Source organism: Melanostigma gelatinosum, assembly GCF_949748355.1.
Source record: "Melanostigma gelatinosum genome assembly, chromosome: 17".
NCBI classification, from domain to species: domain Eukaryota; kingdom Metazoa; phylum Chordata; class Actinopteri; order Perciformes; family Zoarcidae; genus Melanostigma; species Melanostigma gelatinosum.
Window position 1 is genome coordinate 1,055,320 of NC_136650.1, and position 72,089 is coordinate 1,127,408.

Genomic DNA, 72,089 nt, shown 5'->3' on the forward strand with positions numbered 1-72,089 from the left:
ATGTTTTTATTTTAAACATGTGTAAGGTACAGTGAGTAGCATGGCCGTGCTACTGCCATTTCTGCATTTTACTACTGTATTTTATTTCTTACACTGTTTTACGTAAAAAAAAAAATGTTTTAATGCAATGAATGTTCTTAATTGTTTTTAAATCTCCTTTTCTTTTGCCTTATGTTTTGATGCTTTCAATGGTTTTATGTGAAGCACTTTGAATTACCTTGTTGTTGAAATGTGCTATACAAATAAACTTGCCTTGCCTTTTATAAACACCTTGTCAGCTGATACTAATGCCAATATCAACATTGTCTGTCAATAGCATGACAATCATCATACAAGCTATTCAAATTGATGTTTTCATTTTAAACGTGGAACCGAAAAATGACTGATGGCCTATTAGTACCACTGCCATGCATAAAGATACCTGTTATCTTTCATACAATACTGAACTATTACAATAATGGACACATTCATGTTTAGAGGAAAAAAAAAAGAAAATCTTTTTTTTCTTTTTCTAATCAACCAAAGATTTCGCGGACCGCCTGTTGAAGACCAAGATTATGTCCAGTATATACACTGACTGCAGTAGCTTATGCTTAAGATCAAGCCAAATATTTTACTATAGGAAAAGACTGCAATAAAATGGGCTAAAAATATTTGTAACGATGGTAATTTAGGAAAATAGTTATGTCCAGTTGGAAAGAGTAATATAACATTACAGTCATGGGATGTTACTTACCAGTGGCGGCTGGCCAATAGAGGGCCATGGGGCGTGGCCCCTGTGAGGGATTTAAGTTTTAAAGCTCCTAATTATGGATATAATGTGATACAGTATATTTCTTGTAGGAGTCTGGTCATTTCATGCATTAAGTGTCTGTGAGAGGGGGTTTGAGGAATGTGCTGGAGTGGGGGTTGTGTGAAAGTGGCTGCTAGAGGTGTGAAGTTTAGGACAATGGGGCATAGGCCCAGGTGGGGCTTGTTGGACTTCAGCCAATCAATGAGCTGATCGATGAGCTGAGGAATGTAACTCTGGGGGGACAAAGGGTTTGAAGCGCTGGGGGATTTCAGATCTTCTGCTGGCCACCGAGGAGGCAGACCAGCCTTCTGGGTGGCTCGGATTGGATCTCACATTTGATTTTATATATATGTTTGTTTTGTTAATAATTGTGTGATTCGGTTTGTAACTGTTTGTATCTGTTTTTATGCTTCTTGGATAATAAATCCATTTGACTTGTACTTTAACCTGCTGTTGTGTTTTGGAGGCGATTGAGACAGCATGGCTGCAAGGGGGGGGGGGGCGATTTCTCCCTGTGTCCAGAAGTTGTGGCCTTAATACCCCTCCTTGAGCCACAAAAAAAAGAAATTTCTACAAATTGTCAATATTTGTGTTTTTGAAATATGGAATATACACAGTAATATTTGTAAGATATGATATCTGTGCAGGTCTATGAAGCAGTTTAGCCAATTGCTGATTAAGAAGACGACACCATCTGGCCTCAACGACTACCGACCAGTTGCCCTCACATCTCATGTGATGAAGGTGCTGGAGAGGCTGGTCTTGGCCCACCTCCGACCGCAGGTGAAATCCTCACTGGACCCTCTGCAGTTTGCATACCAGCCTCATGTGGGGGTGGACGATGCCATCATCTACCTGCTGCAACGAGCTCAGTCGCACCTGGATGAACCGGTGGCTCTGTGAGAATCACTTTCTTTGATTTCTCTAGTGCATTCAACACCATCCAACCAGTGCTGCTGAGTGAGAAGCTGCGGGTGGTGGGGGTGAACGCGTCCACCGTCTCCTGGATCACTGACTACCTCACAGGCAGACCACAGTTTGTCCCACTGGGCCGTGTGCTGTCTGATACGGTGGTCAGTGATACTGGAGCCCCACAGGGAACTGTTCTGTCTCCCTTCCTGTTCACCTTGTACACCACTGACTTCCAGTACAACTCAGGGTCATGCCATCTGCAGACGTTCTGATGACTGTGCAGTGGTCGGGTGTATAAGGGACGGACGGGAGGAGGAGTACAGGGCAGTAGTGGAGGACTTTGTGGAGTGGGCCGGTAGAAATCACCTGCGTCTGAACGTGACCAAGGCCAGAGAGATGGTGGTCGACTTCAGGAGGAAGACGACGACTCCACAACCGCTGAGAGTTCAGGGAGAGGATGTGGACATGGTGGATGAGTACAAGTACCTGGGTGTCTCCATCGACAGCAGACTGAACTGGAAGAACAACATCAACGCTGTGTACAAGAAGGGGAGGAGTCGACTCTTCTTCTTGAGGAAACTTCGATCCTTCAACGTGTGCAGCAGTCTGTTGTGGCCAGTGCACTGTACTTCTGTAGTCTGCTGGGGGAGCAGCATTGGAGCCGGAGACACCAACAGACTTAACAAACTGGTTAAGAAGGCCGGCTCCATCATTGGCTGCAAACAAGACAATCTGGAAGAGGTGGTGGAGAGGAGGACACTGAAGAAACTATCATCCATACTGGATAACCCGGACCACCCTCTCAACCACCTCCTGCAGTGACAGCGGAGCACTTTCTCCAACAGACTGATCCAGCTCCGCTGTCACAAGGAAAGACACAGGAGAACATTCCTGCCCTCTGCTATAAGACTCTATAATAAATCACCTCTGGCCAGATCACCCTCCTTCAAATGACTACAACGCTACACGGTTGTTGCTTGTTGTTGGTGATCATTGCACTACTGTCCAGTTTGTTTCGTTTACCTAGTTGTTAATTCTATTCCTTCAAATTCAATATCTGCTCTGTTATTTTATTGTACTGTATATATTGTGCATTTTCATATTTTATATTTTATTTTACTTCATTGTAAATTGCTGCTGCTACAAACTAATTTCCTCCTGGGGATGAATACAGTTTATATCTATATCTATCTAAAGATATAAATGAGTGACATATAATTTAGCCAATCAGCGTCTTCAAATAGATTCAGCTTGGGACCTACAGTTATACTTTACAGGAACAGTGTTGTTCCTTCATTTCATTGACGTCTGTACATCGCCAAGATATGTGGTGATTCACTTTTACACTGGGCTCTGTGGGTTTTAGCTCATTTCTTTTTCTTTTTAACCTGTTTACACTTCTGAGTCAGTTGTCATAGCATATTGTAAACCTTTTTGTCTATCAAATTAGATGATATGTATTTAGGGAGTGCTGTTAGTGACAGTGTGGGTTCCATGGTAGCTCTGAGAGCTTGATGGAGCAGCATCTGGGGAAGGGGCTAAGTGCAGGGTCAACCGTGTTTGTGCATGTTGCTGTACAGTAGAGCCAGAATTTAGATGATGAGCATTTCCTTGTCGTCTTTCCAATCATCTTCAGCACTTTTGTGTGGTGAATGTTTCCAGCATTTGTTTGCTGCTCTTGGTTTTGTTTAGTGCGTTGATCGAACATTGACTGATTTCAAAACTGCTGTAAGGATTGGAACTGTCGGTGTAAGACCTCAATGAGGAACATTTCAAAATGAAGTGTGTAAAGCTTCAAAGGAAAAATGTGGTTTATTACAACGTGGGTTTTTATTTTCTTAGCTCTTTCTAATTGTAAACGAAACGAAGTTGTGATAAACCACAGTTTAATTGGAACTGTGTGCGTCATTTGTGTCCGTAGATGAGTTTTAGAGTTGCTTAACGGTGTAACTGGCCTTGTGCAAAGTCTGATATCTTTACAACATGTGGCTAGAAAAAGCAGCAACAAGAGTTCGAAAAGACAAAAGTGGTGAAATACAGGTGATTGTGATACATTGTGGGGTCTTGATGATTGCACTTTTAACTGTATCTGTCTAGATTATTTACTTATTCTCTAATTAATTGTGTCTGATACAGGGTCAGTGTTATTACTCAGTCGTGAAATCCAGCCCTCTATTCCTACAGTATCAATCTATAGAGCACAATTAGGTCCAATGCCAATGCTCTGTGTCTATGAAGGAGTGTCCTTCACATAGCAAGACAGAATGTCAAGGTGAGGAGTTTTTTTGCCTCCTTTAGTTGCTTCCAGTTGGTTCAAAATGCAGCTGGCAGGTTATTAACTAGAACTAGCCGCCGATCCCACATTATCCCTGTTCTCGCGTCCCTCCATTGGTTCTAGTAAAATTCAGAATGAACTATATGGTCCTAATTACATATATGGCTCTGCATGTCCTTGCCCCCAAGTTATATTTCTGATTTCCTTGTTACTCTTTCTACCTCTCGACCACTCCATCTGGCTCCATCAGCCGCCATTTGAATTCCGTTGTTCCTAAAGAAGTGTTGTAACGTTAAGGATGGCCTCTTAGCGAGGTGAAGGGCATTACCATGGTTTTGCGCTTGACGCAGTCTTGGAGAGGGAGTAGTAAGTGGAGGGGTATTCAGTTAGTAACCAAGCCACTAGATGCCACCAAATCCTGCATACTGGATCTCTAAGCTGCTTCTAAAAACATCCTTACAGGCCTTTTTATGGATCCCATCACATAGATGTCACATGTTTGTTTGTTCTAGTTTGGGCTGTCTCTCATTGTTCTGTTTATTGTCATAAATTTTTACCGAATCCATTTATATGTTGTGTGTGTGTGTGAGTGTGTGTGTGTGTGAGAATCATTTTGAAGCTTTTCTTACTTTCCATTCGCGGTGCAACGGATCATAAAACTTAATGGAAAACGGTTTGGATCGTATCGCGGATCAGAGTCACAGATCGGATCAAAAATCAGATCAGCACAAAAGAAAAAAGGGAGCAACTATAACTTTTAGAGATCCCTGATCATGTTTTTTTTGCCACTGATACTAATTGTTGATCATTGATGATCCATATTGGCAGATACAGATCGCTTTGTTGTTTGATTACAGAAGCTGTCTACACGGCTCCATCCATCCCAAAAATCATTTCAACCGCTCAGAAGTCAGTGTGAACCATCAACAGTTCTAAATGTTATCCCTTTGCTTTGTTATAGTGATCTATAGCGGGGTTTTCTTCATTAAAACAGTTTAAATGATAATAAATAAAATATTGTATTTTTTTGGATTAAAACAAATCTTGTCGTTAGTAGTTTTGATGATGTATTGTAATCTGTTTAGAGCCAGTGTAAACAGCTCATAATTCATCTCTAATATCTATTTATGTTGCTGTGAAAACATCTCCTTCAAACTACTGGGTTTATTCAAGTTTCTCACCAACCCTACATCTGATGAGATCACATGTGAACACATTGTGATAACGTTATAATTTACCTCCACCCAACACTCATTTTTTACTAAGAAGAGCCTGAACGCATCATAACGGAACCTTGATTCATTAGCCGTTAGCGGTGCTGCTAACATTACCAGCTCCCCTGTCAATGTAAACACAGATTGGTTGTTTACAATGTAACATAATCAGAGACTAGAAAAGCATGAACGCCGATGTCCTGATCACATATTTTACCGAACAATCGTCAGTAAAACTTTATTTCACACTGTGATGGTTAACCTTAGACTGTGTAAATAATTCCACAGTTCACATGCATGTCGAACCATGAGGGGCAGGCGTCCGTTATACCAATCTATCCCTCATACCCCTACCACCATTCAAGTGGCCAAACCCTAACTGCACCTTAAACTTGATTTCATTTCCAAAACCAGGTTTTCTTTACCTATCATTAGCATACCTCATTTGCTTTGCACATATATTGTAAAGCATTTTCAAGTGTGGGAAGAATTGTTGCATTTTTGTAGAATCATCCAATAAAAATGTTATATAGATAGCAGAAATACGGGGGTTCTCAGGGTGACAGAACCCCCAACTTAACACAGAGGACACCGCTGAAGACATAAAATGAAATTTTGTATGTTACCAACTGAGTGAATGGGCATTATCAGTGGTTATCAATAGCATTCTGATGCTTCAGAAGGGCCAAACTGCACCCACCACGTTGAAGAGTGGAAACAAAACTTAACATTGTGAATTGAAACAAAGAAAGGTTTAGGCAACAACACCACTTGGTTCGGTTTTGGAAAAGATCATGGTTTGGGTCAAAAGAACCAAGTTTGTTACCTATAGCTTACGGCATTAGTTAAGTATGTAAGTTACATAACAAAAGTATGGTCAAAATATGGTGTTACACTGAACCCAAACAGCGACCTCCTGGGTGAAAACTAGTGGTGTCACGGATCATGGATCGATCCGTGATCCGTTCGGATCAGCCCTCACGGTTCGGATCACTTGTGAACCGCGGATCAATCGAGTATTTATTTATTTATTTTTGACAGCGTAATCATCATAGTGTGTAATAAAGTTTTACTGCTGCTGTTCATTTTCAAGTAACAAGTCCCCGAATATCAATGCAGAGGGTCAGTGAACAGATATAAAGCAGTAGCGTGTTCACGTGACCGGAGCAGCTTAGAAGCATTTAACGGTGAAGTCATGGCGAGCGGAGGAACGTCAGAAGAACGTAATTTAAGTCGCAAGTTTGGGAACATTTTGTCTTCCCTGTAACGTACAATGACGGATGAGGGTGGTGGACGAAACCGTTACGGTATGTCGGCGTTATTTAAAGAGAGACACACGACAACGGCAAAACATCGGCATGTCCACACATATGAAGAGACACCATCCCGTCTGTCAGCGACGGGGGACACTCCGGTGTAGAAAACAAAGGATTTCTAAATCTGGTTAAAATGCTTGAGCCAAGCTACGAAATCCACTCATGCACCCACTTCAGTGTGAAGCTGTTCCAGGCCTCTATGAGAAGGAAAAGACTGTAGAGACCGCTTTCACCACGGCGGAGTGATTCTTAGTCCGGCGCTGTAGACACGCCCCCTCTGTGAGAGTCACACACACACACCTGGGGCAGGTGCTGTAGACACGCCCCCTCTGTGAGCATCACACAGACACACACCTGGGGCAGGTGCTGACAGAAGTATCAGAGTGAAGCTAGACAGGCCCAATAATATTCCAGTCACCACAGAAAGGTCGACCCTCTCCCCAGACAATGGAGATATTCTCATCTTTTTGAAAATAATGTCACAGTAATGGTAAACATCATTGTGTATTTGAATGACATAACCTGACAGGAAGTAAACATAGACCCAAGTTGTTGCCGTGCAGTTCAGTGTAAACAGTGGAAGCTAGCTCACGAGCTGTTTCTTTCTTTCAATATTGATGAACGGACGAGGATATCAGAATTGAGTATTCTTGAATGTTTTATTTTTATTTATTTATTTAATTTAGTTTCAAATTGGACATCTTCAATATTTTTGTTTTCATGTAAGACTATAGCCCAAAGTTCTTTGCTTTAAGTGTTCTTGAAGTTCTTTAATTAATAAATGGAAAGCAAAGTTATATTTGTCTCCTCCCCTTTTCTTTGTTGATCCGAAAAATGATCCGAACCGTGACTCCTGAACCGTGATCCGAACCGAACCGTGAGGTTTGTGATCCGTGACACCCCGAGTGAAAACCCTGTTTTATTTGAACCATTCATCCCCCCGACCTTCTGCCAACTAGTGGCTGCTCAAATCAAACTGGACTTTTAGTCCTGTACATGTAATAAAGTATTTTAACCATCCACAGCACAACACAGAAAGAACCCACACATACCAGCATCCAATTGATAAAATGTACTGTTGTTTAATTCATATGGACGTCTCCAACCCCAACCCCCCCCCCAACCAACAAATAAAGAACATTTCAATGAATACTTTTAATATATCTTGTCAGTTTACAGCTTCTGTACAGGATTGCTGATTTCAAGAAATTCACAACTAGGGCAGCAACATCATTTTCTTTGTTAGAACAAGCATAAATGGAGTGAACAATAGGACTTAGCAGGTTGTTGTGAACACACAGCTCATGAGGGGGGGGGTATGTACAGAAGCAGCGCAATTGGGATATTCTATGTACAATACAAACCATTCATACAAATTAGGCTCTAAGATATAGAATTCAATACATTACATTTGATATATTAAGTGACAATGAGCAAGCCCCATCCCCAAAAACGACCCGCTGATCAATCAGTCAGAGTAACCAGACATGCAATCAGCTGAGAATGAGCCAATCACCCGACAAACTCAACATCTAGCTGTACTAGCAGGAACAGTGGCAACAGCTGAAGATTGACAGTGTTACAGTCTGAGCGCATTAACGCATTTTCTCTTCCAACTTGAGGGGGAAGCCTGCTCAGATCTAGCTCACCCCTATATAGGTAAGACCACCTTACATCGCTAAAAGCATCATCATATGCACATTAAAATCTGCACTGTCCTCCTCAGCTGCCTTGCAGGTTTATTAAAAAGGAGTTTTTTAAATTATTTTTTATTCTTTTTAGATGAAGAATTCATTTTGTTTTCCAGTTATGCAGGATAAACTGCAGAGCACAGCATAGCACAGCAGGGGTGAACAGTCCATATGTTGTTGACCAGGGTTATATGCTAAAAGAGGAAAGCAAAGTTGTAAACATCAAGTTTGAAAAGAAGTGTGAACTAAAAATATAGCAAACATCAAAGGGCAGAGTTTAAAAGTGATCCCAAGAGGACCAGAAAGCCCTGCTATTCACACAACAGTGACAAAACATAATTCAGGAACAAAATTCTAACTGCTAATCATCATTGTAATCACAGAGTTCTTCAGGTCATTTTAAGCACTTCACAGTCTTATATATATAACATACACATTTCTCTGGGAAGCCGCAGTCTGTGCTCCACTCGTCCACTTTTCTGTGTATGAGACCATAATATGAGAACATCAGCCGGAAGGGAAGTAGGGAGTATCACTGTGGTAGTTATAGTCTGGGCAAACTTTCTGCACCAGTTTGTAGTCGGTGCTGTAGAAGGAAATGAAGATGCAGATGACTTTGAAAGGTTTGGAGCAGAGCCAGGAGACGTGGCTCTGGGTCTGCTCCTGGTAGCAGGTCTTGGATGGGTCGAAGTTGCAGAGTGTGTTCTTGGCACCCTTCTCCACCTTCTCGTACTCTATGCGGCAGTTGAAGGACTTTGAGTCCTTTGCGTCGATGACGGACTGCTGAGCAGCCACGTCGAACTCCACTATCTTGGTTGGAGGTACCAAGCTGACGGACACGTTGCCCTGGCCTGTGGAGTTGTGGCGGAAGTATACACTGAAGGTGCCGTTGCCGTGATCCACGATCTTACCGGTGATCAGCAGGTTGAGTTTGACCGTCTTGATGTTAGAGTGGAAGTCCCCCCAGCCAAACATCTTCTTGAACTTCCCCGTCTTAACCATTGGCCGCCGTTTAGCACGCGGCCGTGAGTCCTGCAAGTCTGTGGTGTTCCTCAGCCAGTCCCACAGGTCCTGCTCAGAGTAGGGCTCTGGAGTATCATAGCGAAGGTCCAATGCTGTGCTGTTCTCTTTGCCATGTAGAGTCTGTGACAGCAGCCTACTGATGGACATGTCCTTACTGCTTCCTGTCCATATATGCTTTAGTGTGGATTTGGGGCTTCCTGACTTGACAATGTCCGACTTTGAGGCGTGGCCACTTTTAACCTGGGAAAGAGAGAAAAAACATCTGGTTGGCCACATATCTCTTTGACTCTAGTTTTCTGGAATTGTAATTTAGTATTTAATATTGGTGAAATAAAGATATTTTTCAGTTCTAATTGATCAACTTCAATACATTGCTAGTGTAACCTGTAGTTGCAGGGCAGCAGAACATGAAAATGAAAACACAATTTAAGAAATATGGAGAGTAAAACTGTTCAAAATAATTTAATGATGAATACAAATGTAGCTCTAATTTTCTCACCATGAAATGATCAAGGAAATAATTAGGGAAAATGCTTTGCATTGCTTTGCTTGACTCTTAAATGCCTTTTGCTGGCACATTACTGTTATTAAGTTACTTTCTCCAACTGTACATGAGTGGAAAAGCATAAAAAAGCAAGAGTGTCCATTATGTCGTGTGCATTCATGTGCTTCCTTGTTTGGGTTTTAGTTGAGTACAACACATAACCAAGACTTCAACGTAGTGCCACCGGTGAACAAACACTCCACAGAGTAACCTTTTGATTCTCATCATCCTCTCATCATCCTCCGACCATCAATCTGAGTAAAAGTCTAATCAGATACTATCAGTGAAACACCTTTTAAAGGACACTTCTTGAATTAGTTAAACAAACCAATAACCAATTTCCTTACACCTCATATACCAACCGTTCCCATTCCCAACACGTCACCTACGGAAGCTTGGACAGGACCACTTGGCGACACTTAGGTTTAGGCAACAAACATTGTGCGTATGTGACGTAACTTAAGGACTTTAAGTTAAGTACTTGCGTAACTTAAACGAATTGCACACGGGACACAAACAGCAGGTGGAACTCCTGGGTTTGTTTGATCCATCCACCTCGGTCCTACGCCCTACACGGACTTTGTCACTCTTTATATTACTTTGCGCACGTTGTTCTGAGCATGTTTGCATCGAAGTTACTTAAAAGCCCTGTGCATCTCATACAGCCGCTTAAGGGTGCCGTGTGCGTTGGTATCAGATGCCAATAGGCTTTATTTGACGCCCTGGGAATGAGACCGGACTAAATATACACACCTAATATCAAGTACCAAGTCCACACTGGTCATAGGTGAAGGCACTATAACAAAGGCTTACATGATGCTTTTCTGTTAAGTAATTCACAATCCCAGGGCCACTAGCTTCACCTTCCACAATGTCTTGTGTATAATGTTGAATAATTCTGTGGAATTTCAAGCAGGTGGGTGGGAAGGAGTTCTTAGTTCAAGGCCCTAGAAAGGTTTGAGCCGGCCCCGCCAATACAGGAACGTACTTCTGTATCAGGTGAAAGGACGTGTCATGAGATATTACTTCCCTATATCATCTATATCAATTCAGGAAATATTGACTTTTACATTCAAGCATGTCGTGTTCCACTAAATTGACCAATCAAATGTATTCCATGGGGGGATAGAGAGATCAATCTTTGCTGCGAGCTTCAATTTTTGAATGGTGACAGAAGACAGCTCCACATTGGGAATTATAGTGAAGCAAGCCGCATAAGAAAGAGAATACAGCAGACAAGGTAAAACATATTGTTCCCATATCCTCCCTCTGACGAACAGAGGGCGTATCCGCTGGATCACACAGATACACAGAGTGGTTGTTCAGGGGTTAAAGAGTGGACTATTAACTAAAGAGTGCTCCCTGAATTGAAGATTGATGAACCCGAGGGTTTTTACTATTTAGCGCCGATGAGCAGAATTAGGCTCATTCAGGCCCCGGTGGACGTCTGTGACATTGATTGCCTGATTTCTACTGTAAAAGTGACAGCAGATCCGTCTTGCTGAGGTTTTTACATTTTGTGGCTTGCCCCCAGGATCGATACTTGGAAAATAAGGTTTTGCTACCAATCAGTTTGAATTGAATTGCCTCTCATCGCGTCTTTCAACACCATAAAGGCATACAGAAAGCTTTGAGAGGACTCTGAGTTTTAGATTAAAGCTGATGAAAAATATGTTTAATCATTTGATTTGAACAGTGATTATGTTGAACTACTTCTGCTCTTGGCCCAAATTGTAACTGTAATTTCTGCACATTAAAGAAGAATGTCTTTTTTGAAGAATTGTGTGTATTTTGTGTATGTCTCTTTTCTTTCTTGTTGGTCTGTTGGTAGGTCAGTCGACCGGCCCAACAAGCTGAAATATCTCTTAGATTATGCAATGTTTTCTGAGAGAAATGAATGGTTCCCTGTAGGTTATCATTCGACTTTTCTTCTACCGATACCATGAGGTTAACATTTGTGGTTCAGAATGAAATTGTCTGTTAATTGCATGATAATCATCATACAAGCTATTCAACTGATGTTTTCATTTTAAACATCAATGTGGAAACAGAAACGAGTGATGGCCTATTAGTGCCACTGCCATGCATAAAGATACCTGTTATCTTTCATACAATACTGAACTATTTAAATAATGGACACATTCATGTTTAGAGAAAATATGTTTTCGCGGACCCCCTGTTGAGGACTTCTGCTCTAATGCAACCATGAGGTTGACAGTTAAGATTTCTTTGGAGAAAATGTGCAAACTCTTGGTTGGATTGCAGTGAACTTTTGTACAAATCTCAAGGTAATGCATGGAAATGCATTCTGCCCTGCCGTTCGTTCACGTCAACGTAAAATATGCTTAGTTGGCATAAAAAAACGAATTGCGTTCTGGTAACGCAATAACTGTCGTCAATTAGATTAATATTAATAATTAGATGAATGATTTTAACAAATCAAAACATAGTAAATATTATTCCTGCTAATCGTCAACATGCTAGAAGTATCATTATGGGCATGTTAGCATTTAGCCCAAAGTACCATTGAGCAGTTCACAGAAATGAATGCTGCATTACGTCCATGCTTTCAACCTCTTGTCTGGTTTTGGCTACCAATACTGGTTTTATGGGATTGATACAAAGAAAGGGACCTGAGTCATGGTATGGACACACTCTGCCTTTACATATTACACCCAGACCTAATGTGCACTAAGTAGACTGTTAAATATAAACAAGTAACCCCCTTGGACAATGTGTTCTACATTAGACTTGAGGAAAATCAAAAGGGAAGAAACAAACAGAAGCTGACTGAAGTTAACAGCCCACTCTGTGGAGCTGAAGAGGGTCTCAGGGGATCTATCTTTAGCCTCAAGGGTTAAACTCAGAGAGCACTTTGCTGCGTGAGGCAGATACACTCAGCAATCATTTCCTATTCAAACAGGTGAGGTGGTTTCTTATACTGAAGGTGGTGGGGGATGAGGATTACGTTGCAATGGATTTATAGTAATGTTCCTGCTTATGAAGAGGATCTGGTAAAGTCCCTTTTCTCACAGTGGATTCAATGGAATTGGTTAAAAAACGAACATAAAAACAGAAGACAACGCTTCAGATGCAGTTGCTTTGAGGGGACTAGTCATTTTCTTTTCCATCTCCCAACTTAATCCTCACTGATATACAGTCCTTGCACATGTAGTCAGCTGTAGAAAACAACACAAACACTCTGATACAAGCAGCATCAGACCTTATTACATCTGATCTTAACCGACAGTGGTAGATGATTTCAATCTTCTAGTTATTAAGTAAGTAGAAGCTTGAAGGTGCATAACACCAGATTGGAGCCTTTTGATTGCCTCTCAATGGCTCTCAACATGGCGATGCCTGAGCTGGTGGCTCGTAGCTAACTGTGTCAACTGCACTAAGAGTACGAAATACGGCAAATGTGCTGACAGACATAACAGGGTTTACCTGAGGGGGAATCGAAGGGTGGGCGCTACACTTCAGCAACAAAGCGGTCGGTGTTGAGTTGTGATCACTATCCGGGCAGAGCGGCTGCCGTGAGTTAACTAAGTTGGACACACTAACGTAGATTGATGGTCACGCACAGCCGGCCCGGCTTTAAGTAAAAGCTAGGAGAAGCACATTTAAGAACACACTCAGAGGGAGTGCCACTTTATTCTCTGCTCAGCTAAGCATTACTCCACTTCATCTTTACATAGCAAATAGTTGTTTCCCACTATATTAATGATCTAAATGTCTTAATTTGCTCTTTTAACATAACATTTGTTCGGTACAACAGGGGCAGTTTAACTTGCTGTGGTGTGAAGATAAACTCTGGTAGGGCTGGGTGCTATGAGGATACTGTGTATTGTGTATTTCATCAAATTATATAAAAATGTCCATTGTTCATATTCCTTCTATATTGTTTCGTTGCATCTTTGCAGCAACACCGAATACAAATGAATAAGGACTTAAACCAGCACAAGACTACTCTCTAACCTCAGTTGTTATAACCAATGATATAATAGTCTGTGAGGGTGTGGAGGCTATATACACCTGACAGGCTGTTGATTCAGCCCAACATGTGTATGCATACATTTGAATGGGTCTCAATTTCTGCCACCTGTAAAATGCACCAATCAGCTGTCTTTGATTTATATATTACAATTACTGTCCCCTTAGTTGAGATAAGATACAGGTGAGGCCTGTTTCATTCAGTTGAAACTGCTCAGTTCCATTTTGGACTAAGTTCTCAATAAAATATAATAAAATGGTATTTAATTCACACAGGATTATACAAAAAGCTTTACCATGTGGTTGATTCAAATGACTTAATTTATTGATTTACCAGAAAACAGACAACAACAGACGGTACATGCAGATAAACGGCCTCCCTCTGTGCCGCCTGTTGGCACACACCCGCCGGCAAAACGCTGTTTATGCGTCATCTGTTGACGTTCATCTGCATGTACTGCCAACGCTGCAGTGACACAGAGCAGGGGTTAGGGTTGGGTTTAGTTAAGAGCGGGGCCCTCCTAAGAGGGCCACGGGCACAAGGGGGCCCTCGTTAGGGGTTAGGGTTAGGGGGTTAGTGGGGATGTGTGGATAGTTAAATGTGTGGAGAAAAACTGATACAGATTTATTTTCAGGAATATCACCAGACACCCAGTTTGTAACACTGCAGATATATAAATATTGTAATACTTTCATCAGTGGGCCATACGCTTGATCAGCTTTGTGTTACCTCATTCAGTGATAGGTAGTGACTTAACAGACATTTATTGAAATGCTAATCTTCGAAATTGCCACTTTAAGCTTGTCAAAGTCAATTGAGCAGATGAAGCATTCTGTCTATTTATATTCTCGAATAGCTATTCTGGTTTTGTGTGTAACAGTATTCTTGAATTCAATGAAAGATGTTCTGGGAATTCCCACCACTCTGTCCCTGAAGACACTGATACTGATATATTAATGTTGAAAAATGTTACACGTGTCTTCATCCAAACTATTTGCAGTAATAGCATACAACATCCACAGAGCATGAAGCAGTGGCTGTTTATCTGTATTCATTGTTTGGCGTCTCCAGTGGGTGGACTCTATGTGCAGCGCATACACACATGTTTATCTGTGCAGTTCTCAGGCCCAGGCATCCTCCAGCATGTTTCGGGCCAATGGCCAGTGGGTCTGCTGGACCCTGGAGCTGCCAGCTGTCGTGCGTTCACCTAAGGGAACGGTGCATCTGGTAAACATGGCCTTGCAGATACCTGCCTGCCAGCCAGACAGCCAGTTGGTTGCCCCCCAGGCAAGCACGACTACTGGCCGAGGCAGGCAGCAGCGTCTTTGTCTGTTCTATTCAGTCCAGACATGGTTTCTAGGGACGGCTTTTGCAAATCCTGATATATCGGATAACGGTCTTCACTTTGGCAGTATTGTGTCTGTCCATATTAAATAAACCCTCAACACATCAAGACTTAAGCTGGACCCATACTGTGGAGTTAAAGTCATATAAAATGAAGATAATATATATGTTATGTGGCAGCATGATTCACTATTCATAGATTATGAATATGTATTTAAAAACCGGGCTTGTTAATTGCCTTGCTATTGCTGTTTTTATTTCTAATGTAGACAATGATTATATGTGGGGCCATCTTGTCCCTAAACGTTGGAGCGACTGCAGTGCTTACATTTGACCAGTCAGTACTGGCACAGTTCCAGTACAGGAACTCACTCATGCACTTACTGATACATGCGTAGCATACAGGTACACATCCATCCACCAGACAAGCCCAGAGAAATGTGCTGCTGTTCTGCTGTTTACTGCTGTGACATGTGACCGAGTCCTGCCAGACAGCTGCTGGGGAAACTGGCCTCTTTCACCGCTGGAATCCTGAACCGGTAGATGGTCTGCTGTCCTGAAGCTAAGGCAGCAGGTTGCGTCCCCATCTATATTGTTTGGCAGTACTCGTTGCACCACTTAATCACAGTCTAAACTGAAGCAATAAGGGCCTTAACATGACGTCTGCATTATTACACAAACTCAAGGCCTCTTCTTGTAGAAGAGTCCAAGCAAGTCAGGCACAAGACAGTAGTTACATTGTCTAACTGTGACTTTGCACTTTTCATATTTGATGCATGTATAATAAATCATTGTTAAATTATAAAACAATTCTCTCCTGATTGAAATGTATTTGGCTTAACAGTGTGTCAATGTGTACTATGTATTTCAAAGACTTGAGTCCTGTGCGGTTGAATGTATTTCATGTGTATGTTGGAGAGGTCAGCCAGACAGCAGGTGTTCAGTACTGCGTTATGTAAATGCTTTCACGCACTGGCTACAGGCTTCATATCAGTCACTCATAGAGATTCACATGTTTAAATGAGCAAGACCAACAACATATTGAGAATTATTATCTCCAAAAAAGTACAGCGGCCCTTAAATCTGGGTTCACAGCAAGACGGCTGGCAGTCAGTAGCGATGACATTTTACTCTGGTAACGTGTGTGCTGTGCAGGCAGGACAGGGCTAACAAGAGCCTTTGACAAGTTGTGAATTATACTGCGTCTCAAAAGAGTGCAGCAAGAGTGAGGTCTTTCTGTCGGTCAGCCTCAGAAGTTAGCATCGCACTGGTTCCCCTCACAATAATTTATTTTGAGGATTTTGGATGAATTTTGGTGGCAAACAGACGTTTATGATCGTTACATTTCTATGACTTTTGAAGTGTGAATGCAATCGCCAGAAGTAAAAAGTCAAAGTTCGGCTGAATACGAACAACACCATGGTTGCATGACTTCCCGTCACCGCCTCTAAACTAAGTGTTCCAGTGATGACGGTGTCGAGAAGAGTTGAGCTCACGAGAGCTGCCTCGAAAACATGCATACACGATCAGGGGAAGGTCAGGATATAAAAAGCATAAAGCATATACTCAGAAATCAATAGTTAAAGTGTAATCTAAAGATAAAGTGTATGATCGTTACATAACAAATGTTTAATACATAGAGTGATTTAACAAATGTAAACCTGATAATAATAATAAGTGTATCTGAGTATAGTGCAGTCTGAGTGTAGAAAGTACGGAGAAAGAGGAAGTAAGCAGGGTGTTTGCTTCAAGGGATGGGGAAATAATGATGGTTGAGAAGAAAAGACACAAAGCACAATAATGATGAAGGATGAGATCAATAATAATTTTATAAGCAAATGTGTACTAACTAAACTGATTTAACAAATGTAAAAACTGATTAACAAATGTTCTGTGTGACCGGATCTGCGATGTAAGAAAAGTGTTTTGTCAGGATGAGTTGGCAAAAAGAGTAAGGATAGGAACAGATGTTATTGGGTGGGGTTAGGAAAAGACTGTCGCAAGAGATGAGTCATAGAGGCATAATATAGGATAAAGCCTGGACTTGTCCGGACATGTTCAGGACCCAACGCCCTCTCCAGTGGGTGGGGAGATGAGATCATGTATTGAACAGGAGGGGGCCGACCGAGCCCAAATGATGGATAAAAGGAGACGTTTGCAGGCAACACACTGGGATTTCGACACGGGCGCCGTCCAAGTGCGCCGATGAGGAGATACGGACGATTGCAACTGATGTATTGAGGACTTCGTCTCTGTTCACGGAAAGAAGACCGCTGTTCGTGGACAATAAGATTTAAAGACGGAGGTTTCCTCTCCCCACTGCTCGATTCTTAACAACTGAACAACGGAGAAGACGCAGCAGCCCTAGAAAGACTTGGTACTGAGTTTTGTGGACTGTTGGCCGAACTTCGCTGCGAGAGCAGGAGGACCGAGGGTCTGGCCAGACCTTCGCTCCTAACAACTCCAAAAGAACCTTTTCATCGCACCATTGGACATCCAGCTCCAACCGAGCCGTCTCGGCATCTAAAACTAATGAGTATAATCGAAGAAGAAAATTAAAGTAACGAATCAAGTGTAGTAACGTTTTATGTGAGCTGTAGCTTAACCCTTGCAAACTAACTAAATATAACCTGCAATAAATATCTAATCTGCATTTAAAGTAAATTTCTCAAGTGCATTCATTTGCTCAAGTAGTAAAAAGTTCCTCGTGGCAGTAAAAAGTTAAAGCCATTGTATGTCCAACAACTGAGTTCTGTAAGGTTATCCTAGAAGACCGAATCCACTTAACAATCCCTTACGGTTTTAGAAAGAAGTAATCCTAGCCGTTAAAACCTAAACCTGGCATTTACCAAGAGCACGGATCCATAAGAGGGACGCTGCCATAACCGACGCGACTGGTAGGAGCGCCCGGGGTCAGGGTGGCCCCTCGACCGAGTGCACTCAGACCGGAGGAAGCAGGGTAGACGTCGGGAGTAACAGCAGTTAGAAGAGCCAGGCGAGTTCCCTCGCAAGAACACCAGCTCGACAATCTTTTAATAGAGAGCTGAGTCAGTAAGCCCCGTATCGGCCCAGAAGTATCCCAGGATCTAACACCGGTTAATAGTCTCATTTGTTAGCAGCCGCCTTCTCTAAGACACGTAAAAGCTTCTAAACTCACGTGTGGGGTGATTACTGACATATTTTATGTCTTGAACAAAACATTCCAATGCAATCCAAAACCCATTTAAAGAAACATTGACTTTGAGAAGAGGGAACCACAAGTGCACAAATGCTGGCTCATGTCCGGGTCTAGGACTCATTCCTGCAACGTTCTATACGGGTTCTCATCAAACATGTTGCTGTCGTCAACATATATATCACTGTTTTTACACTAACTGCAGCCAAGCAGTGTATTTTGTTCCCTCTAAACAAGAATGTAAGCAATTAATGTTTCCTGAATGAGAAGTCAATCTCAACATCACTTAAAAGAGTAAACCACTTGTTCACCATTGCACTTGTATGCCATTGCCAGAATTGATGCAGCAGGATCAGATGTATCATCGTTCCACACACTCCTCTACCTCGTCAAAACTTTGCCCGTGCATTACACACAATGCGAGCGGACAGTTGGGATTGTGATGTGTAGAGCTAGAGGCTCCTAATGTAACCTGGAGCCTCCAGCTCACAGCAGAGATGATAGGGCCGGAGGTTTTGGTAAACTCAATTCCTTCAAACAATCACAGACTTTCTTCATCTACAGACTTGCAGTCTTCAGCCCCAACCGACACTGTATCAAATGACATCACTTGAGGCAATTTACCAGGCTTCCCACAGCTCCCTCTGGAGCCACACAAGGCTTTCTACAACCTCGGTCACATTGAGCTTTGCATTAAATGAACTGGGTGAGATCAATGAACGGCCAGAAGCAAATGTGTTGTGAAAGTCAAACTTCATTTTGGTATTTTCAAGTAATGTTGTGTATCCTAATTTGTTTTGGTGGCAAGACTCAAACTCAAAACATCATCAAATTAGACAAATTCAAATATTAAAGCACATAAAAGTAAAAAAAAAAGAAAAAAGCACAAAATCAGCAAGGGGGCACACAAAGCCAGACATGATCCCTCACTGGCTTCCCACCTCCCAAAATCAAGCTGCCAAGTAAAACACTGTTTTCTGTGACTCTGCACCACATTGTAAGGCAAATGGAACAAAGCATTAAATCCATCTCAAGTCCTATCTCCAAGAACTTCATGTTTCATTTGGATGCGAGAAGAATCATCCACATAGCTTTACCCTCGGTGCCCTGAACTCTGCTCTTTGTTGAAGGAATCCTGGAAGTTCTATCATTTGTTCTTCTAATTAACTTGTCGCTTTTTGCTGAACACACGGGTATTATTGATGTGGCTTTGTTATTGCCAACAGCTGAAGACTGGGGCAATAAATCAAATAACACTTGCATTGCGATCCATGTTGTGTTGTGAGCTTTATGGTAATTTGCAACTCAGTGACTGGAGAGGAAAATGGGCTGAGAGAGCAGATTGCATTAATTCATACTGTACACACTGTAGTGGTTAGCAACAACTGATAACCCAGGATCGTACTATCAGTAATTATATATTGTTAATTCTAGTTTTACGACAAGCAGACAACAGATTCAAAACAGACCTCATCCCAGGCTGTGGTTCCCAGAGAACCAGCAGGACTTGCACCATCTCATTTGCTTTTTTACTGCCCAGAAGACAGAAGACAGCAGATCTGAGATGAGCTCCAGATTCTCTGCCTCTTTTGAAAATGTCCAATCATCATACTCATGCCAAGGGAGCTGCAGAGCAGGGCTGGAATAAGCTAATCCAAACAATGGGCAAAGAGGTGAATGGTTGGTGGAGGCGGTGACGCATCAGAAGAGACCTCAGACGCCACTGTTGGGGTCTGACCATATGGCTTCAACATGTGCTGTGAACAAAGAGAATCAGGCCTTCACTTTTTCAAGCAAAGGTTTCATCCTGATTTGTAGTTTGATGAGAGCAACCTCTTCACACTAGGGTGTGAATCTCCCCCCCCCCCTAAAAAACTATGGTTCCTGAAGTCACCTGAATGCACCGCTGCAATCTCATTGGCCGAGAGCCAAGAGACCCCAGGACCCCTGTGGTTCAACCACTGTTCTACAAAACTGTCTGCAGATCACACCTCATTGCTTTTTCCCTTCGACCTCCGTCGAACAGGGAGCACACAACGCTCTCTTCGCTCGGACCCCCGTCCAGGCCACAGAAGATCCAGCTTTCCACGCCAGCGCGACGCTGGCCACGCAGGCCACGAGGAAGCAACGGCCTTCTCCCCTCCTCAAACCCTGACAGGTCACGAGCCATTTCGCTGGACGAAACAGACAGTGCTCCACTTTGAGTAAGGCCCCTTCAGCCCGCGAGACGAATCCGCTTCCGCGATCCGTTTTCCGCTTTTTGCTTTCCCCCCCTTTTTTTGTGCACAAACCGGCACAGAGGAGCCCGACGAAGCCTCGCTCCTCTCGTGACCGATGATTCCCGGTAAGACGTGCAGACACGCCGTCTCATCCGAAGTTAACTGTCCTCCCTGCAGCGAGTACAGATCGGACCTGCGTTTGCTCCAGAGCCACGCCAACGGACCGAAGCCGCACCAGCAAAAGCCGTGACACACAGCGCCCGCTACAAGGCCGCGCTGCAAGCAGCCTGCTCCCCCTTCCTGACGAGGAAAAGGGACCACTTTGCCACGAACACACTCCAACGTTGCAACGACGCATCGACAAGTAAGGTTCATGGTATCTGGGCATAGCTTAGCTTAAATTAACTTAAGTTTAATTCAGGCCATTCATTTATACGTTGATATTCCCATGTTTTTGTGTGTTTAAGTTACTGTCGCATTATACGGAGGTATTTACGCAATCATTACCGACCAGAGAAGCTCCGTTACATTGTGTATTAACTGCTATGACTGTTTGCTTGGGATTTATTTTCATTTGTTTGATTACACTTCGTGTGGTGTTCTCTCTTCATTAACTCGACTCTGTGAGTGAGCTGAGGTGCGTGGCTTATCACGGCATAAGTTACCGGCAGTTCAAAGACGACAGCGGTATACTTATGCGTGATAGAACCAGCAAACTCAGGCTCCCTACAACATCACACGCCGAAGTGTGATTCACGTTGAGTTCTCGTTCCTTTTCCTTTTCTTCCTCCTCTCACGTAACACGCACACACAGCTCCTATCTCTGCCTCTGGGGGAAACCCCGTTCAAACGATCGCCTCACAACACACGTGTGCATCGGCACACGTGATTACATACAGCAGTCTCGCCGCCATTTTCTCCGAGTCACTCGACTCCGCCATCTGGTGGTAGTTTAGCTGTAGTATCTTAAGGCCCCTCCCCTTTTGGGCCGCGTCACTCGACGCCGCCATCTTTGTAGTCTTTAGCTGTAGCTTAAAGACTCTCCTTTACACACACACACAGACATACACCCTCATCCATTTTATTCATTCTTTAGTTTAGGCATATAAAATTGTATGATAAAGTTTGTTGGTTGCAATATTAATTGATTTGATCATTTATTATTTTGATTTAATAAACTCTGTTATACTTTAAGGAGCAGGCGTCTGTGATTACTTGTGCATATGTATTTGATGAACCTGTATGTAGTAGCTTTGTGCTCGAACTTAAAAACCTTCACTGTCACTGAATGTATAGTCATACGCAGACTATTGACATTATGAGTGACTACTAATTATGAGACTTAGTTTTATCATTTGGTTGTTGGTCCCTGTTCGCAGGGTGGTGCCCCGTTGTTATTAATAATCATTAATAATTGTTACATACATTAATAATTCTATTGATGTCAAGAATTCAGTTTCTTAAATGCTGATAACCCAAACACGCTCCTTTACGTTCCCAACACCACCCACGTCAAAGCCGTCGAATATGGTTGACTTTAAGCCTTCATATCATTTGAACCGCCAAAGAGGTCCAGTTACAGTCTATGATGCTCATAATCAATGAGTTGTTGTTGCAGGAGCGATGAATAACTTAGTAAAGTGCCACCTGTAGTGCTAATAATGGCTAATAATCGTGGAGTACCTGGATCAACTGATATTATAATCACTATTTTGTGTTTTTGGAACCAGACGTTGCACAAGAGGTTGGACCTAAGTGCAACCAAACACTGAATTAGACATTTTTAGACGACCAAAAGGAAAATACACTGAAAGGTTTAAAGTTCTGAGACGAAGACACTAAGACCGGAAAACGCAGCCACACCCAGAAATACAATCTGGTTGATCAGGATATTTACGAAATGAACGTTATGCTGAAGTGAAGAAGACTTGAAACAAGTGTTTTCGAAAAAAATCAAGCACCCAGGAAGAGCGGCAGGCATTGCGGTTGTAAAGTGCACCAACAGCAGAAGAGAGTTAGTTTTCCTTTCACCGGTTCATGTGAACGTGGCTGGAGCGAGGGAGGGAGGCGGGCTTAAAGGATACACTAGTGCGCTTGCTCTATGGGCCCATAAATGCTGAAGATCGCTGTCAGATCCAGGTAACTTTATACTAGGAGGTCTAACTTGTCTTGCTTCATGGGCCACCTTTTATAGGACTAACTGGGGATGATTTATCCAGTTCTCTTTATAAAAAACAGACTAAGTTACTTTGAATGGTTGTTTTTTCACATTTTCTGTCAAATTTGACACCAGATTTGGTTCATATTTGTGGTTGTGTATCGATGAAGCCCTCTGCCTCTTGTATTGGTTTGCTAAAGGCAACGTTTACACCCCTGGTCTGTTGGTGCTGGACAGCAAGTTGTTTCTGTTAGTACTGCACAAAATAGAAGTAATATTGCACACCATTAAGTACATTGAATATAACTGCCATTCGAGTACCTTCCAGGGGCTTGGGAGTGTGATTGTGTAGTGTGTTTTGCATATGGAAGAGTTGTGGCTTCAAGCAGCAGTGTGCATTGACGGAAGCTGCAAAAAAGGTCAAAAATCTGGTTGGGCTGCCAAACAAATATGGCATGTGGGAAGGACGTTTGTGGTTAACACAGATCACAAACTTTCCTCTGATGTGCTTTCTGCTCAGCTACATTGAGCCGCACATTCAGACATGACCAAGGCATCCAGAGGCTGTCTGCAGTCCCTGTGTCCACGTCTCATGAAGTGTTCCTCAGAGAGAATAAACCACGAGACACGGTCACTAACAGCTACCAACACCCACAACACCCAGTATGAGATAAACCATTAGTGCTTGGCCCCTAAGTGCCGCTGGAATAGCACGGTTTGCCCATGTGCTGGAGCTGCCTAATGGTCATGTAAGCAGGCGGTTAGACACATCATTAGAGCAGATGTTCTGGCTCTGCGTGCATGCAAAGGTGCAGACTGTGTGTTTCACTCTCTTCTTCTTTCTTTCTTATTTGTAAGCATGTGCATAATTCAGCTCATATGAATATTGACTTTGAAATCAAACCATACCAATGATTTCTAGTTAAATGAGGCTGATATATTTAGAATTGTATTAAAGAGACCAGATATCTGAAGCACTTGCACCCAGATGACACAGTGTATTTCATGTTTGCCTTAAAAGTGCTGGACTGAACAAACAAGCAGAACAAAGGTAAAGAAAGAATGGGTGATTAATAATGAATGTGAGACAGGCTGTGTGCAAACGGTGACGCAGGAGGAGAGTTCATCCTGTACAGAACATAGATGTCTTCAATAAATGTCATCACAATCGTTCCATTCGATTACAATGGTCGTGTTTAAGTAGTTTGAGCCTGTTGATGGCGTTAGAGGAAATGTCACCACATAGATTTTATGAATAGATGGACCATGCGTCTCCCACTGTACAGAGCTTATGCCAAGATACCTCGGACACAGGATCTGCCAGAGTCTGTGCAGTGGTGATCAGTGATCTGCTGCCCGACCCAATCACCAGCACGGCCACAACTCCATCGTAAGAGACAATCGCAGCTGTCAATCACGACGTCACTCCCCCTTTGAACAGCATCAAATAACTAATGAAACCAGTTATCAGAAAAACAAACACTTGAACATACATCAGCGTGAGAATAACTACCCAAAGAGACAGAAACCATCTTTGAGAACAATGTATTTGACGTGTCTTTTGATTGACCGTGTCCTATCCGCTATCATGGAGGTGGGTAGCTGTCATGTTGTCCATCTTTATGTCCCGTCTATGGGAGGTCATGAAGGTTATTATGATTCATCTGGAGAGCAAAGCCACGCCTCTTTTACTCATGACATTACAGACACACTACAGAGTAGTGCAGACAAAGTCCCATTCCTCTGTCCAACCAATGATGTGGCACATCAGCACCAGCTGTGCAGGCCTGCTGTGTTTGTGATGTTGTCATTATTGATCTTCTGTGACTGAGTACGTTTGATTGTTGAAATGATTGATCCATAAACACATGGATCTGCACCATAAAAACACGAATAATTATATCTACATATATGTATGCTATGTGGACTGTTTACATAATCTTACTATTGCATTCTATGTTATAACTTGTCTGGGGTTTGATGAGGTGAACTGTATAAAATAAGCTGTGTCTGTGCTGCACTCCCATCACAGACACACAGAAGCATCTCTCTCTTTCTCTGAGTGATACTCAAACCTATTGTTCCACAGAAGTTGCTTCGGTTTGTGTTTTCTCCTCTTCACAGGATATTTAAAGGAGCAAACTCCATCTACTGGAGAAGAAGAAGCTGGGCAGTAGGCTACACCTCAAGTTACAATTATTTGATCAAACAACTCTTACCACGGTCAAGAGTAAATGTTGTTCCATGTACAGCAGATGCTTGAATTTAACTTGACAATCAAACTCACGAGGGAGATAACCGTGTAATGAGAATAATTAACTTTAACAAACACTGTGTAATTCATTCTTGGTTCACATGAAATCTATGGATTCTAGTTAAAGCTCTGATTGGTCCTCACTCTCATTGTCTTGGTGTTTACCAGCTTGAGATTCTGGCTGGTGGATTTCAGAAGCTAATATGTCCCGAGGTACCATAAATCAAAGCCGGCTTTATTTTGTCAGCATGCAGATGGCCCAAATACACAACTCACCCCAAAGAAGACCCGAGGAGGGGAGCTAGGAGGAGAAGTGTTTGGAGAGGAGAGGGCACCTGTTCGCCTGTCATATCCGCAGCTCTTCTGATCAGCGGCTCCAGCTTCCCCCTGAGCTGTTTCCATGCTGAATTAATGATGGCAAACAAAGCCAAAGCCTCCTCACAGCCCCTTTGTGAGTTCATTCTCTTTCCACTTTGGTCCCTCTCAACGAATCTTCAGTGTCACACTTAATGAGATTTCCAGTTTGTAAAGTAAGTGGAGCAATAACTCCCCCAGCACTCGCCGCTGTCTCCACTCCCACCAGCGCCTCCAATGCTTAAGCAACCTCTTCTGCACCTCCTGTCGATTCCTCCTCTCGGTAAAAGACGCATCATGAGGGATTATTACTTATACAAATCGCATTGAATTATTCACACTCCAAAACGCGCAGCTGAAAGTACAGTATGCATGTAATGTGTGGCGTTATTTGCTTCATTATTCATAATGAGCCGTTTCTGCAGCTTCGCCAGACCATGAGCCATGAAACATCATGGAAATGAGATAAATATGCATATCGACATGAATTCAAAAAGGAATGAACTGTTCATTTTGTTGCCGTTTGCAAAGGCTACTTTATTTCATGTAATTCGTTTGATTAGTGTGGTGCTAAATATAATCTTTCAGGCTACTGAGAGGATCTATTGGAGAGCAACACATGAGCATTTTGACTTCTGTGAATAGAGGTGTTGCCTTTGACCTGCTGCTCTTCTCCCCGCTCGCTGTCTTCAAGATGTACTTCGTAGCTGATTGATTTACTTCAGCTCAGCCTGGTGTCTGGTCTCAACATATTGTTGGAATCTGACGATATGGCTTCGACATGTGCTGTGGAACAAAGAGAGAGTCAGGCCTTCCCTTTTGCAAGCAAAGGTTTCATCCTGATTGTAGTTTGATGAGCACCAAACCCCCTCTGAAGGAAGTTCACATTCGGGTGTGAGTTTCCTCCCCCCCAAAAACTATGGGTTCCTGAAGTTACCTGAAAGCACCGCTGCAATCTCATTGGCCAAGGGCCAAGACAGCACCAGAACCCCTGTGGTTCAGCAACCGTTCTACAAAACTCCTGCAGCCCCCACCTCAATGCTTTTTCCACCGATCCCTCCGGGGGTAGCAGGAGGCACACCAACGTTGCTCCTCTTTTTAACCAAAATCCTAGGTTTCACAGTTATATTCGCTGGCCGAATTCACCAAACTGTCTATTTTATCTTTGCTCGTATCCACGAAGCGAACCCTTTTAATCCTGCAGAAGTGAAGAAGCAAGACTTCTTCAGAAAGAGAGAGAGAGCTTCCCTCTCCACTCTCCACTAAGCGCGCGCACACACACACACACACACACACACACACACACACACACACACACACACACACACACACACACACACACACACACACACACACACACAGAGCTTGTTGATCAAACACTTTGCTGTGGGATTAGTGTAATTATTTTGATGAGTAATTTCGCATTAGTCTAATTCACAAGTCTGTTCAGTACATCAGGGAAGTGTTCAGAGTTTTCTCCTCACTCAAAACACACACTCTTCACTACAGAACGCATTCTAGCCTCCACTTGCATTAAGATTCATCAAGTACCAACAACTACACTCTATGGGAGCCCGTCAGAGGGAAAGGCATGCCACCATTCCACAGTTTCAACACATCCAAGTCTCCAACGTTTACATTTCCTTCAGCTTGATAACAGTATATATTTTAGACTTTTTTGCCTGTGTTTTGCCTGTATGGAAAGGGTTCATACAGAATCATGCATGCCAGCAGTAGAGGGTTGATAACGGTAGTTTCCTTAGACTGACCCTCCTCCTCATCCCCCCGTGTCAAACCGCACACTTCTTCTCAGACCCTGAGATATGCAAAATATATATTCAGCAATATGATAGGGACCAGTCTGATGCTTTATTTGATTTGCTCTTACACACGTAATGAAGTTTGTTCTTCTCTGTAGAGCAGAAAGTTGAGAGCTAAATTGAGAGTGCGCTGGCGCTGACCTGGGGTCTGTCTGGGGATGGGGAGTAACAGCAATCAGGCAGAGGAAGAGAGGCCGCAGGAGCGCAGTCACATCTCACAGCTCATTACGATGCAGAGTTGTTGCCCGAAATCAAATTAAAGCCATAATCCAATAAACCACCTTTTCTTTTGCTTCCACTGAGGCCAGAACCTCATCTCAACCCTACGACAGGCTGTAATCAATATGATATCAGAGGCGAAGGCATAAATAACTCAGATGTAACTCAGAGATGTAGTTACAGGGTCACTCTAGCTCTTTGTATTGGCTGCCTGTAATTGCATTTCAGAAATGCTTTTTAGTTTGCCACTGCCCATCACTGATTGTGAGGTCATAGGGTGACATGAGGAAGAGGAAGAGGAGGGCGGGAGCGCCATGCATGCACATCAAATGAATCAGCGATTCTCAATGAAGGCCTATACAGTGAGTGGTCGCTCCGAAGAGCACAGCAGGAAACTAAAATGAGTAAATGAGGGTTGAGAGTGAATTACGACCTGTTTAACGTCATTCATTTAACAGGGTTTTTATCAGCAAAGTAATTATTTGAGTTAAAATACAATCATAGATTTTCCATCACTTAAAAAGGTGGTGGAAAATGTTTCGCATAAAATGGGACGCCACTTGAACACTCGACAAAAGCCAGCAGCAGAATGGAAACGCTGAATAATCTCTAGAGAAACGCTGAATAATCTCTAGAGAAACGCTGAATAATCTCTAGAGCAAACGCTGAATAATCTCTGGAGAAACTCTGAATAATCTCTAGAGAAACGCTGAATAATCTCTAGAGCAAACGCTGACTAATCTCTGGAGAAACGCTGAATAATCTCTAGAGAAACGCTGAATAATCTCTAGAGAAACGCTGAATAATATCTAGAGCAAACGCTGAATAATCTCTGGAGAAACGCTGAATAATCTCTAGAGAAACGCTGAATAATCTCTAGAGCAAACGCTGACTAATCTCTGGAGAAACGCTGAATAATCTCTAGAGAAACGCTGAATAATCTCTAGAGAAACGCTGAATAATCTCTAGAGAAATGCTGAATGATCTCTGGAGAAACGCTGAATAATCTCTAGAGAAACGCTGAATAATCTCTAGAGCAAACGCTGAATAATCTCTAGAGAAACGCTGAATAATCTCTAGAGCAAACGCTGAATAATCTCTAGAGAAACGCTGAATAATCTCTAGAGAAACGCTGAATAATCTCTAGAGCAAACGCTGACTAATCTCTGGAGAAACGCTGAATAATCTCTAGAGAAACGCTGAATGATCTCTGGAGAAATGCTGAATAATCTCTAGAGAAACGCTGAATAATCTCTAGAGAAACGCTGAATAATCTCTCGAGAAACGCTGAATAATCTCTCGAGAAACGCTGAATAATCTCTCGAGAAACGCTGAATAATCTCTCGAGAAACGCTGAATAATCTCTAGAGCAAACGATACGCTTCACCTGATCCTGTCATTGGTTGAAAAAGCAGCATACAGGTCTTCCCATTTTCTTTCAGCTTCTTTTTTATGGATCAACAAGACATGCAGACCTGTTGTAACTCTTTTCTACACCCTTCAACATCCATCTAGTCCATGCCTTTAAACGCTTGATATCTTGTCTGGCAGTTGGACCTGCATTAGCGTCACAGACCGAGACATGTCTGATGTAAATGTGGGCACTAGGCTGAGACTAATAAAAGATAAATCTGGCCTGGGGAGCAGACTGAGAAATTCATAATGATAACTCCAGCGTGTGACTCTATCAGCATCCTCCACGACAGGCCTGTGTGGGTTAGCCACAGCTCTCTGAATCACAGAACGGCTTTCCAAGATATGACAAATCTGGAAAAAAGTGAAATCAAGTAAAACCGATGACTTTTAATTGATAACAGTATTTCAGTATTGATGCAGCTCTCCTGATTTCACTTCGATCTCATATTTCCATGTTAATATTTGTCAATTAAAAGTGAACCTGCAACGTTATTGATCGATAAAGAGAACATTGTTTTGTCTGCCCAAAACACTGACATACAATTCATATTCAGATCATTCAAATCTGGTCCCAAAAATCATATAAATGATTAAGTCTAGTAATGATATTGTTCATATTTGTCTGTTCATGAATGTTCCTCATGAATATTTAGGAATAATAAAGATGAAACAGCAACATGTTGTTCACTGTCATCATGTGCAAAATAGAAATTATTACATAAAGACTGGTATAAATACAAGAAATGATTTAATAATAATGAAAACTCTGGAGATAAACTCTTAAATCACTTCTCAGAAGTCACAAATTGAAAGTATTCCCACAGCCTTTTTTTATTAACAGAATGAAAGTGACGGCCAATAGATTGCTTTTAGCAGCCTTATCATTCTATTCCAATTAAATTCACACCAGCTGCTTCCTATTCAAAGCATGTTGCCTAGCTGCACTTGTTAATCACACTTCTGTGGGGGAGTTCATTTTCATTCCAATGACTCCAACCAAGTGCTCACCTGCATCTCAGCGCAGCAGCCTGTGAGAGGCAGTACGAGAGGATAGAGGCCACCACGCTGCGCTAATGTGGACTCTGAGTAAGCTCCGCTGTACATGAACAGCAGCCAGGCTGAGATTAGCCCTTATCAGGCTGACTGGAGCCCCTGTGTGATGGGGGGGGGGTTCGGCTAACGCTATCTCCACTGCTCATTTTTGAACATCATAAGCCAGGTAGGTTCATGCAGTGGTTCCTCTATTCCGGCTGCTAATGGGAAAATCAAAGGCCTGTGTCGCTCTGAAGCCAGAGGGTGGAGGCTGCTAAGTGAGCGTCGTGCTCCGGATTTCAAGCCATGTCTGTCTTTCTCTCTCTGCATCATCAAAGCAGAGCAGCAGAGGAACACGAGCCGTCATCCATTACCTGAGGACTAATTGGCCCTTTAATTCCATATCAGATCCGTGCTCACTTCAGTGGCTCTGAGCTGACTGAGTGCTCACGCAACGTCATCGTATCAAAGCACTCTGTGGAGGCATAGTGTAATGATAAAAATGTTTTAACATGTCCTCATTATATTTTCTGTGAGATATGTTGCTGTTAGAAAATTCATTTGTACGGGCGTCTGGATGTCTGAACACATTGACATATTTGTTCTAGTACAAAGGTCACTTTTCTATCTTATTCAGGACAAACGACCGACGTGTTCTTTCTGCAATCAACTGCTTCTTGTTAGACTAAACATTTCTGCCTTAGTCTCCTGTGTGTTATCTGTCTCCTCTGTGCCGGCCGGTATAAATACCTTGTTTTGATTCTGCGTCTCTAGAGCATTTCACATTTCACTGCAATACGTGGTTGTGTTGGTGTTCTCTGTTTGCAAACATTAAATTTACTTTTTGAAACTTTGATCATTCATCAAGACTCTGTTTTTATGTTAAACACTTTGGATAAAACCAATTTCACTCCTGAACTTTTGAAGGAAATATTCCACAACAATAGCATGTAGCGGACCTGTTCAAAAGTCACCCATTTGTTCCAGAGCTATGTGCTCTCGGCAGCTATGTCTGGAGGGAGTGGGCTATGTACTGGCACATCATCGTAGACAGGCTGCCACAAGATGTGAACCAGAAAATAACACAAAAATGGCCGACAAATGAGACAAACCAAACCAAATGTTAGGTAGCAGAGACATTTGAAATAATTTGAAAATTTGAAATACAGGGTAAATTGTGCTAATTCAATTTTAAAATCACTAATATAAAGTAAAAAACTGTCATTTATGCTTAATTCCCTGTAACAAGCCCTCACCAAAGTAACAGAAGATGTTTCCTACATTTCATAAATGTACTTTAAGACCAAATAAGACACATATATCAGTATGCTTCAAATTCTTACTGAGAAGAATGGCAGTAGGCCTTTCACCCAGCATTCAAGTGTGGCCACTTAGGACAGACACACATTGTTTGAAGCCTGTTTCACCCATCAACCTACTGTCGCTATGCTATTTGAAATAGTCTTGAGAAGTACAATCAGAAGGTGGAATCATATAACTCCGGAAATTCAGAGATGTCCAAAATCAACGTCTGCCTTGGATGTATGTGGAGAAAGTCACCATATCTGAGGCTCAAAGATTAGTAGAGCTTGGGTCGCAAAATGTTGTTGAACATCAGGACAGTTCACGTTGCTAGTGGATCCGAGAAGACAGCTGCAGTCCACAGTGAACAAAGGGCTTTACTCTGTGCAATGTAATGTAATGAAGTCTTTTTAGTGCTGACTGGACACTGCTTATTACACCGACATAAATATTAGACGACTATAACAAGACACAAAATGTCTCATAATGATTTTACCGTTCTTAGGTGCTCACCAATAGTGGGCATAATAATGTTAAGTTTGTCCTGGTTTGTCTTTAGCTGCATGATTGTGCAGAGCAAAGTCCATGACAAACGTCCCACGAGACAACGTCCCACGAAACAACGTCCCACGAGACAACAGCACATCCTGTGTGCAAAGGTGACTGTTGGTGGAGATTGTTCAAAAAGTGTCTCAAATCAAAAGGGTGCATCCTCTGGGGAGCATGAATGTGCTCAGCTAATTCTACGGTAATCTAGCCATCAGATTTAGATATTTCTTTTGTACAAGTACACTTCAATTCCTATGAATGCAGACATTGGTTTTCCAGATAGTTTGTAATGCACCTAAGTGTTGGTCAAAGAGATTTTCTTTGGACAATATTGGTGCAAAAGGAAGAGCTACAGTGAACCGACCAGCTAGTATTTTATTCAGGTATCTTACTTTGAACAAAAGACAGATGGGTGTACAACCTCGATGACTGATCAGCTTACTGACTGACCATCCGTATGCTCTACCAGCAGCAGAGCAGCAAAGCAAAGCGTCTGTAGAAGGCTTTCATTCCTGCTACATCCCTGCTGCCCTTGACACGAGTCTAAGATTGCGTTACTTCCTCTGTAAAACAATATATTTGAAAATAAATCAGAGTCCCCTTCACGTCGTAGGTCACCATTGCTCAACCTTGCATGCAAAATGAGAATCAGAGAAAAACCCATTTGCAGCATTGTCCTTGTTTTTGAACTCGCCATTTGTAGAGCCGAGCAGCAAAAACAAGCCCCGGTATTTGAACAAAAGGTACACAGGTTGACTTTGACTGTGTCAAGTCCTTGCCTATTGTCCTGCAGCACGATGGGGCTTTTGTAGTAATAATGTCCATTTAAAATGCTCATTGTTCTCACAGTGTGCCTTTCAACCTGATGCTGTGTAACATTAATCACGGTGGACGGCAGCGGGCTGACATCCTCAGACTGATGGGGAAGGCAGGGGTTAATCGCTCAGGCCAGAGGCTTGGACGTGTATGTGCATGGTGGTGTGTGCGTGAGAGGGTGACCGGCTGTGTGCCACTGCATGTGTGTGGCAAACACAAAACAGGCCTGATACGTCTTATTCCTCAGCACCACTGTCCAGAAACTATTACAAACACAAGAATGAGCAACTCTCATGTAACTGGGTGACACTGGGTTCCCTCATTACCATGAACATGTGTATTTTATTTGGACTCAATCCCACATACACTGTGGTGCTCACTAGAGCACCAAGTGTGTATTAATCCGCTGCTGAAAGTAGACCTCAATTCATGCACTGTACCTTTCTCTTTGAGATCACAATCTTCATAAAGGACATGTGGACATGTGGAGTATTGAGAGACAGTCTAACACATTGTGTCTTATGATCAGACTGAAGCATGTCTTTTAAAATCATCTTTACTGCTACTTTGATTTCTTAGCTTTAAGAAATATAATAAAATAAAGAAAAACTGTTTTATAGATTTGGTCTGATTTTGTAATTCCTCTGACTTGAATTCACAGCAATTAACTTGGTAAATAAAAAAGTGTCATAACGGACAGGTATGATGGACAAAACTACAAAAAACAAGTTTTAGTTTGTTTGAAAAAGACAACATTTTGATGTCATAGGTTTTGTCGTGGAAGGTGCCTCATGTAGCGGTCATTGAGTCTCATGTCCCTACTTCCCAGATGTGCATTGCTTTATGCTGCCTTCATGTCAAATCATAGTTATCGTAATTATGACTTTCTGACTTGTGTATCGCGTTCACGTCAACATCTAAGTCACATTTACAACTGGGAAAATAATTGTGTAATATCTGACGCGACCTGCCATTTAATGAACATTTAACACATTCTAAAAGCATTCAAAATGCACATAGAAGTAAAAGCTAACATATTAGGAAGAGGGGGAGGTGGTTCACCTGTCTGAAAGCAGGCAGCTCAATGTTGCTGCAGCAGCTGCATCAGACTGCAGCAGCTGCATCAGACTGCAGCTGCTGCATCAGACTGCAGCTGCTGCATCAGACTGCAGCTGCTGCAGCAGCTGCATCAGACTGCAGCTGCTGCATCAGACTGCAGCTGCAGCATCAGACTGCAGCAGCACACTGAACGGGCACCAATTGTCTGTATGGACTGGCCATTGAGAGAGATAGTCATGGACATGCATGTTTGGAGAGTGTATGGAATATGGAATATGTGACCTCTCAGCCTGACTGAACTACAGGCTTCATTAATGTGCTTGTTTTTCTGTGATGCATTGTTGTCTTATTTTTTTTCGATCACTGAATTTGGTGGTCATGAGAAAACAGTTTGAATTTTGTTAACTTTGACAGTTTTACTTAATTTTCATCCAGGTATTTAATGTTCAGTCTTATCTGTTTTCGAGTGATGGCAACTTACACATTTGTGATCACGAAGTAATGAGAAAGTCTCCACTGTGCCTGTGGGGTGATTCATTTTTACATATGAAAGCTGGAAAGCTGTGTTGGTGTTCACTGCCTTCTTTCATTCCTGTCTCGTGCTTCTTTATGCAATCGCATGGTTGCATCATGATTCAGTCAGGGGCAACTGTGGCTCAGTGGTTGAGCGGCTCTTCCTTCAACCCGAGGATCAGTTCGATCCCCGGCTCTGCTCTTCCATGTCGATGTGTCCTGGGGCAAGACTCTTAACCCCCAAATTGCTCCCGAAGGCTGCAGGTGGCACCTTGCATGGTAGCTCCTGTCATCAGTGTATTGATGGGTGTGAATGGCATGTGGTGACTAGCTAGACCATTTACCATTCATGATCATTGCATAATAACATATTTGACAACTGACAAAGCTGGGCCCACTCATTAGGAGGCCAATATTTGTCGAGGAACCAACGTCACTAATGGGTGTGGTTGGTCGTGCTCAGAATTATGCTTTGTTATGCCTGTAACCACACCCAACAGTGATGTCACGGTGCACTGACACACCCTGCAGTGCACCGTGACATCACTGGTGAGAAGTTAAACCACTGGAAGACAGCAAAACCAAGATGTCAAGGGCATGTTAAGTTACTCATCCATGTCAGACGGGGATCTATGCTTATCTATGAGTTGGAGCCATTCCACAATTCGCTTTGTCACAACCTTTGTGACGCTTTGTCACAACCTTGGTTTGGACATTTGTGTGCAAGGAGATTGCACTCTCAAAGAAAACACAGAAATGATCAGAGAGTGCAACATCAGTCACAGCGACCTTGGAAATGTTTACACCTTTGGTGATGATTAGGTCCAGAGTGTACCCCCTGTTGTGGGTGGGTCCTGTCACATGCTGAGTCAGATCATAGTTGTCAAGGACACCACATAGTTCTATAGACTCTCTGTCCTGGGGATTATCAACATGGATATTAAAATCACCAACAATAACAACACAGTCAAAATCAATACAGATTACAGACAGCAGTTCAGTAAACTCATCAAAGAAGGTTGCACAGTATTTAGGCGGTCTGTAAATGTTTAGGAATAAAGCTTGAGTGGAATTTAGAGCCACATATTCAAAAGAACTAAAATGACCAAAGGACATCTGCTTGCATTGAAGAGAATCATTGAATAAAATAGCAACTCCACCTCCTTTCTTATGCGCTCTTGTTTCGCTCATGAAACTGAAGTTGGGAGGCTGACGAGGAATGTATGCTAAGTTTGATAAGTTTGCATGTTTACTGTTGTTTCTTCGCAGCCTCACCTTTCTTTTTCTATAAACTTGCAGGACAGGAATTGAGAAGGCTAGCTGCATACAGGGCCCCGACTTTTCCTGGAGAGAGTCATTGGTATCATTAGCCTTGTAGCCTGGACCCAGAAGATATCAATTATTTCCGTTATCATGTAGGGGAGACAGAGGATGGTTGTGGAACCGTAGAGGAGTGTGTTTGGTTCCAGCAATGACCAGCTCTTTCATGCGGTCAGTGAACTCCAGGTGGGGGGAGAGTGTGAGAGAGGAAAGGGACCTGGATGGAATTTGGGGGGTGGAAGTAGGTGCTGGGGAGGGAGGTAAAGACTCCTCGTCTAGGAAGGGTGGGGAAAGTGGGATACCGGAGGCGAAGGCGGTCTCTGATGATGAGGTTGGAGACTACTCCTTTTGGCTGTCGTTAGGCGGGGGCATCCTTCCCGTAAGGTCTCCATGGCGATGCTGTGTGGTTATCTTGTGTTTAGACTCGTCTTGTATCTTGTCCTTGGCAGTAGGGACAGACGGGTGACGCAGGGAGAAAAATAGGTTAGAGGTAAACAGTTTTACCCCTGACTTGTTCAGGCAAATTCCATGCGCTGTAAAAAGATGTCTGCGCTCCCAGAAAAGGTAGAAATTGTTGATAAAATGTACTGAATGGTCAGCACATGCAGTTGACAGCCATCTGTTCAGTGCAAACAGCCTGCTGAATCCTTCATCTCCTCCTCTGACTGGTGGAAGAGGGCCACTGATAAACACCTCAGCCTTGACAGAGCTGACTGTGTTTAACAGATCAATAAAGTCTCGCTTCAGAACTTCAGACTGTTGTTTCACAATATCACAGCTTCCTGTATGCACGATGATGTTTTTCGCTGTGGGATAGTCAGCCACGATGTCCAGGAATTTGTCTCTCATGTCAGAGACCATATCTTTCGGAAAGCAGAGTATTTTGGTGTTCTTGCTGTACAGTTTTCTGACATCTTTTACAGCATAGTCACCAACAATCAGAGTCTCAGGCCCAGTCACTAGCTTTGCCTGCGGCCTTTTCTCACATTGACTCTCAGTTCTTACCCCGCTTTGAGGAGATAGCTGCTTATCCAGGTCATCAGATGGAGATTTATGATCCTGCGACAATGGAGCAAATCTGTTTTGAAGTTGTAGGCTTGGTTGTTGTGGAGGTATTTTGCAGGTTTTACTTTCCTTAGCTGTCCTTGGCTTTGTCCGTCTGGGTGCAGGGGTTGAGGAGGAGTTCTGCCTGTGTGTCAGTCGCATAAGATTCATTATCTGCTCTCTCCTCCTGTTTCTTGGTAGGCCTGGTTATGCTAGTTAGCTGTGTCTTAGCTTGCATTTGTCCAGTGTTTTGAGTCCATGGTAGAGTGGTATCATTCCCACACAGTCCATTTACTTCCGCGTTTACTTCTAGTCGGTAGATTTTTGTTTCCAAGACTGCAATCTTCTGTAGGAGTAGGGTTAGGGTTAGGGTTAGGGTTAGGGTTAGTAGTGGTCATCCGTGGAGAAGGGAGGCATCTTGCTGCTACTTAGCTTTAGCTTAGCTGCTAGTTAGCAGTAGCCAACAATCCAAATAGCTCGACGACTTTCTGGATTTGTCTTCACTCAAACGTTGAAGAGTGATATATGTGATACATCTGGCAAGATATATGTGATGGCAAATTGAAGCAAGAAAATGCAAGCAGAGGCAAGCAGAGGCAAGCGCAAGCAGCAAAGCGACTGCACTCTCTCATCAAGGTCGAGTTTCAGATAGATGGACTATACATGCTCAGGGGCGAGCAAAGGCTGCTCCTTCACTGTAAAGGACTATATGGGGTTAGAATACTGCACATTGTTAGCTCACTTGGTAAGTAAGTGATATGAACACTCCATACTTCTTATCTATAATTTTTCCCCAAAAAAATGGAATTATACTTTGCCGTTTTCTCCATCATTGCTAAGTGACTGTCAGTGACACGTCAGTACATGCATACAGCCTTTTCAAAATAAACTTCCGTCTTTATAGGAAGCTACTCAGTTTTCTTATTCAAGTTTAGGAAAATATTGTTGTTTGAGTTAAAATAACTACTGGAACCGCTGACGGAAGATTGCTGGTTGTTGGACTCTGACCAGCCCCGTGTCTCTCATATGCTCTTTATACTTCCTCATTTGTGGTTATGTGGATAAGATCTGAAATCATTTCCTGGGATATCTACGAATTACTCTGGCATTATTTTCACAGAGGGCTTTGTGTCATTGAGGGTAGCTTAATGGCAAAGAACCAATTACATACGTTTGCATGAACAGTAACAGCATCAACAGAAGATGATAGCAGGAGTAGGTCAGAAAACAGGGAGATATCCTACAGAATGTGCATGAGATATCAAAAGAATATTATGAGCCAGATAAAGGTCTGGTTCTCTCTGCGTTTCCATGAGTAAACACTGCTACCACTATTGGAGCTTTTCTTTCACATTACAGTATTTTATATTTCATGTTTTGGAAGAACAATCTTCTTGGGAATGAAGCAACTCTCTACTACAACAAGAAAGCTCACATATTATTCACATTACATGGTTGTTTCTGCATAACCTCAACCAATAAGTCAGAGATTTCAAGTGACACACATTACTGATCCATACAGACACAGCTGTCTTTATTTAGCTGCATCTGTCATTCCCGGGTTGAACGAAGCCGCGTCTCATCTCGCCTGCCTGCTCCACGGCTCATCGTGCTTGACGACGCACACACACACACACACACACACACACACACACACACACACACACACACACACACACACACACACACACACACACACACACATATAATACATTCAGAATGACTCCGCTGCATTTGAATCCGGCACAGAACTGTCTGATGTGATGTGGAGAGTTAAACTGCGAGATTCCAAAGTATTTGACAGTCATTTGAACAGCTGATGAGCAGCGCAGAGTATTTCTCCTGGTACTGAGAGCTGCTCAGAGCCATCGAGGATTTAGCCCAACTTTAAAAAAAGGGTGGATTAGAGAGCCAATTCCATCCCTGCATTCCCCACAATATGCCAGTGTGCTGGGGCTGAGCTGGTGTGTGTGTGTTCAACCTGCTTCGCTGTTGGTCGTAACAAGCTAAATAAAAAGTGAGAGAGGGGAAAACGTGCATGTCTTACAGTGCAATAACAAAGCAGCGACTGAATGTCAATGATTCATTAGACACAATCCTCAGGCTAATGATGACTAATATTTTCTGGTGTAAAACATTCAGCCAAATACACAAGCATCCCTCCAGGGTGACGACTACATGAGTCACAGAACTGGTGCTAATGCCTCACTAATAATTGGACATGATTCATGATTTTACGTGGGTGAGTAACAGCATGGGGCTCTTAGAAGTGATGCTCAGGTGTTGACAACAGGGAAGAAGATGCTGCTTTCCTCTGACATGCCAGCAGGTCGTGAAAGACGCTTCCCGTCTGTCGATCACTGCTCGCTATCCTGGCACACACACGCCATCGCTACAGTGTTTCCTGCTCCATCCTCTCCTCCTGCTCTCGCTGCAGCCTCAACTCTGCATTTATGCTGACTGTAAGAAGTCTGCAGGAGCAAACTAATTCAATTAACTCCACTGCATCTTTTTCTTTCTCTGGAATGGCTTCACTGCCTGAGCCATTAACTCGAGACTCGGAGCCAAATAGTTTTGAAATTTTAGCTGAGTGGAAGATATAAAGTGGGGTTTATTGGGGAATGTGCAACTACAGGAGACATTCTGCAACAGCAGTGCTGCATGCAGCTCTATCTAATGCTGGACTCATTACTTAGAAAGTACTTCACTACTTACTACCGTCTGGGAGCAGTAATCCACCACATCGCCAGAGATTAGCTCGAGTTCCACTTTCTTATGTGGAGAAGAATTTCTGTTGAATTAATTCCGTTATACTCGCTGCAGCATCTCTTAAGTCGTGATGATGTGACCAAATGCTCATTTAGATCCAGAGGAGCAGTCTGAACATATTCATCAGCTTACTGCACAACACATGGGGAGCAGTGATGACACCGGTGTCCACCAGCCGGTGTCATTGCTGTTCTTTACTGCACTTTATTGTACTGTAAAAATGGTAAGAAGCAGTCTGTTCACATGTTTGTATTAGCCTACCCCCCCCCCCCCCCCCCTATTTGTCTTTGTTAATTCATTTAATATTAATTTCCATTTTATGAGATATATACAGATTCATCGATACATACATAGGTTTGCACACATATGTATGTACATACATATATATATATTTACAGGTATGATATATATAAAGATATATATGACATATATTTATGTATGTAAGTATATAAATAAATATTCCATATGCAATTAAGTATGTAACTTCATGAATATTATTAGTATATAAGTATATACAGAATAAAAAATAAAGTAAGTGTGTGTTTGAAAATGCATTACTTCAGAAGCATTACTTGCTATAAACAGGAGGGAAGATGTAATGCAATGAGTGTAATAACATATTCGTGGAAATGATAATTCAACCATATCATAGGAGTTATGGAATAGCACCCATCCTAAATGTTAATGGAGTTCAAAGTGCACCACATATAAATACAAATGTAAAATAAAAGTTCAAGTAATAAGACAAAAGTAAAATAATAACACGATCAATTATAATGACTTTAAAAAAACTGCTGTTTAAGCGCAATCTGTTCTTCGGTTCCCTCAGATCCTCTGGGAAGTTGTTCCAACAGCTGCAAGACTAGAAGCTCAAACGTTTTCCTTTTGCACTGAGGACCAGTTAACGTGGTGGAGCGTCCTCAGCAGCTCATGTTTTAAGCAATGGCCTGTGAGGCCCCCCCCCCTCCCAGAGCCGCAGGCCCGATGCTCAGAGAGTCAAGCGAATCCATCAAAGCGACAGGATGAGTTACTGCTGCGACACCTCACTACCTGTTAGGAACTCACCTCAGCAGTACTTGATTTGATAAATGCTTGAGCATACACAGAATGAGTGACGGAGAGCCACAGAAAGACGAGGGCAACAACTTCACTACCAGGGCAACAACGTCACTACTAGGGCAACAACTTCACTACCAGGGCAACAACGTCACTACCAGGGCAACAACTTCACTACCAGGGCAACAACGTCACTACCAGGGCAACAACTTCACTACCAGGGCAACAACGTCACTACCAGGGCAACAACTTTGCTACCAGGGCAACAACGTCACTACCAGGGCAACAACTTCGCTACCAGGGCAACATCACTACCAGGGCAACAACTTCACTACCAGGGCAACAACTTCACTACCAGGGCAACAACGTCACTACCAGGGCAACAACGTCACTACCAGGGCAACAACTTCACTACCAGGGCAACAACGTCACTACCAGGCAAACAACGTCACTACCAGGGCAACAACTTCACTACCAGGGCAACAACGTCACTACCAGGGCAACAACGTCACTACTAGGGCAACAACTTCACTACCAGGGCAACAACGTCACTACCAGGGCAACAACGTCACTACCAGGGCAACAACGTCACTACCAGGGCAACAACGTCACTACCAGGGCAACAACTTCACTACCAGGGCAACAACGTCACTACCAGGGCAACAACTTCACTACCAGGGCAACAACGTCACTACCAGGGCAACAACTTTGCTACCAGGGCAACAACGTCACTACCAGGGCAACAACTTCGCTACCAGGGCAACATCACTACCAGGGCAACAACTTCACTACCAGGGCAACAACTTCACTACCAGGGCAACAACGTCACTACCAGGGCAACAACGTCACTACCAGGGCAACAACTTCACTACCAGGGCAACAACGTCACTACCAGGGCAACAACTTCACTACCAGGGCAACAACTTCACTACCAGGGCAACAACGTCACTACCAGGGCAACAACTTTGCTACCAGGGCAACAACGTCACTACCAGGGCAACAACTTCGCTACCAGGGCAACATCACTACCAGGGCAACAACTTCACTACCAGGGCAACAACTTCACTACCAGGGCAACAACGTCACTACCAGGGCAACAACGTCACTACCAGGGCAACAACTTCACTACCAGGGCAACAACTTCACTACCAGGGCAACAACGTCACTACCAGGGCAACAACTTCACTACCAGGGCAACAACGTCACTACCAGGGCAACAACTTTGCTACCAGGGCAACAACGTCACTACCAGGGCAACAACTTCGCTACCAGGGCAACATCACTACCAGGGCAACAACTTCACTACCAGGGCAACAACGTCACTACCAGGGCAACAACTTCACTACCAGGGCAACAACGTCACTACCAGGGCAACAACTTCACTACCAGGGCAACAACGTCACTACCAGGGCAACAACTTCACTACCAGGGCAACAACGTCACTACCAGGGCAACAACTTCACTACCAGGGCAACAACTTCGCTACCAGGGCAACAACTTCGCTACCAGGGCAACAACTTCACTACCAGGGCAATAACTTCACTACCAGGGCAACAACGTCGCTACCAGGGCACCAACTTCGCTACCAGGGCAACAACTTCGCTACCAGGGCACCAACTTCACTACCAGGGCAACAACTGCCATGTCGGACAGTCATGACCTCTGCATTTTTTAGAAAACTGTTTAATACTTAAATTCGTACTTTTAAGTTCTGATTCCAGTATTGTATTGAAATCTGACTTCCTTCTTTTAGTTCAGCAACAAACGTTGTCCTTCATGTTTGAAAAAAACCCAGTTAAGGTTTATTTTACTTCAGGACGTTTCCATTAAAATATCTATTTATTCCAATAGAAAATAGCTCTGAGACAGTTTTCTTAATTTGTTTCGTTAGTTAAGTTTATAAGCAATGTCAGTGTTGGAGCTTCTGCTCCTGGAGGAATACTAACTCAACTGATCCGGACCAAAACGTTTCCACAACGTGCTGTAACTTATAGAAATGAGATAAATGTTCACGTGTCATTTTGTCATATGGATTGTCTACACTGTAATTTTATTACGGTGGTTACTCTCAGTGGCGGCTGGTGGATTTTTTTTGGGTAGGGCCATCCAATCAATTTCAGCAAATAGTATAATTCAATGAAAAAAAAAACGCATTAGTACTTTGCAGTTACATTGTTATCATTTATTCCAACACTGACATAATAAGGACATCTTATTCATACAATTCAGTATATTAATATATATATATCATATAACAACAATATTCAGTATAATATGATATATAAATACCATATAATCATAAATATACAATATAAATATCATGAATATATTATATTATAATAAAATATAAATATCATATATAGTCTAATAGAACAAGTACATTTTAAGATGCCCCTATGAACCTTGTTTGTTGGAGAAACACCCAATCAGTGCGGTGAGGAAACCTGCATGTTTTTATGACAGTTATTTGTAAAGGAACTTTGCAGTTCTGAGTGGCAAACCTCTCAATGACCTTCTTATTGAAGTCAGGCATGTCCCTGACAAGTTCCTTGTCCATGGAGAGCATAGCCAGAGCATTAACACGCTCTTGTACGTTACCGTTAGCATCGAGTGGGTGGAAATGTCCGTCGTCTCGTCTGCTTGAATGGCGATAAAATCAGCGTTCTTTACTTCCTCCAGAATGTAATCCCTTACAACCGACAGCATGCAGTCCAACAGCTCATTTTGTACAGTCTTTAAAAACGCTGGCTGTCTCCAGGTGCTCCTCCAGCACACCGTCGAGGGACGCAACAAAATCCACCAGTCCCTTGAACACGCCAGGGTTGTCCGAGGAGTCAGTCTCGTCATGCACACGCAAAGCCAACTCAAAAGCCCCACAAAACTTGACACAATAAATTATTTTTGATAAAATGTGCCGGTTTTTATCCACCTCCTCGTTGTGTTTCTTTACCGCAAGCCGGTGACCGTCGTCCAGCTGGGTAGCGAGAACATGCGAGATGAGAACGAGACACGGGCCCTCCGGGAGAAAAAGACTTCCGGGAGGGCCATTCTCATATGGCCCTCCCGGAAGTCTTATTTAGGGCGCTGATTGGCTAAATTGTAAGTCACTCATTTATTTCTTTAATCAGTGATTGGCTAAGCTGCTTATTAGACCAGTCTTCCTTGGGCCAAATCGATCTGGCCCCAGGACGTGCACGAGCAGTAGAGACGTGCACGGGACAGCTGAGAGGTGCACCAGCGGATAGGACAAGCAGGGAAAAGCATTTATTTTGCGCAGATATCCTATTTTACAAATATTACTGGGTATATTACATAGCTCAAAAACACAAATATTGACAATTTACATAATTTATTAATATTATTTAAAAAAAGAAAAATGAATAATATTATAATAATTTTTGTTTTTGTGGCTCAAGGTGGGTGGGGCCAGGCCCCGTGGCCCTCTATTGGCCGGCCGCCACTCAACACAACATCTCTGTCCCTCCAGGGCGAGGAACCCCTCCTCTGTTGCTCTTCCTGTGGGGGGAGTCTCTTTACCTGAATGGAAGATGGAAGGACTAGTAGGCTGCACAGGTTGTAAAGCCCCTTTTGATTTCTCATTTCTGATATAGGGCTATATTAATATAATTGACTCGACATGACTTGATTAAGAGTAAAGAAAAAGACTTCTACACTTCTCCCATTGGGGTCATGTCGTCAGTATTGTTCCTGACAATTTGGGGGTTTTACACAACCTGAGGAATTACACTCAGATTACACGTAATATGTTTAGACTGATTCTAGTAATATTGAAGCAACACTTTATTTTGTACCAACACCCCTCCAGTCTGGCAACCAAATGCTGTCCAGACTTAAGACTGCGAGGCTACTTTCCCTGTTTGAGTCCCAAAGCTGTGGGAGAAACATCCCCTTAGTATCTGCTTAGCTCAGCCAGTTCCACATTTTACTGAAGCTTAAAAAAAACACTTGGTATTTTGCCGGTGAGTTCATTAGTAGAGCCAGCTGTCTACTGCTATGAGTGTTGTTGTACTTCCTTGACCGTCGCATGAAAGCAGTTGAAATGTGAAAGTGCACGGGCCTTGAGTTAAAGCTACGACGAGAACTTTCATTTTGCGTTGGTTTAGGCAGTCCTTGCCGACAAAAGTGTCCGATTACAACAGTCCCTTTAGAAAGCTTTTTACTGCAGCAGGGTCCTGGTTCTGCGGTCCTGGTTCTGCTTGACGCCCAGCTCAACAGCCTGGGCCTCAAGCAGGGTGGTGTCAGTGTCGGCACGAGCAGCAGACTTGATGGAATTTCCCTCGCACAGGAGCTGCATTCCTGTCCTGCACAGCAGCATAAGCTGCTACACTAACAAAACACTGATGCATGAACCAAACAGACTTTACGTTAGCAGGCAAACAGACACATGACAGCAGCGTGTGCTGGACTAAAGGTGATGTTGACGGAACATTAGCTGACTGAGGAAGAGTCTCCCTGTCTGCTGTCACCTGCAGTGGTCCCTTAGCTTTAACGCTCCGCAACAGCACGCATCTGAATTCCGTCTGTTTGAACTGCAGCGCTGATGGTAAACAGGCACATGCATGTGAGCATGTTTACACTGTATGTTTGAACAAGGCCCCTGCATGGAAGTCCATTTCTCTGCCCGAGGTAGGAAAACATGCATGGATGGCATTGGGATAATGAGAAGGGACAAAAAATCTAACAATAACAATACAATGGCAAACAATAAGGAGGAGTACATGTGATTCCCATGAGGAAGTAAGAGGGGTCAGCTTGATAAGAAGAGTTATTCAAGTGAGTCGGAGGAGGCAGTGTGGAGAATAGAAAGTCAGAGAGAGCGTGATAACCAGACAGAGGAGGGGTAAATGAGAGAGCGATAAGGGAGGGATGGCAGGCTTTTCCTCCTCTTTGTCCTCCAAAGGACGACCCCGCTGACATCCCGCTGACATGTGATTGACAGCTGTCAGCCACGGACACACACTCCTCCTGGCTGTTTGCCCTGCCCTCTGCTGTGACTGCAGACCATCCACAGGCAAAAACAATATATTTAGAACTGTAATTCTGAAAATCAATAGGACCACAATCTCCAGGGCTGCTGTAAGTAATAAAGTAATAAAGCCCTGTCATGTACAGCTGATAAAGGCCGTGATTGGTCTATTACATCATCACCATCGGCCCTCACTCCAAAGAGAAAAAAGGACACAAAGGTCTGCGCTGTGAGGTATTGATTAGCAAACCAGGATAAGCTACATTTAAGTCTGTTTACAGCGAAAAGATATTTTGTTATCATTCAAGTTCAATCCATAATTTTGTTAAAGTGTCAAAGAGAGCCACCCGGGGTTTGTGTCATGAAGAAGTAAGGCCATAACAGCAATTTAAAACAGCGGCAGCCCATTTAACCCAGTGGGGTGAAGCTGATTGACACATGGCAACTAATCAATAATAGCAATTATTCACTCACTTTTGGGACCAAGATGTAATTTCGTGAGAGGTGGAAAATGACTAGTTTTGACAGCCACTCCACTCTTTGCAGTGCCTTTTACTTCAAAAAACTAAAATGTTCCTTCTTTATCAGTCATTTATTTTAAACATGAACTCATTTACTTCTCTAGCTGACGTCTATAATAAAAAACTTGCACTTATGCTGATGGAAACCAATAATTTGTATGTTTGAATTTGTTAATGTTATAAATTGTTAATGTTTGGGAACTATGAATTATTACAAACTCAAGGTTTTTGAAAGTGAATTACGAAATAAAGAGAAAATTTGACACATTAGTGGTGGTACACATACATTAGTACATTTAAAGCTACGCCAATCGATATTCTTTCAGCAAAATGTTTTGGTTTCCATGCCCGCAAACTCCAACGTCATCAACCCCTTTTACAGCAGCAGGCAACTGTTTTCATCAAACAAGCTCTGAAAAACCTCCTGCACTAACCTGTTCTCAGTCCCAACTTACCGACGAGTTACACACACTACCTGTTCAGCACCACAGCACACGGACAGTGGCTACTGGATGTGTATAACGATGGCCGAAGAGCAAAACCTCCCATCTGAAAAATGCCGAGATCATTTTGCAGATAGGATATTTTGCACTTGGTGCAAGTTGGAAGAGGTTCTACAAAATGATGCTCTAAATTAAGTTTCAACAAAGGGGGGGATGGTTGGGTCAAACAAACACAGGACTTTCACCCCGGCTACTGCTGTTTGTGTCCCTTGTAAAATCAAGTCAATGCTGATTTATTTTACCTTACTAATGCCACTTATGTAAGTTATGTAACACATGTCCTTATTTTATGAAACAAACAAACAGTGTTTGATGAGTTGGGAGTGAGAATGTGTTGCCTGTGTGGACACTCACTTATCAGGAACACTGAAGACATTTTAGGTATTTGGACAAATGACCAATAGTGTCATTTACCTTCAATACTGTCAGATTTAGGGGGCCATCTTCAAATAACATCCGTTCCAAGGGACGATTTTAACCACAGACTGCATATAAGAAGCGGACGTAGTCTTCGTGACATCATCTATTGGTGATTTCACCGTCGCCATCTTGGATTACGGCCATCAACATGTTTTCGTTTTTTTTCCGAAACCAATGAACAGAAGTTACCATATTTGGAATGCGGAAGAGTGATGTAGAGACACCATATACGGCTGTTGTAGCGGCAGCAACCTGTCAATCACAGTAGCCCTGCCCTAAAGCATCCCCTGCTTTATGGTCTGTTTGACTCTAAATGGACCATCATGTACTAAATGAACATCATGCTGTATTGAAGAAGACTTGAAACTAGAGATTGAGACATAAACTCATGTTTACAATGTTTACTGAGGTAATAAATCAAGAGAGAAGTAGAGTCATTTTCTCATAGACTTCTATACATCCAGACTTCTTTCTGTAACCGGAGGAGTCGCACCTGCTGGCCAGAAGAGAGAATGCAAGTTTTAAGACACTTCTGCATTGGCTTCACTCGGAAGAACCGGAGGTTGCCGCCTGATTTTAACACAATGAATCAGCTCAAAGCTACTCTGTATGAAATCTGAATGTACATTTCGTTACACAATCCCCCAACATGTCAGTTATGAATGTCTTTTTATAAAGTATCTCAACTGTTTCTTTCACGATGACAGCTGTTCTCTCTACCTCCCCTGCCATCTGCAGTGGAAACACGGAAGGGGAGAGCAATAACATCGGGGTTGTAACTTTGTTGTTGAACCTTACTGACTTTATCATTTGTTCCTCTTCAAAAAAAACATCCGTGTCGACAATTTGCAGTCTGCTTCTCCTCGGCTGCATTGTATATCCGCTTGTTTGCTCGGAGTGATAGCGACGGCACAAACAGCCCCGGCCTGACAGACATGTGGGTGTTGACAACAAATTGGAGCACTGTACTTGTAAAGCAGGCTGAGCATAAAAGTCACTCATGCTCACCTCCCTCCTCTGTACTCTTTTCCTTTCCCTGTTCTGTTCCACATCTCACATTTCGCTCATTCATGGCTTTGCACTACAGAGTCAGAGAGTGGACAACAGAGTCGCCGCTTTGAAGATTTAATGCCGGGATTTTTGCTGTGCTGTGATACAAAGACTGTGGAAGGAGAAGAGATATAGCTCATGGATAACTGCAGTATTCAATGAACAGCCGGCCTGTAGATCAGGTTTTCTGATACAAGCAGCCCTAAGTGGCTGATTTCAAGGACATACTCTGAAAAAACGGGTAAAATGTGAGACTATGTATGTGTTCTGTTGGAAGAAATTGTTGCACAACATAATATCTCAGCAGATTTTATAGCAGACCATCCCATTTTGGTTGGTCAGTGTGGCATTACCAGTTGTCTATGCAGATAGCTAAATGGTAAAGGTCGTCCCTGAGGGTGGTGCTTTCTCCCAGACTGCGCAGCACCCCCAACAAGCTGCAGAAAGCAAATGATTCATTTGATGTATTCTGCTAATTGTGGTGGAGTTTAGTCGGCGGTTTAAAACAGAATTGAACAGGACCTAACAGAACATAGCATTGGGGAAGACAAACTACTTTCTTTTGACGTTTTGTTCACTGATGCTTAATTGTTAATAGCAATCAGCTGTGAAATCTGTACCAGCTTTCAAAAAATCGACTGGTTCGATTCCAAGTTCGTGCATTTCTGTGTCTCTTGTTGGACCCATGAAGATGTCTAAGTCAGGGTGGATAAGTGGTCAAGAAAGATTGTGACTTGGACCACTGACATTCAATTCAATTTATTTTGTATAGCCCAAAATCACAGATTACACATTCTCCTCAGAGGGCTTTACATTCTGTACACATACGACACCCTCTGTCTTTTGACCCTCACATCAGAACACTGGAAAAACTCCCCCCAAAAAACCCTTTAACAGGGTGAAAAGAGGAGCATCCTGTTCCCTAGCAAGCCTACCATCTTTCCTTCACTTTGACCAAGTCGTTTTTGTGTGCCTGACCCAAACCCTGACCGTAGAGGAGGCTCAGGAAACAGACATCTTAGTTCAACAAAAGGAGACGGAGGATATCCTAAAGGGGGTCAGAGAACAAGATTGTCCTCCTAAGACGCACACCAACAACAATAATTTCAGCAAGGGACTCTATTGATTATGAACATAATAGCAAGGTGAGGGACAAAATCCACCAAAGAAGGAGGAGGCCGGGGTTGGTCAACAAAAGAATCTGACTTTAACATGGGAGGGTTAGATCAAACCGGCAGCTTTTTAAATCATTACCATGATCGCACTATTATTGTTACCATTACAATCAAGGTTCAATAAAGTTGTGATTGAACCCTAACCACAACATTTCCTGAACCTTAACAAAGTATTATCAGTAAGTAAGAACCCCTCAGGGTGCAATAGGAAGACTCCAGTGCACACTTCGCAAAACAAGTCGATAAAGAGTTGTTCCTATCACAGAAGTTGAACCATGTTGTGTTGCATCAGTGATGGGGTTCAACTGTAACACTGTGCTCAGGGGCGTTTCCAGGATTGAAAGAAAGGGGGGGCATAGCCCCAAGGAGAGGGGCCAGTTTGCTCGCGCATTGCGCGGCAAATTGTTTTGGGGCCCATTTGGGCCCATTGTTTCAGACAGTTCATAGATTGGTTCAATCAGAACGAGTGTGATTTTGCTCTGTAGTTTTGTTTGCATTTAGTATATGATAACACAAGAGACAGAATTTAAGGGTCACAGTGAAATTTGACAACACAAATATGAACTTTTCTCAAATAAAGAGAGAGAAATCATTTTCCTGCTTGTGAAGGAAAGACGGATAAACTCTCTTTCATATCCGCGTCACTCCCAAAAACTTTTGAGTTGTTTACTTGTTTTATTATGAGCAGAAGGGAATAAGCTTTTGATCAACATTTACATCTATTTTGCTGTCCGTGTAGTTTTTACATACCAGTGATATGTTATGCTCATTTGGACACTATCACTGAGATAAAGATGAACTAGTTCAGTGTCAAATATACCATTCAATGGAGAAAAACATGTGAACAACAAAAATAAAAGAACACATTTCAAGTACATCTTAGTTATCGAATGATAAATATTGTATGATCCGCTGAAATGGAAGGAATCTTCTTATCTGGTCAATGAATTGGATGATATAGCGGTACAATAGCATTATGAGGGTCACTATGACATTTAGCGCTTAAGCCCCCCTAAAATAGGCCTAACGACGCCCCTGTGCTCAACCAACAGGAACAGTCTCATTCATTTAACCACAACCAATATGTTATTAATAACAGTACATTGTATTTGTGTTGATGATGAAGTTAGACCGTTGATAGTCAGAGGATGTGAGGTAATAACTCCTCCATAGTGGTTTTTCCTGCTGCATTAGTTACCATGGCAACAGAGCTTGAGATATGTGAGACAAATGAAACTTAAAATGACACGATGATGTTTTGTGAGAAAGCCCAGTGCTCATAACAGTAGCTCTGATGTAACTATTAAAGGATTAGACACAACTGCATCACAAACAAAGTCATGTTTAGATTTATGATAACTGGAAAAGTAATTGCTGGACAGACTCAGAACGTTTCACAGGGTTTTAGATTCAGTTCAGGTCTGCTCAGAATGTTACAGGTATGCAGTTTTTGGTCTGGAGTTGTATGCACTGTTAGGGTGGAAAAGCCAGTGAAACACAGACTAATAGAATCCTTTAACAGCTCGTTAGACTGAAACTGGCTTTAAAATCCTTTCACGTCCACTGCAATGCTACAGAGATAGTCCAATACTGCCAGCCAGCATATGGGTCTCAACCTGGGATGGGAGTGCTCATGAATGTTCATCACTCATTGATTTCTTTTACAAGTCATCCGTACATGTTTCTGGAGCGGGCCAGTCATTGTAACGTAACAGGATGGAAAGACCTAAAGATGGAGATAACGGACATGGCTGGTAATTCCCATCAGCGGGCGACGTGACTATCGGACTGTGCGGCAGACGTGAGCTCCGATGGCAGATCCATCACTGCCGAGGCAGAGGAGGGAGGCGTCGTCCTCCTCTCCATTTCCACATTTCAGAGAGCAGCATCTTAGCCTGCTCTGTTTCACTGGTCAGTCCAGCCCATCAGCAGGTGAGAAAGCTATCTGTCACTATACAACACCGAAGCCCCCGGCTGCATTGTATCCATTCAGTACCAGACCGCAGGTAACTTAGACAGTATGTGTTCACTGCAGTTAATGACTGACTTCAGCCTGAGCAACTGGAACACGTATCTCTTCAATATGTGGATATTATGCGACCCGGTCATGCACTGTAAAGAAAAAAAGTCCTGATCTGTTAATCATGTACTTGAAATGTGACAAAGCTGCTTAATTATATTACATATATTAAGGAAATTACTTTAATATCTAACTTTTCTTCAAAATGATCATAATCTGTGTATTTCTCATGGGTGGTGGGTGATGGCAGCTCGTCGGAGAGCATTGTTCTGTGTTCTTCTATCAAGTTGTTTGCTTGGAATGCTGCCACACAGTGCTGTAGATAAGAGTACATGTACAGGGCAGTAATCATAAAGATTACATAAGATCCTACTTTGCATATTGATGTGTTTCATGTAATATGTTTGCCAGCTGTATTTGTCATTGAAAATGAGAGTAACTCATAATGTGCTGAGCTAGGAAACTAAATACATTCAAATGAAGTGGTGATTCATTTTATTAAAGGCGGAGCTTCAATGAGGTATTGGAGGAAAAACAAGAGTTCTATTGGTGGAAGCAAGTGAACTCTTTCTGTTGATCAGCAAGACACAAGTGATGCTTATGTGAAGTATGATGACGTATCCAGCTGTTGGACAGGCCAAGCATGCAGCCAACAACTCAGACAGAGCAATGTGTCCCTTGTTTATATTTCTGTCTTTTTCCTTTTCTTCCTGTCAAAGTTTTTTGACCTTTTCATTTGCTTGTTTTTTTTGCAGAGTTTTTCTGGAATCTAGTGAGGACAGAAGTTTTGTCCCGTTTTAAAATGATATCTTTTTGTTCATATCAAATCAAAAGCCCAATTGGCTGATGTGTTCCTGGGTGGGATGAGGGATCATGTCCTAGCGGTTGTGAGGGAGAAGTATGGATATTTTTAAGCCAACAAAAATGAATAAATAAATATGAGGAACTTGTCTTCGGTGTTGGGGTTGTGTGGGGAATCGGACTTGAAACCAGTATTATCAGGTAGAAATAAAGCGTCTGGAGGCTTCCTGGTCACATCGGTGAACATGTAATTACAAAATCTTCGGTTTGAGTCGGCTGAGTAGCTTGCTTGCATGTCATCCCTTTTCTCTGTTCCGTCATTTCCTGTCAGCTCCACTATCTAACACAGGCCCCAGACGTATACACCGTGTATACCAGAGGAAGCACATGTGCAGAACTGGACATTCCAAATTGGAGGGATGAGGGTAAACAGGACTGAAACAACTGTAAAGAGAAGCAGCCAACATGTCAGCGTGGGAAAGGCTGTGGAGCAGATCTTAATGAGCGGCATTGGAGAGGAGTCAGTGAGCCTCTGATCAGAACTAATGGACCAGTGAAGCCATCACCATTACACACACACACTCATTCTCACATGTTGAATAATAATGCTGATTATTTGGCCTGTATGGCTCATTGTGCACACAACAGGAAAATATGAAAAATAATAATCATTTTTCAATTAAATTGGAATTACATTTTTTAAAGAATCTGTGTTGTTAATACTTTTGATGTTTTGTAAGTTAACACAGTTGAAGTGATGTTAAACCACAGTGAAGGAAAACAAACCAGATACAGCTGTTATAGATGCCTTATTACGACCTTATTATGCATCCAGCACAAAGCAAATATTTATTCTGACATCTGATGAAAGTATTCAATATTCACCCTTCTGATGGTCATGTTTCCTCCACCGCATCCTGAGAAAGAAAGCGTTCTAAACTCTGTGTCTGGTGTTTGCTGCTCGGCCTGCTGTGCACTGAGTTTATCAGAGCTGTGCTGAGACGGAATCAAAACAGTAAAGCTGTGGGCCAATAAACCAAAACAATAAACTGAAAGATGCTAAAAGGCCTCACAAAGCCAGGGAAGCACAGAGTTGGTGAAGATTCTCTATCGTCTCGAAGAATGACGCCTTTCCCATTACAGTCATTTAACGGGAGACATGAACGAGACAGCACGCAACTTCCCCAGTGGACACTTACATTGAGACACATTTGTGTTCTCAAAATCTATGTCTAAATTAGCAAATAAAGCATTATCTTATCAAATATTTCCAAAACAGAATTCTTTCATTGGATAATGCCGGTTCAACACGCGTTATTGACATATTAGAGTCGATGGTTTCTCTTATACGACACAGAAAACACTTCATAATTTTGCCGCATTTATGGGAATACAATGTAGTATAAGTGAGTCTCTGAATGAAATATGAATGAACCGCTCTGTGTTAACCTTCAGAATACAGAGAGAGAAGGTTGGAGTCTGTGAGCTGCTGGAGTTCTGGCTCAGAGGAGAAAGAAAAGAGCAGAAAAGGTCCTTCAAAGAGATGTTTGCACTGCAGGTGAACCGGTGCAACATTGAACTGAAAGACATAACCAGCTGATTAATAACATGAAGACTGTTCTTTTTATTACAAGTTTTCTGAAATGTTACATTCAATATGCAAATGAGGCATTATCGAATGGTAACGTTTGGTGAATTTAGGAGAAATCTACAGACACAAATACACAAAGTCAATAAAGACCTGAACGAGTATTTTGGATGTTGATAAAAGAAGATGTGAAAAAGAATGCAGGTGTCTGGATCTGAAAACGAGTGCCAGCGAACAGGCTGGTGAGTCGTCTCATGTGAATGCAGATGTCGGTGTGTGTGTCGGAGAGGTCTGCTCTATTACTGCAGCTATGGCGAGCCGGCGCATGGCCGACTCCGCAGCCAGAGGAGAGCCTGCAGATGTAAAGCAGGACCAGGTTATCTAGACACTTCTCTCTCGCTCTGCTTCAAAGTGCTGCTATCGAGGTGCCACACTCTCCTCCATAAACGGATTGCTCTATGTGGAGAGGGAGGCGAGGGGGGGTGAAGCTCCCCTCAGGATCTAAGCTGGGTCGTGAGCCGGGCTGGAGAACAATGCCCTTCAAGCATCAGCTCCAGCTTTGACCTTTGAACTGTGAATGCGATTAAAGATGTGGAGCAGCGTGTGAGGAGAAGAGAGGCTGTGGCCATTCATCACAGACCCTAGCGCCTCAAACACACACACACGCGCACACACACACACACCTCAAACATACCGTCCACACACACACTCACACACACACACACACACACCTCAAACTACCGTCCACACACACACACACACACACCTCAAACATACCGTCCACACACACATCTCAAACATACCGTCGACACACACACACACTCTCACACACACACCTCAAATATACCGTCCACACACACACTCACACACACACACACCTCAAACATACCGTCCACACACACACACACACACACACACACACACACACACACACACACACACACACACCTCAAACATACCGTCCACACACACACACACACTCACACACACACACACACACACACCTCAAACATACCGTCCACACACACACTCACACACACACACACACCTCAAACATACCGTCCACACACACACACACACACACACACTCACACACACACACACACACCTCAAACATACCGTCCACACACACACTCACACACACACACACACACACACACTCACACACACACACACACACCTCAAACATACCGTCCACACACACACTCACACACACACACACACCTCAAACATACCGTCCACACACACACACACACACACACACACTCACACACACACACACACACCTCAAACATACCGTCCACACACACACACACACACACACACACACACACACACTCACACACACACACACACACCTCAAACATACCGTCCACACACACACTCACACACACACCTCAAACATACCGTCCACACACACACACACACACACACACCTCAAACATACCGTCCACACACAAACACACACACACACACACACTGATGACTGCAGGGTGCACAGTCAGACTGCTTGTTCTGGGAACATGTGAAGGAGATTCCACTCTAATTAAACACCACAACAGATCGAATCCCTCCACCAAGATCCCAATAGCCATCCCTGCAATGATGCATGCAGAGAAGAAGAATAACCAGGAGCCCAACGTGCCCATTCAGCAGTATGCTATTACCATTGACTCTGTGGCCAAACAGGTCTAGCGTTGTTGTGTTCGTGGGAGCGTGCGGCTGCCTGGGGAGGCTGACCTGAGATCAGACGGGCCAGGACTCAGAGGATCACACAGGTTACAGTTCAGGCAATGCAACAACACCGAGTCAGCTTCACGGGTGAAAGTTGTGCAGCGTCCATCTCTCTGCTCGACTCACAGCACTCTGACTGGAGGTAAGAGGTCGGCCTCACACGAGACACCTCACTTTCAAACTTGCTTATTTTTTTGAAAACCTCATTTGTTTTGTCCAATTTTAATATTGAATTGAATTGCAGCTTCAGAGTTCTGGCTGTATGAGCCATTCAGCATTACACATATACAGAAGGGAAGATAAGGAAACACTTCTAAACCCAGACCAGCGAGCACAACTGAAACAATTAGTCGATTCAAGAATTTGTCAATCAACATCAAATGAATTAGGAAGTATTTTGACAATCGATTTACCTTTTCAGTCATTTTTCAAGCATAGAATGACTGACCGTCACTGGTTCCAACATCCAGTGAATTTGTCCCCTGAATATCTTTGGGTTTTGGACTGTTGGTCAGCTGAAGTGATATGACACATTTTCAACATTTTATAGACAGAATGAATCAATTAAAACATATTAAAAGCTTAATGAATAGAAAATAATCTTTAATTGCAACCTAACTAGAACACAATTCAAACCCGAGCGGAGGTTTAATGCTAATGACGATCAATATTTGAGACTCAAGCGAAATATGAAGATGGTATTTCAGCACATAGTCTTTTTTCATTTGAACAAGACATATGAAAATAACATATATTTGCCATTTCTATACTGCCATTTGGTATACATATCTATAATATACATAGACACCACCTGCTAAGTCTGTAGTGTGTGTTTACTATTTATTTAATCTTCAATCTTCACATCTCTGACACCTGGAACCTCCTCAGGAAGAGTGGACGTGTACAAGGCCTCCGAAGCCCCCTGGAGTCCTTTAAGCACCCCTGAAGCTCCACGTGGAGAGCCAGCTACGTATACGAAAACATTTGCCGCAGCTGGCAACCACTTGTCACCGCCTTGAGAGGCAGCGGAGCCGCTGGGAGGAAGCCGGTGACTGTAACAGAGCTGGCTGCTGAGCTAAGGCCATGAGGCGGCGGTGGGGGAATTGCAGTGTTGCTCTCTGAGACTGAACTCTCAGCCTCTCGCTGGCAGCCGGGCTTGAATAGCTCCAAAGTGACGCCTCCATGCTGCTTTGAAAGCGGAGTAGCACATAGGTTGAACAAGGAACTGAGAGAAATGTTCACTTCGTCAACGTCTGGGCTGGAAAAAACACAAGCCTCTCAACACACTCTCCCTGCTACCACTTGATGACCACACAATACACTTGTCCGATGTGTGTGTGTGTGAGTGTGTGTGAGTGTGTGTGGGTGTGAGTGTGTGTGTGTTCAGTCTCGCAGCATGTGGGCATTTGTGCGAATGCCGTTGCTATATAATTGAATTAATACCAGCCCGCTCTTGAATTCAGCTTCAAAGAGCTTAATGAAAACATATTGCATTTTTATTGAGTTATTATTATGAGCTCATATCTCAGGCCTGTGGACTGAAGGGGGTGAGACGGGGTCGGGGGGGGGGGGGGGGGCACCCTCTGTGAGCTGTGCTGTGGGGATCTCAGTGGGACTTTCTTTGCTCCCCACTGCGTAGACTGCGTGACACTGCAGGCCCCATTTGCACTGTTTGATAAGAACACTTTGATGTGACTGTGGCTGTCGCCAGTGGTCCACTGCATCTCCCAGGGGAGAGATGAGGGGGGGGGGAGACTTTCAAGTCACAGTGCCTCACCGAGGCCCAGACAGAAACACGTCTGCAACTTCAATTTATTAAAAAAAAAAAACACTGTCAGCAGTGTCAACATGGCTCGAATCCTTAAATCCTTAAATGACGGTGATAAGAGAGAGCAACATAATGATTCACTCCAGACAACTCTTAAATACACAACACAAGTGGGTGTAAAAGACATAAATAGAATGAGTGTCTACATTATGAATAAACATTTCAATTAAATGAAACTGGACTTTTAGCAAAAAAATAAATCAAAACAAACGTGAATTCCAGAGCTGAAATATCTGCTTTCAAAATGCCTCCTCATCGTCTTTCAGCTGCTAACCCGCACACAACATGCACTACGGTGATAGGCATATCTCACAACTTAGTTTAAGAGGAAATCACAGTCAACAACAATGTTGTATTGTATTACAATGATATTGAATTCAAATCAATTTTCCTCAGTGTGATTTATGAAGCTGTGTGACGTATAAGACAATAAACCGAATTTAACACGACACCTTTACACTTGTATCCACGTCTCTGAATTAAATGTACCTGGGTTCCATTAAAAGATAAAGTATGAAATAAAATCACGGTAACCCCCGATGGCATGCTGCTGTCCAGGAACAATAGGAGGCGTGTTAATGGGTTAGTGGGCCCGGTGATCGTCCCGCTCCGTGCTGCGTACTGTATTGCTGCTACCTGCGCTGGGCTGTTATCGGGGTCAAGGCGCGGCTCTCAGACAAGAGGCTTAAGCGGAGACAAGAGCCGTAAACACGGAATAAAACCATCAAAGTTCAGCTCTAATACCCGCACATGTGGATAAGGCGGGCTGTTAACGGGCTGCACAATAAGCTCTGTTGACTCTGGGCGGAGAGGCATTGTGGTTGTGTGCCTCTTTCTTTTTCCAGCTACACAATTCAACTCGGCGAACTGGATTCATCAGAGAAACCGAGTGGATTTCATCACCACTGCGCAACATAAACACACACCTTTCCCTCGACAGTATGAATTTTTAAATAAATTAATGTCCATAAATGACGTCAAGCTTGTGAATTCAAAGCAGACCGACAGCACAGGAGTGTTTCACGAGGAAGAGGAGTTGCCAACATTTGGATCCTGCAGTCAAACATGTTTCAAGCAGAGAATGTTGTTAAAAAGAGGTCAAACAATAGAACTTTAAAGCTTACTTTTACATATTTACACTCCATTTTAAAATTAAAATAAACTATTATTGTTCGGCCTGCTATTATTCTCATTGTGGCTACATGCAGCATTTAAATACTTTCAGCACCTTGGAGAGCTCCAAGTCCACCTGCTGCGTGTTTTATTTTGCGTGTTAGCTTTTGTATAAATGAAGAAGTCACACACATTTACACACCAAATTCACTGTATACAGAGCCTGCAATACCACCAACGAGAGGTTCAAACCCATGTATAATACACGGGATTATTAAAATGCCAGTATGTTTATAACTGCATTTAATACAATTATTTACAGGCATTCATATTCATTTCATAACGTAAAATAATTCCGATTTCTAAGTGATTACACCTGTAGACTGTGGGCTGAAATCCATCAAGTGACATGTTTTTTTAAATGTATTATCAATTAGAAATACAATATTAGAAAACTACGGGTACAAAACATAAAATCGAATGATAAATATCACTTTCTTGTCTAATTAAAGAAGAGCCGGATTTAGGCTTTCTCTCTGTTCAGGACTAATATTCCATGAGATCTAAAAAGTAGACAGAGAATTTAAAAGGTTGAATAGAATCAATTTATTTTCTTTTTTTGTGTTTCTTCTATTTGTTTGTGTGTGATATCGTCTTTCTGTTGTGTCACAATAACACTTGAATAAAACAACACAGTAAAGCCTCGCTCGGTATGTCAATCTAAACAGGATAAAGTACTTCAACTAAACTGTGTATGGAGTATATTGTCATGTTTATAAGCAGAAATCAGTTCTCCTCATGTTGTTATTAAGGTTCTATCTAAACGCGGGATGTTGGTGTTTTTTTCCAAGCATTGAACTAAACCTAAAAAACAAGACAGCCATAAGGTATGTATTCTTTTACTGGTAAAATAACCAGTCAAACAAGGCTCGAACAGGAGTCTGTCATCAGGAGCCGGTCTCCGGCGCTGTGGGGTGACTTCTTTGGTTCGCTATGGCGCCCCCGTGAGACGATTTCACTGTCTGTGCCATTTAGTGACCGCTGCTTTAGGTATCTGATGTCTTCAGTGTTGAAATAACAAACTTGAAATATCATGACAAATCTCCCATCTGCATTATATTCTTTACCTGCGTGAAAACCCGATTTCCTCAGCAATTACTGCATTTTACGCACAGCGGTATCGCGCGGGGAAAGGACCCGCCAGGTGCAACTTTCACTGCCAAACACTTCTACAAACGGAAGCGCTGATATAAAGTTTTACTCACACATGACATGATATGTACTGTACCACACTATGAAGTGACCGAGCAGCCGCGTCTCTCCAGTGTGCGTCTGCAAATGCGCAAGTTTAAGAAAAGAATAGCAATGATGGCTTTTAAACTATTGTCGGAACAGAGCGAAGGGGAGAAAAGTTGAGCTAGAAGTATACAAGGCTGAGACTCACCAGGAAAAGTGCAGGCGTCAGGAGGAACACGGCGCACCAACACGTCAGCTGCATCCTCTCAGAGCTCAAAGTTCCACCAATGTCCCTCGGTTGGTAGTTGCGGCTTTGCGGACCATAAATCCACCTGGTATCCGCCTCACAGCACGGTCGAGCCCCTCAGCAGCCCAGGCGAAAAGGACACGACGCAGCCCATGACCGCGGAACAAAGGTGAGAGTTGGAGACTTGTGGTGGGGGGGTGAGGGGGGACAGGACGGAGGAGCCGATGAAGAGGCTGCTGCTGCTGCGGGCTGTGATGGTGATGGAGGGAAGGTGGGGGTGACACACGGCGGTTACTTGAGAGTTAATCCAGGTAGGGAGAGCGGCAGGGTCATAGCTGTGAGCGGGCTCGGGTCCTGATTGTCTGACAGTTTGGCGCGCGCAGCAGGTCGGAGCGCTCCGATCTGAAGAGAGCGGCAGGGCTTTCCGCTTTATAACACACGCCCGCGACACAACCAAGGGAGATTCAAGCTCTAGGTTTGGGGAGGGCAGGGGACGAGATTAGGGAGGGGGAGAGGCAGGAAAAAGACGAATAAAACGAGAGGAGATTGGTCCAAGACGCAGCGAGGACGAAGAAAGCGAAGTTCTCTCTCTCTCTCTCTCTCTCTCTCTCTCTCTCTCTCTCTCTCTCTCTCTCTCTCTCTCTCTCTCTCTCTCTCTCTCTCTCTCTCTCTCTCTCTCTCTCTCTTTTATAAACAGACGCTCGTGAAGAAAGGCGTCTCACCTTGGCTGCTGGTTTGTGTGCTTGATGTAGATGAATGAGCTGACATTCACAACTCCGCTGCCAATAACTCCAGGCAGCTCCCGTCTTCCACGCAGCCCCAAACAAGAGTGCCCAAACCTCAACAAATACGGGACACCAGCTGTTGTTCATGATGTGATTCCAATATATTAATAATCACCTAAAACCTACTGCATTATTGCAAATAATACTGCTAAACACAACATCCCCAACATTTGCTGAGGATCCAACAATGTGTTTCGCATTTTCACACATTGCCATACTTCAGCTGCAAACATCTTCATTTTGTTTTGTCATGCTAGTTATTGTATTTGAACTTCAATTTTTTTTAAACAAGTGAAAAAATCGACAGTAAGAATCTTTCAAGCTTTTTACAAGACACGCTGCATTTTCTAGAAAAGAGTGTCAGTATCAAAACAAGAAAGAATAAGACCCGGCGCTACTGTACAGAAAAGGTACGGAAGCCCCGAGTCTCTCAGGGCCTCGTAAAAATGTCCCTTGATTGTTAGAAAACATATAAAATGTTCTTTGCATTACCACCGATTCCACAGGTTCAACCAGTGCATCTGAAGGATGATCCGTTAATATGTCATTGGTTTGAAGAGAATAAGACTCATACACAAGATGCTTTGCCTGGTTACCGATGCTTTTGCAATGTAGGAAATGTCATATTTAATAGTTTGTGTGATGACAGCTGAGACAATTTCACCGATGAAGACCATGAGATATGGTTGAAAGATTGAAAATGACAGTAAGTGGCTTATTGAGTTGACACTATTGTGCTACACATATGAGAGTGAAATATTATATCCAGATTCGTGTATTAGAAAGTGCAATTAAGAATCATGTTCGTGTGTTTCTATACAAGAGTGAAAGCCGGTGTGTGTGTGTGTGTGTGTGTGTGTGTGTGTGTGCACTCTGTGCCGGCACAGACAGGACAAGGTGACTGAAGCCTGCTCAGGTGCTGAGTGTGTTTCTGGGTCGGGGGGGGGGGGGGGGGGGGGGTAGACAGATAGGATCCTCTCTGTGGAGGGAAGCCAAGGGGCGGGGAGGGGACCAGAGAAGAAAAGACAGGAGAGGCTGTGCATTCATAAATCCCCAGCAGTCTCATTGCTCCAACATGGCAGTGGTCAAGCACCATAACTCAGCCGGCTGATGGGATGCTGCTCTGAATGGCAGGTAGCCTTCACAGCCCCAGCATGGCAGTGGTAGAGCAGAGATAAGGCACCAGAGACGTCCCGCTGCCATCGTGGTGGTAATGAAGCACAATCTGCTGCTATGTTAAACTAAAGGGCCCATAGTTCAGGATTCCTCCTCGATCAATGACCTTGTTTTTAGATGCCAGTGTATAACACATGACAGAGTCCAGTAGGGTCAGGACTAGGACCAGGTCTTAAGCTGACCCCTTTATACTACCTATATACGTAAAACACATGATTTAACTTCATCAAGGGATTTGTAGACTCGTCCAATACAGACATTGACTTTAACTTTGAGTTCCACTTCTAACTTCTGTTGCTGCTGGTCATTGATGTGCCTGAGTGGATGTAAGGCAGTGCCTTCTGGGAGTATTTAGAAGAATATATCTCTCACTGAACTTCTTCAAAATTTTGTCGAAATTAGTAATATTGATACATAACACACTTATTTTCAGCAACCGCAATATATTTGATGTTGAGTACTTCAGCACTTCTGCAGGTAATGAGACTTTAGTAAATGCATTAAGACTGTGCAGTAATGTCGTCGTCAGTGCCGACTGGTGTAAAGAAGGCTGATCTGCATTTTCATACAATCATGATGGAACACTGACAATTCAAGTGTCGAGTGAAATGAATGGAAGAGCTGCCTGAGAGGTTGGAAAACATGCGCAATATTGTTGAAATGAACATATTGTGTCGTAGAGAATAGTTAGCAAAGATGCAAGTTCATAGAGTGTACTTTTTACAACATTTACTTCTTTAGTTGAATGTACAAAATGAGATGTGATCCACTTCATTCATTCATTGGACATGCCTTTCATCTTGTTTCGACGTGATTCAGCCGAATATCTAACATGTCACCTTTGCTTGCTTGTTTTGTTTACGGAATAATGAACATGTGAAACACATTTGAGTCATTGTAAATCACAGAAGGGAAATAATATATTAGGTTACAATTTGAAAAAATTATTATTCGTTCCCCAAATCCTTCCTCCATAAAGACCAAAAACACTTTTCTTTAGAATAGGAAAATTACATAATGACACAAAAATCTAATGTCGAAGAAATATTATGGCCGGACAGGAACATTGATTCTGGCTGATTCTGCAGAAGCCAAGATGATGTTCATATAACTTTATACATTTGGTCCTACAATTCTTTCTCTTTACAATATCTATATATATATATAGATATATATCTATATATATATACAATATATTTCTCTTCCAGACTAAAGAAAACCTCCAAAATACACATTCATGTCTTTATTTCAATACTTTGTCCATTTGTGTCGCTGGATTTCGCCTAAATTCCCCAAAAGTTACTCCTAGATAAGCTTAATTTACATATTTACGCATAACATTTCAGAAAACTTGTAATACAAAGAAATGTGAGTGAGAGCTTCGTGGTGACATTGTTTAGTTCATATGGTTCATCTGAAGTGTTTTCAACAATCCAACGGTGACCGGGCCGGTTCAAACTTTTCATTTTCATGCAGCAGCTGTGAGGTTAACAGGCGGCCTGCACAAGTTGGAAAGGATCATATTGATAGTCGACGTTCCTTAATGACTGTGAACATGTAACAACACTGGCCTCCGCAGACATCGAGCACAGAGTCAGACTCTCATCCGACAGCGCTTTGGCCTTGCTACTGTCAACATGAACCTAATAAAAGGGTGAATAAAACTGCTAAAGCTATTTAGTGCTTTGACTAATGCTTTGGAATGGGCTCCTAGTCACTGGCACAGACAGCCAGCAGGACATATGAGCCGCGTTGCATTTCAAGGGCACTGTAGAGCATCAGCGAAGCACACAGAGTGAGGACTGAGCCACTGAGTTGTGTCAGTGTCACAGAATGAGACCAATTAACTTGAGTGATGTGAGCGCCCACCAACCACTACAAGAAAGGAGAGAGAGGCAACATTCCAACTTCTCAATCAAACAACTGCTGTCCTTCCTCTTCTCTGCACCGGATCTCTCACTGATGGAGTATAATCAGGAGGTCAAGCTGCTAATTTTCCATGCTCACCGTTTGGTGCCATTCAGCGCCGGGGAGGAAATGACAGGGTAGCCTGTTCCTAATAGCTTACCATTGGGCTGTAAAGAGGAGGCACAAGAGATGGAGACAAGCGAGAGGAAGAGGATGATTGCCCAGCTGAGTGATGCTGGCGTGCGGCGGCATGAATATGTTTGGCTGGCTTTGCTCCACCGCCCGATTGTGAGGGCAGATGTTGCCACGGACCCTCAGGCGTGGCCATGACGCGGTGGCAGCAGGTTTTTGCCGTGGCTGCCGCCCAACCAGCTGCCATCTGAAGTGTCACTCAGCACGAGGGATGGGAGTCAAACTGGGCTTGACCAAAAGGGGGCCGAGGGCGACAAAAGGCCCGGCGGTCGGCTAGTCACGGTCGAGGCTGCCAGTGCTTTTCAGGGAGATTGCGAAAGGGTGGGCGGGCCGAGGTGGAGCTGACAGAGACAAATGGCTGAGCGGAGCGTCGGTCACAGGATGCAGCTGCTGCACATCAATTGCTTCCTCATCACAATTAGAATGACTGCCGGCTTCACCGTCGAGGAGCGGGGACGGAAACTCGAGCTTCCATTTGGCTTATTGAAGGGTGCGAATGCAAGTCTTCAAGTGAACAGGCAGCCGGAGATTTGAGACTCATTTTATCTGAAAACTTTCAGAACTTAACTTGGGTAAAGTAGCCTTCTGTCTTAATGCTGCTGTGAACCATACGGGAGTCTGCTATCAAAATCATTCTTGAAAAAGGGAAGAAAACAGAGAATAAAGGATGAATCCGGTTTATCACAACCTGGGCCTCATGTTCTGTAGCTGTGTCCGTTGTTTCTATTGGCGAAGATAAGATTGAACTCGCAGGTTTATTGCTGAGACTCGGGACTGATTCACGTTGGATGATTCTGCACCTCACGATTTACCTCCAATGACTATGCAGACAGTAGGTGTCCTGCCTGCAGCGGTAGAATGTAACTGAGTACTCAAGTACTTAAGGGTGATGTTGAACTACTGCATTTTATGATACTTTATGCTTTTGCTCCACTGTATACAGTATATACATATTATAAATCAATTCATCCTTTCAAATGATTGTTATAGATTAAGCAACCCATCTCTATATTATTAGTTGCTCCATCTTTAGTATTACAAACACATGAATGCATCAATAATAACAATCCAGGAAAATTATTGAAATGGGCCATTCCTGCATAATGAGTACTTTTACTTTTGGTACTTTGGATAAATGTTGATGTTGATACTTCTGTACTTTTATTTAAGTGAGAGTTTGAATGCAGGACTTTTACTGCATGTTTTCACTGCGGTCGAATGACTTCTTCTGTGGTGGCGTGTGTCCCATCTCATCATACTGTGCAGGGTCAGGATTACTGAGATGTTGCCACTGAAAGTTAAATGATGTTGTCAGTGAATGTAAGCATTATTCTTCTTTTTTTTTTGAATCGTGGAATCAGGTGTTAAACTAACCAAACGTGTAGAACTAAACCAGCTGATTAAAGAGAAGGTCAACAACCTGAGAGCACATAACATAATATAAGATAACATAACATAATATAACATAACACAACAAAACATAACATAACATAACATAATATACGATAACATAAGATAACATAACATAAGCTAAGATAACATAACATAACAAAACATAAGCTAAGATAACATAAGCTAAGATAACATAACATAACATAAGCTAAGATAACATAACATTATATAACATAACACAACATAACATAATATAACATAACATAACATAATATAAGACAACATAACATAACATAGTATAAGATAAAATAAGATAAGATAACAAAACATAACATAAGCTAAGATAACATAAGATACCATAAGATAAGCTAAGACAACATAACATAAGATAACATAACATAACAAAACATAACATAACATAAGCTAAGATAACATAACAAAACATAACATAACATAAGCTAATATAACATAACATAACATAAGCTAAGATAACATAAGATAAGCTAAGACAACATAACATAAGCTAAGATAACATAACATAAGCTAAGATAACATAACATAAGCTAAGATAACATAACATAAGCTAAGATAACATAACATAAGCTAAGATAACATAACATAACATAAGCTAAGACAACATAACGTAAGCTAAGATAACATAACAAAACATAACATAACATAACATAAGCTAACATAACATAACAAAACATAACATAAGATAACATAACATAACATAACATAAGCTAAGATAACATAAGATAACATAACATAAGATAACATAAGATAACATAACATAAGATAACATAAGATAACATAACATAACAAAACATAACATAACATAAGCTAATATAACATAACATAACATAAGCTAAGATAACATAAGATAAGCTAAGACAACATAACATAAGCTAAGATAACATAACATAAGCTAAGATAACATAACATAAGCTAAGATAACATAACATAAGCTAAGATAACATAACATAAGCTAAGATAACATAACATAACATAAGCTAAGACAACATAACGTAAGCTAAGATAACATAACAAAACATAACATAACATAACATAAGCTAACATAACATAACAAAACATAACATAAGATAACATAACATAACATAACATAAGCTAAGATAACATAAGATAACATAACATAAGATAACATAAGATAACATAACATAAGATAACATAAGATAACATAACATAAGCTAAGATAACATAACAAAACATAACATAACATAAGCTAAGATAACATAACATAACAAAACATAACATAACATAAGATAACAAAACATAACAAAACATAACATAAGATAACAAAACATAACATAAGATAACATAACATAACATAACATAAGCTAAGATAACATAAGATAACATAACATAAGCTAAGATAACATAACAAAACATAACATAACATAAGCTAAGATAACATAAGATAACATAACACAAGCTAAGACAACATAACATAACATAACATACATTTGGGAAATTGATAAAGGCCATTGTAGCTTTGCTGAAGATATACTTCTTTAAAGCATCAACGGGGCATTTGTGCAACATTAGAGGAAATGAGGGGATGAATGACATGCTACGAAGGTGTAAGCATGACGCCACATACAATTCGAGTTATTTGTACGAATCAAGCATGAAAATGCATCTGATGACGCAGGAACAAGAACAAGAGAAAAACAAGGGCTGTTCTACCTCTAGCTGTAGACTCACTCTGTGTTCTCCAAAGGAAAGTCTGCTTTCAGTTACGTATCCTTTTACCAGCTGAAAATGAAAAGTGAAATTACAACTCCATACCAAGTATATGGATTGAACAACATCACATCTTGCTTCTCTTGTTCGTCCGGTTTCTCCTGCTATAGATGATCAGAGACCAGCTTGTGCTGTGTGCAGTGTGCTGGTGTGTCTGAGGACTCTGGTTTCTGAAGATGATGTAAAGACAGAAAACATGAACGATATTTAATCAGAGCTGTCCGTGGTTTCCCTCTCTCACACAGCACAGGATGAGCAGCTTTACTGGAAGCTTCTCTAAGACAGACCACCACTTGGCCGAGGCAGTGCTTTACTTTATCGGGAGGAGATAATCAGTTAAAGGAGACATCTTTTTATCTTTGGGCAGAACCTAGAAATACAGATGATCTTTAGTGTTTGACCTAGCATCCTTCACCACATTCCTCTCCAGAGCTTGATGTCTCTGAGGTCGCAGCAAAGGCACCCGTTTGAAGTGGCTTTTACAACACGACTGATTAAATGAGAGACCAACACCATGTCGCCTGTCTCTGTTTTACTTCCCAACATCCGATCACAATCAGGGGCTCTGTGATAAAGGCAATTACATGACTTCAACAAGCAGAGGACAACAATGGGACCAATGGAGGAACAGAATAATTCGACCTAATGGTCTGTGCACATGACTGCATTAGGACATCCGCAGCCAAAAGCACAGCAGGGTAAATCTTCCATGTGCTGTTTCCAGTGCTCATGACAGCATTGAGTTTGCACTGGCCCGTCCCTTTGACCTCCTCTTTGTTTCTGAGAGAAGACCTATAAGGTCACTTCTGTGCAGAATGGAAAAGAGGGAATATTGTGTAAAAAAGGCCTGTACGAGCTATAATCAGTGAGCTCTGCTTTAAGTCATAAGTGATCCAGTCGGTGGTATGCAGAGAGCTACTCAATGTCTTTGTAGTCAAGTCTGCCATGTGAGAAGTGAAGAAATTAATTTCCTCCTTGAGTACAAACAACTGTCTCTCTAGAGGCTGTAAGTCCTCTCAGAATAGAGCGTAACTAATGAGACACAATGACCTGAATATTGTTCTTTTCCAAGAGATTTCAAGGATTGCAGGTGTGAAGGCCTCATCGTATCACCAGAAGAACATCTTGCCTGCATCAAGCTGAGCCGTATGCACACCTTAAGCTGTGTTTTGCTGACCTCTGGTGGTGATAAAGCGGCACAGTCCGACATGAGCGCATCAGTCCGACATCAGATTTAATGGTCCTGGATAAATATCAATTTATTGTAACATCACTTTTTAAGCGTTACATGATAATGAACTAACATGTTGGGTAGCACTTTATAATAACTACACACTATGATGCATTAGTTAAGTATGAGTAAACACTTAATTCATCATTTATAAAGCATTGTTCCTACATTAATAATTCATTAGTATACAGTTCATAACAACAGTTATAAAGGTTTGATTCTTGATTAATAAGCTCATCTATTGTTTCATTATTGTGTTGTCATACTTTATAAATGATGGATTCCCCATTTGAAAATGAAGTATTATATATTTTACAAACCAATTATTAAGAAGTTGTAGATGATTAATAACACTTCTGCACTAGTACACAGGCACACGACATAGCAACATTAACAGTGTTATAGTCGGTGCCATGCTGGTCCAGTTCTGACTCACACATATGCATATGCCCTTATAAGGGTTAGGTGTGACTGGAATGTAACTAAGTACATTCCCACTCTGCATAATAAGTCTCTTTGCGTGTGTGCAGCTCGGAGTTCAGAAGGCTTTACTCTCGACTGGAAGTGTTGGAGAAACCAGCATCACGTTGGTATATTCAGCTGTGCATACAGTACATAACACATATATTCAAATATAACAACAATGGCAGTAATTAAGAATATTATATATTTCTATAACATGCTGTTATATAGTTTTAACCATAAAATATTGTTCTTAATAGTAATCAACTATGTGTCCACCTTTGTCTCCATTTGTTCTTTGTACCTCTGTGTCAGCGTTTGTGCTTCTGTGATCTTGGTAATCTGCTCTTTGACCTGTTGGTGGATTTCTTTGCCTGTTCCGACTGCCTGTACTGAACCTCTGCAAGTAAAGACGGGTTTCTGAAACTGTGCTGGTCTTGAGTCCTTGCCTCAGTGGTGGCTTCGGCCCAAACATGTGCAATGTATGAACCAAAGACTGAACTTGTCAAACCTGTCAAACCTTAACATTAGATTTCTATCGATATGCTTTGAAGAAGATATTAAACATGACAACACTTTCAAATAGTTCCCTTGTTTATTATCAGCAATTAGTCAAATACATATAAACAAACAGTAGGAAAAGGAGAGTTCATCAGCGACTTTGCTTTTCAACAGGTTATGAATATCGCTCTTAGCACGCCCACATTCACGTCTCAGTTTTTTTTTGTTTTTTTTTGCATAACAATTTGTGCAGTAAAAAAGGAAACACGTTATGGTACATGAGCAATAGATACATAAAAAAAAGAAATATTTAGCACGTTATTTACAACTCATATTCCAAGAGATATAAATTAAACATTCCATCAACTTACGAGCAACAAACTCCACATAATATTAAACTGCCGTTCTCTGGCACTGATATGACGTCTCATAAGGATACATAATGTTGTGTTCAGTTTGCGTGGCTGAACTTTGAGCTTTGAAGCTCTTGTCAATAAATACAGTGATTCTGTCAATGATGCTCCTGAACAGTTTGTTTCCTGGTGTATTATGGGTGATCAATAACAAATCAATAACTTCAATGTATTTTTGCAGACTTGACATATTGGTGTAAAAGAAAACAAAAAGCTGTTGATGACTCAAACCTGGTGGCTTAACATCATGTCTGGGACGTCCCAGAGAACAAACCTGATTTGGGCACTTCCTGTATTTAAATGTCTTCAAATGGCCGACAAAGTGTAAATTCCAAGGCAGCATTCATGTGGCATCCAAAACACCCAAGTGCACTGTGGGACATTTGAATCCAGAATGATGGACAAGTAGTAACCGAAGAAACAGGTCAATGGGAAGTGATATTTATACCCTGTGATGAACACTGTGTCCAGGCTGCTAACAAGAACAAACAGTGGATTCCTTTCTGCTTCCATTATTTAAAAAGCTAAATACCCGGAAAACACGATGGGATCGTGTTTTATTTCCTGACATTACAAGTTGACATGGATCAGTGAATTGCTCCATTAAAAGAAATCTGTGACCCACAAAACATATTGGGATACATGGGTCAGTCCTCCAAATCGAACTATAAAGCAAGAGTGTGTAAATCTGTGTGTGTGTGTCCTCATCATATCTCACACAACCTTGTGTGTATTACTGGGGACTCAAAGGGGTGCAGTGTCGAATGTGCGCTTTGGCCAGATGGTGGCGCTATAAAAACAAACTTTACGTTTTGGCCTTTTACTGTTGAACTGTAAGTCACTCGTTTGTAGGGGTGTAACAATACGCCTCTTCGTATTGAACCGTTCGGTACGAGGCTCACGGTTCGGTACGCATGACGAACCGAACAATACGTTTTAATAATACTTGTATAATATAATAATAGTAATAGTATAATACTACTAGTGCATTTGGAAAAGGCAGAAGCTTAAATTGTGGGAAATATTATATTTTCGGTGGAGCCACTGTTCTCAAACTGGCAACCCACATGATGTAACGGACAGCGTGCTCTCTGACACGCCCACCACCAAAGAAAAACATTCTAATCCAGTCAGCACTTCTGCGCTGTGAGACACGCTACAGTGTAGCGGCTACATGAAGCTAGCTCGCTGCAGTATGGCTATAGACCAGAACTAGAAGACCCTCCAACGGCCTGCAGGTCTGGTGTTTGGAGCCACGTTGGTGTCTCTGTGAACTATGAGGGCGATGGCGAGAGAGCAGTGGATAAAAAAACAACACTATGTTGCATTTGCTACACGAGTGTGTCTACATCAGTGTGAATACCTCAAAGATGTTAACTCATCAACACAGACATCACCCCAGTGTGGCAGTGAGTGGAACTAAATCGAAAACCTGGAGCAGCACACACGCTTCAAGCTCTCCCCGAAGCGTTTAATCAAATCCAATCAAATGTCCGAGTCGCCCGCTGCTGCTCTGACAGCGGGTGCCTGGACGTCGAGGGTTACACAAAGCTACCTGACTGTAACACACATCACCTGACTGTAACACATCACCTGACCACTAAATGGGAGATGAAGAGCCACGTTCACTCAGGTATAGTTCATCATTGTTCAAAGTCAAAGAATAACTTCATGATGTTAGTTTTAATGAATAAATATATTATAAAATCAAGTACATTTCTCTGGCATTTATAGTTTTCTACTGTACCGAAACGTACCGAACCGTGGCTCCACTGTATCGTACCCAACCCAACCGTGAGTTTTGTGAACCGTTACACCCCTACTCGTTTGCGTCAAGATTTTCTGCAATTTTTCACAACTCACACAACGTGTGCACTGTTGCCAGATACAATGGTACAGAACATCTCTGGGCCAAACAGGAAGAAGTTACTTTTTTAGATTATTGAAAATGTCTGTTGTAGCTGGTCCTCAGTTTGCTCACATGCTGGGAGCAGAGATTATACTACAAAGAAAGTCATATTTCCTGAACGCTTTGTGCTATTGCAACCACATTGGTTAGCATGTGTAGATATAATGTGAACATGATACATGTGGTACCATTTGGCCAACAGTAGCACTGTAGCAGCATTATCCATACCGTGGTTCTCCACAGGCTGCAGGCATCACTTCCCAAGCATTCGGCTGCTCAGTCACCTTCCGTGCATGCAACCACGTGCAGCAGCATGACTGGTCGGGTGTTTACACACTTGGTCACTTTCAGCCCTGCTAACACACTCAGTGCAAACCACCTCCTCTGTATTTGATTCTAATGAAATTATGAAATAGTTTTCGATAAACAAGGTGCGATTGGCACTGCTTGTACATTTTGTGACCAGCAGCCTCCGCTTCAAAACAATGCCAGCTTGGTGATCGGTTCCATCCTCTACACGCTCCATATGAATGTGTGTTTGACAAATATTTACGAAGTAAGTGATGATAAAACACAGATACAATTGCATTGATTGCACAAACGGGGGACAGCCTGAAGCGATTGTGCGGTAGCCCGAAGCATTCAAGTGTTCACTGAAAGAGATGAATTCTCTGTTGGCCAATACACCACAGAGCCGTGGATGGGCGTCATGAACTCATTTCATTAGAACCGCATGACAAAGTGAAAAACAAAACAAGAACAAGGACGTCAACAGTGAGGTCTGAGCTCCAGAGGAGTAAAGTGGACCAGAAAGAGAAGCAACGGACAATTTGAATGCAAAAAGAACTGAGTCCCTTCTTTGTTGGTCCTCTCTTTGGGCCACTTTCAAAAGACAGAGTTTGGTTTGTTTAAAAAAGACGATATGCGGAAAAAACACCCTTAGAAAGTATGT

At 42.4% G+C, this 72,089-nt stretch overlaps 1 protein-coding gene across 1 annotated transcript; it reads right to left on the bottom strand.

The window, feature by feature from the left end:
- Positions 1 to 8,708: 8,708 nt before the first annotated feature.
- nxph1 (neurexophilin 1) lies at positions 8,709 to 59,419 on the bottom strand (the record flags this gene model as incomplete). Its single annotated transcript, XM_079288490.1, has 2 exons — positions 8,709 to 9,464; positions 59,366 to 59,419. The coding sequence occupies 2 exons, from the start codon at positions 59,417 to 59,419 to the stop codon at positions 8,709 to 8,711; spliced, it is 810 nt and encodes a 269-aa protein (XP_079144616.1).
- Positions 59,420 to 72,089: the final 12,670 nt, after the last annotated feature.